Source organism: Ambystoma mexicanum, chromosome 1q, assembly GCF_040938575.1.
Source record: "Ambystoma mexicanum isolate Mex_15411 chromosome 1q, UKY_AmexF1_1, whole genome shotgun sequence".
NCBI lineage: Eukaryota > Metazoa > Chordata > Amphibia > Caudata > Ambystomatidae > Ambystoma > Ambystoma mexicanum.
The window spans coordinates 328,269,736-328,341,824 of record NC_090922.1 but is presented as its reverse complement, the minus strand read 5'-3'; positions in this window follow the sequence as shown (position 1 = coordinate 328,341,824).

The window sequence follows — 72,089 nt, the reverse complement described above, 5'->3', positions numbered from 1 at the left end:
GGGGGGGCCTAAAAACCTGCCTGCACCTAATAATGCTAGGCCCAGGAGGTCCTCGGGTCAGTCACAGACAGGGAGCCAAGGAGGCAGCCCCACAAATGGGGTCCCTCGCTCTCCTGATTATGTAAGTCCCCGTTACAAGGGAAATCGACCCATCCTGGGTTATGTGTGGACTCCTCCAGCCCAAGGGGGGGGATCCAGCCAAGCACCTAACCCAGGGAACTTCCCTCCAAACTTCCCACAGGAGGGCAGAAATTTACCAAACCCTGGGCAGAACTTTTTCCCCAGATATCCACCCGACTTTCAGCCCCAAAATCATCCATCCTTCTTTCCCCAATTCCCTGAGCCCAGACCACTGAATCCGGGAGAGGGGAGGCCAAGGGTGGAGGGGTACCCAAATCTTCCCAACCCGGGGTATTACCAGAGGAGGGACAGCTACCCTTCCCGGGATCAGCCCAGGGGAGAAAACAGGGCCCCGTATCAGCCTGAGCGGGTTTCCCAGTTAGAGCGCCAGGTTCAAAACATGGCGCGGGATCTGGGTCACATACTGAGGGCTCAGCAGAACCCTCAGATGGGCGTGCCGGCGCAGAACGCACCCAACTCTGGACCTGGTGCTCCAGAACAATGACGGGGGCAGCACCCCGATAACTCACCGGTTCCCAGGGAGGAGGCACAAAGGGAAGGGGGGTGTAAAGCCTTGGAGGAAGCTTCCTTCCTCACTTGTAAACAGCCCCTGGAAACCCAGGAACCGGAAACAAAATCTCTTGCCCCTGAAAGTCTGCCTCCTAAGGAGCAGAGGGGGGGGTAGGAGAAACAAAAGACCCAAACAGACTCAATTTGAGGAGGAGGTACAGATCTTCCAATTTGAGGGAGAGGGATCCTCAGAGGATCCTGGGAAAAGGATCTTCTCCTTCAGAGAGGGGGGAACTCCTCCCAAAGAAAAATGGGTCCCTAGGGTTGCAAATCCAGACTGGGGAGATGTGGAGACTGAGCTACCGCCACCCACCATCTCATCCCAGAACCAACCGCAAGAAAATCCCCTGGTTCAAACCCATCCTGGGGACTGCCTCCAAAAAGGGGGGGGGCGGCCCAGAACCGGAACCAGGGGAACCCACAATGGCTCTGATCTCCAGTTGCCCAATTTTTCTTTCAGATTCCCAAGGCTCTCCACAGAATTCTGCCCAAATCTCTTCGCTAGCAATGTCCAAAACCAGAAAGTTAGCCCACCAGTTGTCCAAAAATGTGCATTATCTGTGCCCCCTTGAGGAGAAGGAGGGAAGATATTATGCCCCGGTACAAGTACAGGGGCAGGGTACAATTTTGGCACTGGTGGACACTGGATCTCAAGCTACCCTTCTGTCCAGAAGGGCCTTTGACGAACTGAATGCAGGAAGGGGAGAGAATTACCAAATTCCTCTCACCTCTCTTCCTGGACAACTGCAGAACTTTGACGGGAAGGAAATTCCCGTTGAGGGGACCGCAGATTTGGACATAAAAATTGGGCGACATAAGTTGAAGCACCCGGTCATAGTTGTGACCCCAGAGGGCACCCCTTGTTTACTAGGGAATGACCTCCTGAGAAGGTTGTCACCCCTAATAGATTGTGTAAACAAGGTCCTCTGGACCCAGACTAGCCGACCAATAAAATTAAAACAGAGTGTCAACCATGTTAGTTTAAACGGCACATGCCACATGGTTGAACAAAAATCTGACCAAGTAGAATTTCACTTCCAGAACAACCAGATTCCAGACGTGACAGTCATAGCAGTAGGACAACAGACTGGTGATGGGGGGTACTCTCTATTTCTGAAAATCAACCTTCCTTCCAGTTTAAGGTGGTATTCCACGCTGGAAGGAAACACTCTGAAATTCTATACTAATCCACAATCAGAAACTCCCACTCCTATAGTCCAGAAAGATGTGAAATCAGCTCAGAGCCTGGCTGATATTCAGCAAATTGGAGAGCAGTTGTTCATCCCTGTTCAGTTAAATGATGGGAAGGACTCTGTTCTCGCTCGAGTGTGTGTGAACAACGGTAAGAGCTTCATCAGCGAAGCCATGTTCCGCCATCTCCCAAAAGATCCAGCCATTCCCACCTTCAAACTGATAGACAAATGGGAAATGGACCTGGAAGCACCTAATTCCAAACATCTCCTGCCAAGCAGGTGTATGCTCAAAATCTCCATTGGCAACAAGAGCATTGTCCATAATTGTTGGGTCGTGCGAGACGTCCCTGCCGCCTTTTACTTAGGCAGTGACATTCTCAATCGCTTTGCCATTAGTTTGGACCTGATAAACTTCAAAGCTTGGTCCCGATTAGCGGATAATCCCATGGGCTTTGATGATCCAGAAAAAGCATTTAGGTCAGCTCAATTGCTACCTTATGCAGTTGAAATTCAGACTAAAGAGGAAGTCACCATCCCAGAAAGGACCCGACAATTCTCCCTGGAAGTGAAAGTTAAAAGGGGACAAGAGTTGAAAAACCCTGATGCTTACATACATCTAAATGCTTCTCTCCAACAGCAAGGGTTGGGGTTAAACCCAACACCATTAGTCAACATAGAACATGACACCATTCTAATAGAGGTGGATAACAGCGACTTAAAGAGTATTACTCTAGCCGCAGGCACCATTATTGGAATGGCGGTTGATGACCGACATTTTTCCATTGATTTAGGTAATGAACTGTTAGGACCAATCCCCAATGACTGTTTTGACAGTGACAGTGATGACAATACAACACCAGACAGGATTTTTACCCGGCATGGGGGGAACTTCCTGGTGTACACTTCCTGCCCCTATGGTAAGGAAGATGTGACTTGTGACTTCAGGAGGGATGAGGTGATTTTCCAGGTCCATGAGGGCTGCCGTTCCCACCTGAAGCCTCCGGTCCAAATCAGCACTCTGACCAGGGACTTCTCCACCCAGCTGGAGGAGGCCGCGGAGATAGCCAAACCAGAAGTCTTTCCAGGCTTCAGGCAGATGGTGGAAGAGAGAGTCAACCTAGCTGATGCCTGTGTGACTCTGGAACAAAAGCAAAAGTTGAAACAAGTTTTCTTGGATTTCCAAGATCTCTTTGCGGTAGACTCATATGACTGTGGTCGCACTGACATCCACACAACAACAATCCCCACGGACCCTGGCATGACTCCTGTGTTTGTGAAGCAATATCGCTTGCCTCTCGCATCAATGGAGTCCCTTACTGAAATAATTAAGAACCTTGAGTCCCGGGGAATAATCCGTCCAGTCCACAGCACCTTCAATAATCCGGTGCTGGGAATATTGAAGCCGAACGGCCAGTGGAGACTCTGCGCCGACCTTAGGGAGCTCAACAAACGGGTCCACACTTCCCGATGGCCTCTGCCCTACATTGACCAAGGGCTGGCCCAGATCCAGGGGTCACAGGTATTCACTGCAATAGACCTGACCAATGGATACTGGACTGTGCCTGTCAGTAGGGAGGACCAATACAAACTGGCTTTTACCTTTGGGGGCCAGCAGTGCACATGGACCCGGACTCCCTTCGGATACCTCAACTCCGGTAATGAATTCAACATTTTCCTACATAAGGCCATGCCCGACCTGGGTGCGAGGGGTAACCTGGCTTATGTAGATGATGTCCTCATCAAAAGCTCAACTGTTGAGGAACATATAGCGGAGATCCGTTATGTTCTGACACAGTTGAGGGCCGCCGGAGCAAAACTTTCCTTTCAGAAAGCACAGTGGTGTAAAACCCTTGTTAACTTCTTGGGGCATGAGATTACTCCTCAGGGTCTTTGTCCCCAGGAAAAGAAAGTGGAAGCACTTCAGAAACTGAAAGACCCCACAACTCTGCGGGAACTAAGGAGCCTCCTTGGACTGACTAATTACAGCAGAAAGTTCATTGAGGGCTACGCAGAGATCACCAGACCCCTGATTCACCTCCTGAAGGGGGGGGTCAAGTGGGAATGGGGTCCAGAACAAGCCGAGGCAGTAAAACAACTCAAAAGAAGCCTCTCACAAGCGCCTTGCCTAGCTTACCCGGTCAGAAACAAGGAGTTCTTCCTGGAGACAGGGTTCTCTAATACGTGCTTGACGGCAGTATTATATCAAAAGCATGACAAGGTCAATAAAGTAATCTCCTATGCGAGCAAAACTTTATCCTCTGTGGAGGAAAAATTCAACGATTGTGAGAAGGCACTCCTGGCAACGGTGTGGGCATTGAAGAATTACCGCCCGTTTATCCAGGGGGAACACATCATAGTGGAGACTCCACACCAGCCTCTGCAATATCTCCAAAGTGACAGAATCCGGGCCGGAAATGTGAGTAATTCCCGAATTACTTCCTGGATTCTGTCAATGCAAGGCTTTCCTGTGGAGGTCAGATATGGCCAAAACAAGAAGAGTCCCCTCGCGCAAGGTCTGGCTGACTTGCATGATTGTGCCAGAGAAAACTGTCTCGAGGACGAAAGTCTAAAAATAAAGGACAACATGGAGGCATACCTTAATTCCCCACACAAAGTCTTTGAATAAGACAAGTGTGAGGGAATGCCCACTGTCTATGTGGATGGATGCTCTTACCATGTTGACAACAACGGGGAGAAAGAACTGGTGGCTGGCGTAGGGAATGCATGGGTGAATGAGTCCCCGGAACCCTCCGCTGGATACAAAATTGGTCCCCGAAGTAGTCAGGTGGCAGAATTGATGGCTGTGCATCAGGCCATCCTCACTGCTGTCCAGCATCAACTCCACGAACTGGTCATAATCACAGATTCGGATTATGTACGGAACGGGTTCGTGGAGCACCTGGTTAATTGGAAAACCAGAGGCATGTTATGTGCTAACAACAAACCCTTGAAACATGGGAAGTTGATCCAAAACATTGATGATCTGGTCACATCGAATGGGATGACCATCTACTGGAAAAAGATTAAGGGTCATTCCAAAGTAGAGGGACCAGACAAAACTGGAAATGACTTAGCCGATCAGCTGGCCAAAACCGGAGCCATCCAAGGGGATCTAATTGAGATTGAGTCCCTGTTGGGGGAAATCCAGGTCACTGCCATCACTAGGTCCCAGACAAATGCTCACAATGACCTTTCAATTGCACAATGGAGTAAGGAGACCCCTGATGCTGATTTGATTACAGCTCAGAAGGGGGATCCAATAATTGGTAAATTTTACCAGCACCTTGAGGACCCTGAGAACTTTCCCCTGACGGATACCGATTACATTGGGAAAGAGGACCTAAGAGTGTTGATGAAATGTCCAAAAATGTTCCGAATCCAAGACGGTTTGTTGGTAAGGAAATCCAAAGCTGGCCACGATCAGTGGGTGGTTCCTACCTCATTCCGCAGCCTGATGTTAAGTCACGCCCATGATGCGGCCACTGCCGGTCACAGGGGGTTTCACACAACATTGGAAATCTTAAGAGAGGTTGCATACTGGCCACACATGAGCCAGGACCTCAACCAATATTTGAAGGGTTGTCTTGTGTGTGCACAATTTCAGCCGACATCCTTTACGCACCGGGCGCCTTTACAAAAGAGGGGGATGACACTGCCATGGTCAGATTTACAAATCGACTTTGTAGGCCCTGTGATTCGCTCGGCTAGGGGGAATAAGTACATGTTGACCGTCACATGCTTGTTTACCAAGTGGGTGGAATGTCTCCCAGCCCCAAATTGCAAGGCAGAAACTGCAGCTGCCTTGATGATTAACCACATCTTTTCCCGTTTTGGTCTACCTCAAAGGATTGAGTCAGACAGAGGTAGCTACTTCACCAGTGAAGTAATGACAAAGATGTGGGAGATACTGGGGGTCAAGAGAAAGCTGCATATTGCTTATAGACCAGCTTCTTCTGGGGCAGTAGAGAGATATAACCGGACAATTGTGAGCATATTAAAGAAGTTTGTGGCAGATTCTGGGCCAAGTTGGGATATCCGATTACCTCTGGTCCTAATGGCTATCAGATCTACCCCTTCATCTGCAACCAAAATGTCACCATTTGAGTTGATGACTGGGCGCAAGATGGTGCTTCCTCAGCATTTGCTCTACAGGACCCAAGAGCAGACACTGATAAATGCCTCCACTACTCATGAGTATGTAGAGAATTTAAGGAAACACCTCCAACATGCTTTTGCTTATGCTCAGCGGAATCTAGAAAGATCAGCTGATAGCATGAAGACCCATTATGACCTGAAAACTTCCAGGAAGGAATATCAGGTGGGAGACCGGGTCTATCTATACAACTTCCAAAGGAACCAGGCCAAGCAGCGCAAATTTTTGCCTACATGGAAGGGACCATTCGAGATCATAGACAAAATCTCCCCTGTGGCCTACAAAATCCACATCCCCAAAGGTCCTTTGGCAGAGGGGGAAGACAAGTGGGTCCACATAAACCAGTTGAAATGTTGCCATCCCAGGCACACTCTGCAACAACTGGAGGAATCCTCTGGAATCCTAGCGGGTACTGTATCAGACTAATTCAGTTCCAATCATAAAACATACCACATCTAGTCTCTAAAATATTGTGATTTGCATGAAACTGTCTCTTAGTTATACTGTTCTTTTTTCAAAATAAGAATGTAATGTTTCGTGATGATGAAATGCATATGCTGCCCCACTATCTCAACGGTGGTGGAAAAACGTCTATGAATAGGTATTGCCGCTCTTCCTTTGTCGTCCTAGGAGAAAGAAAACCTTGAGACGGGCCAAGGAGGACGATCCGGAGACCGGGAGCTGAGACGCAACGGGCTCGGGGTACCGCCCAATATTCCCATCAGGACCGGCGAGGAGAACCGATCGATCCGACCGGATGGAGGAAAAGATGCTGAACTGTGCCATCTATTGGAAGAAGATGAGGAAACATCCCAGATCTTGCGAGTCCCATCAGTGACACCAAATGGCCATCGCAAGAGGGGGGCTTGTGGGATGTATTTACCCATGCATCCGAGCCCTACCTCAAAACTGTGCAGTACTGACATGGAAAATATCATGATGGCCAGAGCTTCCCAGAAAATGCACAGGGAAATGCATGAAGAATAGGCTGCCACTCATTTTTGCCGATGTTATGGGCACAGAAGGAAACTGCCTAAAACCACCATTGGACTACCCACACAGTAGTCTGAAACCATTGGGAATGGCAATGCTGATTGCCAAATGCAACCTAGAATTGTGGGGAATTCATTTTCTTAAATCCCAAAAAATGGGTGCAGTACCAGTACTCACCACTATCCAAAAGCCGGCAGTTTAAAACCACCCTGTGTTTCTCTGAAGGCAAGCCAAAGTGTCTATTTTAAACATTGCAACATGTGCAAAATATTTACTGAACACCAGCAGACATTTGGCAGAATGAGGTTTTGTGTGCTTACAAAATCTGGGAAATGAAGAGCCCAAAACAATGCTTATAACAAAACTGCTATGGAGTCAGCAGTTTAAGTTGCACTGGATTTAAAGACACTAAAATCGAAAATGTTTAGATTAAATGAGTGACCTATGTTTGGTGTCACATGCCTTTGTAACTGTTGAAATGCCATAGTTTTGCACTTAGAATCAGCATTCTAGCTGCATATGTAAAAATGTTTAGTTTTATTTGAATGCAGGAACTGGGGAACAAAAAGTGACATTTTATCTGAAACCTGGCTTAAGGAACTGAATTCTGCCTGGCAAATACCCCCATCAGGAGTGAAACTTGAGTCACAGCTGTGTTCCCAGGCCTAGCTGCCCTTTTGCTGCTCACACTAAGGATATGCCATCTATCTGATAATTGAATTACCTGTGCTCTGCAGGAAAGTGAACAAAGCCCTGTCCTGGGTCAGGCAAAGGTTTTATTGGCAGGAGTCGTAAATGGTCGTAAAAAGTGGCTTCCTCCTGAGGAAAGGGGAGGGGCACTGCCTGTGAGAGCAAGCTGGCTTGGCAGAACTGGAAAGACCAGTATTTCTACCTTGTGCTGAGAGGAAACCACACCCCTTTGTAGCCAGAATATTGTTTAGAAAAAGATGAATAACTCATAGTACGGACATGTGAAAATTTTATAAATGACACCATAATTCTTGTGATTTTTCTGCCCACAGTTTAAGAGGTTTTTCGACCCGGTGGCATGTTCAGGGGGGTTTTAGCGGAAAAGTGGATATTACTCTAAATGTATGCATGTTAAAAATCTGAAACTTCCTCAGTTAATGTCTATACTCCCTGCGCACATGTATGTAAAGTTGGGTCAATGTCAGAAATTGAAAAATCAGTTAAAAAGTCAATTATGTGCCATTTCTGAATGCAAGCTCTTAGAAACAGCAGATTTGGACAGAGACATGGCTAAATTCAACCACACCATGTATATGTAATTTCAAGCAACTGTGTAACTGTGAAATATGTCTTTTATTATCAAATATAGAATGTGTGCAATCTGACAGAGGAGTGTCCTATCTGCAAGCCATAAAATGACATCCCTCTGACTCACAGTTCATTCCCCAATCAAATGATAAATGGAAGTTTGACCAATTAGAAGCTGAGAGAGAGGTAGGGTCAGTGATGCTAGAACACACCCACATTCTAAACACATAAAAGCAGACAGACAGGACATATAGGGACCTTCAATTCCATTTGCTGCAACGCGCTCTGCCGGACCATACAACATCCAGAGATCCAGACTTTACCTCCTTCAAACCTCCAGAGAGCCAAACTAGAGACTTCAATCTATCCAGAACTAGAGACCAGACCAGAGGGAGAAAGCAGTGCTGTACCCAGAGAGAAAGCAGTGCTGTGCCCAGAGAGAGACCCAGACCAGCAGAGAGAGCTGACCCAGATCACTGTGAAGTGCAGAGGCCAGACCAGACCAGACCAGAGTCCAGTTTAAAACCCTGACCAGATCCGTGACGAGGCCCATTTAATTCAAGAATATAGTGTGAGTACATAGTAAAACTGTGTAGAACCCATCTCTTAGTTAAAATAATATAATTCAATCCATTTTTAACCTAAGTAGAACTGCAGCTTAGCAATTGTGTTATCCTGCCATCATTTTTAAAGCTGAAAAAGTGTGCGTTTAAAATTTGCAAAACCAAAAACGACCTCTATTAAATCGGTCATAACTCTGTAACCGTTTGGGCTAGAGACTTGCAGTAACTTTCATTTTGAAGCTGAGATCCTAGGCTTTCCTAAGACCCCGATAGAGATAGTCCTTGTGGTTCCTCTGTAATAGCGCTCGGCGCATCCACGAATTTTGCCGCGATTTGCAAATTTCTTCACATGTAAAAACTGCTGCTGCTTGCCTTCCATTTGCCAGAAATTCGTTTAACCTGTTAACTATCCCGGCCTCATTGCTAGTGTGAGCCTGGACTAATATTAACTAGATACCACTCACCCTGAACCTCTGAAAGGGAATTAAAAAGCATTTCCAGCATATTTCTCATCCATTGCTAGCACATATCAAAGCATTTGGGCCTGTGTTTTCAAAACTCCTATCTGTGTTTTAAACTTCTGTTGTCTAAGCTTGGGGGGGATTGAACTGATTACATTGATTGCATTTCTGAGAACTGCGTGCTTTCCTCCCATTCCCTTGCATTGCATAAAGAGGGGGGGAGTGAATAGCCAGAGAAAAGTGATTACATTGTTTTGTTGAAATCATATTGAGTATTTTCTATACTGCATTTCATTCATTCAACCTTGCATTTCCTTGAACCCTATAAAGCATTTTCTACCACATTATACTTCTGTACCTATTTACCAGTGTGCTACCTTATCCATTTCATCTCAACTCCTTGGTAATTATAAAGAAGTGTGCTAGTGCCAGATTCTCCGTTGTTGATCTTTATCATATCAGATTAAGTGTGCTATTCAATTATTAACTTATTATAAAGTGTGATATATATATATTCTAAATTATCAAATAAACCTTTTAAACTTGCAAAACAGAACTACTTCTTGGCTCAGTGGGGTCAGGGGGATTCCAAGAGAGGGGTGTTATATAGGGGTAGTCATCCAGAACGCATGAACTGGACCTAAAGATATATCAATAAGGGTTTTCATTCAGTATTATAGACTAGGCGTTGACTTAGCTGTAGTGTTGAATTGAATCCTCTTACAATGCATTGACTAAGAGGCTAACAAAAATCAGGGGGGAAAAGTGCGTCCAGAATTGACTGCAGAGTTGGGTGCACATCTTGATAATGATCATCTCTCGGAATGGCCCCAAAAAAAACATTGGGACCAACCCAAGAGATGGAGAAATACCTGATCCCCAGAACCCTCAATTATAGTGCAGAAAGTTAATATATGAATGCTCCCCTAAAACTGGTGGCAAGGGGCCTTATAATTTAGGTAGGATGAAACCATTCCTATGAGAAAATAAGTAAGGACACCACAAACTAAGATAGATTTTCTCTACAGACATATTTAAGAAAGAGCAGAAACACTAGGAAGTCCATTAGGGAAGGAATCTCTTAAAAGTGAGCTGTTTGGATATGGAAAAGGTGTGTGATGAAGTCAGCGCCCCGTCTCCAGTTATGGCCACTACTAAGTAGGCCCTGATGAACTTTCCAGCACAAACTTAAATTACCTCAATTTCTGGTGATTATTTAGGACTAATGTTACGCAAACTTTATGAAAGTAAGTCAAATGTTCTACTACTTTCCTTAAAGGACAACACATGATGGACATTCCTATTCAGTCTTAGGCAGCTTTCAGAGAGGCACAAAATCATTTGTGGGGGCATGCTTAGGATATTCAGGGAAAGGATAAAACCACCTGGAATGGAGATAGAGTAGTGGTACAAAGGAGGGCAGGGATCCATTCAGAGAGTGAGATTTAGGATTGGTGTATCTCACGCAGCACTATGTGGCGCATTCAGTAATATGGAGTGAGTGAACAACACACGTGCCATCACCAGACATTTGGGGGGTGGGTGACACACCATTCAGTGTCCATCTCTTGAACTGAGTGGACATGACATGTGCCTGCTGGTGACACATAGATGGTGGAATCGGAGGAGCAAGGAATCCATGAAGGCAGCTTTTGGGAGAGGCATCCTTACGTGATTGTGCTTGGAGGGAGCAGCAGAGATTCGGGGAGACAGGTGATGCACCAGTCAGTGTCTGTATCTTGAAGTGAGTGAATGAGACACCTGCCAATCAGTGATACATGGGAGGAGGGTTAGGTGGATCTGGAAATCCCTGAGGGCATCATGTTGGAGATGCACCCTTGCCTGATGTGATGGTAGGAAGCAGAAGGGATTCATGGAGCCGGGTGACACACAAGTGAGTGCTCTTCTGTTGAAGTAAAATGACAAGACATGTACTATTGGGTGATACCTGGGAGGAGGAGTGGGGGGAGCTGTGGAACTCTGAAGGTTGCTTGTGCAAGACATATGCTCACCTGATGTTTCTATCAGGGACAAAGAGAGATTCTGGGAGATAGGTGACACACCAGTTACTTTCAGTCTCGTGAAGTGAGTGGACAAGGCTTATGCAATTGGGTGGCAGATGGAGGAGGAGCGGGGGGAGCCCAAAATGGATGAGGGCAGCTTGTGCGAGAGGCACCCTCACCTGAATTTGCAGGAATGGAGCAGCAGTGATTTAGAGGGTTGGGTGCAGTGCAGACCATCAGTGTCTGTCCCTGGAAGTGAGTGGATAAGACACACTATGGGTTCAGTGACACCAACATGTAAGCCCTTTTGCTAATCTGTGGGCCAATGCTCAGTTACCAACAGAAAGGAGGTCATTGCTGTGTGAGTCATCTCCAAGTGATTGGTGGTAATCTGGCAATGCCAACATGAGATATCAGTCAGACCCTCTATGATTGTCCAAATACTATCCCACTCGCAAAGCAACCGCAACCTCCAACGGCAAGCTCTGGCGGTAGTACTAGCAGCGAAAGCCTGCTGGTGGATGCGCCACTAGCGTAGCATGCATGGAGGGCAAAGGTGCGTGGACAGGCACAGAGTGTGGGTGACTAAGGGACACTTGTGCTGGAATGTCCACCAACAAACCAGTATGTCTTTCTGTGAGTAATCTGTAGACATTCCTTCATTGCTGGATGCTCCCGACCTATGTGGAGAATGCCACTGTTTTATGTGCCTGTGCATTGCCACGGTTCCAAAGGCACACTCCTTCCTTGTTATAGCCCAGACCAATGGCAATGTGGGTACTGTCAGGGAAGCATCTCCTCTATTGTACCTGAACTGCAACAATGTTATCTTCCACCTGCTGAGCTATCTACTGGTGGACTATCTCTGTTTTCTCCTCCTGTTGCACCTCTGCTCCTTTCATGAAAGACGACCCCCTGTACCTTCTTAATACTTTTCTGATATGCCACACTACTCCCACAACCCTGTTGCAACCTCTCCTTGCCATGTCCCCATCAGCATTCCTTCCCTTGCACTGGCCCTCACTCGCCTGGGTGTTGACCCATGTCGGCACTTATTCGATGGGTGGTCTACCTCCCTCTGACCAGAGATGTCACCACCTTGCACTTACCTGTTACCTCTCTGGCACCCTTGGCACTTCCCCCTGTAGGGCCCTCCAGCACTTACAGCCGCTCCCCCTCCCCCTTCTTTTTCTCTGCACTTGCACGTTCTGAATGTCACCAAGGCCTAGTAGGACCGTTATTGTTTTATTTTTTTTATTTTTGTTGTTTGATTACTTGTTCCCTTGCTCCAGTTCCCTTTGCCTTGTGGGGCTTTGAAATACTGTTTAGATGTACGGGCGCCTTATAAATGCCCAATAAATACATGTGACCACCAACTCCATTCGAGCTCCAAGGCCAAACAGCATAGAGATATTTTTTCTTAAATACCTCATGTGTATCCGTAAATAACTCAGTCAAGCTCCCCGGTCACCTCATCTGGTCCCACCTTATGCACATGGACTCCTTGCAGCTGCATGATCTTCTCCCATAGCCCCGCCTCCTCTGCTTCCTCTAGCTCCTCCTCCGCCTACTCCTCATCCTCCTGTGGCAGTGGGAAACTTCTTTTTTAGCAAACTTTTCTCAATTTCCTGAGAACTCCAATAATGACTGCAGCCTCAGACTGCGCATGCTGCCACCTGCCCCCACAAGCACAAGAGGCCCTCCATTATCTTCCAAGACATGGCAATCAGCATGTTCAGCCCCTAGGCAGTCACCTTCCTGTTCTTCCTCCTACCTCTGAGTACAAAGATCATTTTCCTTTCTGAATTTCAAGTGACTGGAGAGGGCAAACAAATGGATTCACGTGAAGGCAATACAGAGAATTATTTTCAGACATACAAAGGAAGGTGGCTAAAACATAGGAAGGATTCTCTGGTTCACGCACAGATGAAAGGGTATTTTAGGTTTCACCAGCGAGCATGGATACGCAAGGGCACTGTTTATTCTGGGTTGCTAAAGAGCCAGGTTAGGGAAACACATGAAAAGTCAAAGAAGGCGTAGTATGACAAACCCACAGCCACATTGGATTAATAATAGTAAAAAGGAAAGGTTTTTTTATGCGTTTATAAACTTTTAAAAGTGACACAGGAGAAAGGGAACAGGGGAAGATATTGGGAAAGCGTTATGATGCAATGCACGGGTAAGCAAAGGAAAGTCAGAAAAGTGGGTTTTATAAGCACCCACATGGAAAACAGGCAGACGATGATGATAAAGAAGCATTAAAAAAAGTTATACAATGGCAGCAAAAAAAACAGCCTACTGTGGCGGGGGACTGTCTCTTTAAGACAGCCCTCCCAAGGGAGCGTCATGACAGGAAGTGATGGAAGGGACAAGGGGAGTTAGAGGGAGGAGCAGGGGAAAGAAGTTTCAATTTTGTGTAACATGAGAATAAAGCAACACGTAAAATCCTTTGCTGGTGTGACTTCATCCTTTCCATGAGGCGAAGCCGCGTAACAACTGGCAACGAGGCTTCATACTACACACCAGCGTCCTCCTAATCCTTACACCAGCAATTCTGCTGTGCGGTCCTTTCATCACACCAGTGATGCCACTGAGTGCGGAACACGGAGCCACAAGGCAGCATCTTCATACGCGAGCGATCCTGCTGTGTACTCCTGCTCCGACGCAGAGCACTCTACACAGCAGCTAAGCCCCTTCCACGCAGGCGATCCCGTTGCATGCCTCATTCCTGTGACGGTGATCCCACCGGATGCCTGGCACCATTCCATATGGCCGCGCCCATCCAGAAACGCTGGCCTGATACAGACGTCAGCCTAGCCCCGCATATGAAGAAGATCCCGGGTTACCCCGGCACACCCCCAACCTGAAGAGCACGACCAACGGCAGGACTGAGCCCCACTGCCCTAGACAAGGCAGACACCTCATTTGCCAACATACTACGTGCACAACTCGCTCTGAAGGCGATACTACACTACAAGAAGGTGACTGCAGCACCTCACACCGTTCTCCGCTACCCAGTTGAGGGTGACATTTCTCTAGCGACCCACCCCGGTGTTCCCACCACAGCAAGAACACGAGGTGGTCCACAGTCACTGTGTATGCCCAAATCAGTGTGCTCAGCAGCCTGGAAGCAGACCAATGCAGTGTGTGCGCACTGGCAGACCGTGGTAGGACCCCAACCACATCCAAGGTCTCTTATGTGAACCACAGGTCAGGTCCACCCCTGCCTCAACTACCATGAGCACATCCCCTGATCATGCCGGGCAAGCCCCACAGCCACCTGCACCAGCAGCGTGGTCGACTGCGACAGCATGGCGCATGCCCCCACCTTTTTCCATGACCCCGCAAGTGGACAAGGGCCCGAGGTGGGTTGAATGGCTCAAAGACTTTAACAACTTCATTGCCACTGCAGGCGAAGAGTCATCCCCATGTCTACGCAGCATGTTTATCAACACGAGTGGCACAGAAATAAAAACATTAATCAAAACCATCCTGCCAGCAGAACACACTGACTTCCCTGCTTTAATAACAGCCCTGAACAAGAGACTAGTCATAGAACCCAATAGGCATTATGAAAGGTATATATTTAATCAATGTACACAACACAGCGACGAAACAGTGGACACATTCATCACAAGACTCCAAATCAAAGAGGCACACTGCCAATTCCATGCATTTTCCCTAGAGGAGGCCATTCGCCTAAGAGTAATAGAAGGATGCCTCTAACCAACGTTGAAAAAACATCTTCTCAAGAAGCCCCTCACCATTGAAGAGGTAAATGAAATGGCCAGAATCCTTGAAAGAGTCGATAAACAAGCCTCGCAGTTGACCAGCACGACAACACTCAACTTGGAGAGAAACGAGATGATAGCAGCGGTCCACAAAGTCAACACCAGAGGGAGTGAAAGGGCCAGTAGTTCAAACTACGCTTCAACTCTGCAAATGTAAAGACAGTGCTACAGGTGTGGAATAGCATTTCCCCATGCCGGATCATGCCCGGCACTCACCCAAAAGTGCGGAAATTGCAGCAGGGAAGGCCATTCCCAATCTGTCCGCAGAGAGGGTAGACCTTTTCCCATGCCACAAGCAACCTCGTCACCGCAGTACAGATCATTTCAAAGGGCACCCCCAACCCAACCATACCAGGCATGCCCATACCAACAAGGGCCAAGGAGATACGTGAGAATAGTAGAAGAACTCTATCCAGAAGACGAAACCCAAGAGTACAAGACACTGGTGCGAATTCAGGATGAATACGACAATCCACCTCCATCAGGACCAATTTTTCGTGCCGTGTCACAGGTTAATCAAGATTACGAGAGTGATCACTATGACCTGTACACACAAGAGGAGTTTGGGAACCTCACCATGGACGAGGATGAGGCACGAGAAGCTCCAACCTGTAGACATTTGCGACAAGCGATTCTGTTTCCTCATTGACCCCGGAGCCACAGTAAACATCATGGGGGAAAAGGAATTCCACAAACTACAGAACAAGCCCATACTAATGCAGACGCCCTCCAGAATATTCCAATGGGGTGCGGACACTCCTGTACACAGCGTTGGGTCATTCGAAAGACAACTCATTCATGGTGACAAATCAACTACCACCATAATACACGTAATAAGGAGCCCGACCAAAGGGCGATGCCTGCTGAGCTACAAAACGGCGTCCTGCCTAGGCCTCATCAACATTAACGTGCAGGAGGGTGACACCATCAGCTCAACAGCACCTCGGTGCGAATCCCAAGAACACGCTTACACCATGGATCACGCACCACTCATGATCCCAACCATTACGAAAGATGACATCCTGAGAGAATTTCCACACTTATGCCGAGGCCTGGGCAAACTCAAGGGTCCACCAATCAAGCTACACATTGACCCAGCAGTCCGCCCCATAACCACATAACCCACACAGAGTTGGGTTCCATCTTCAGGAGGCGGTCTCAAAAGAACTCAACCAACTCCTTCGGGATGATATTATTGAACCGGCCACGGGACCGACACCATGGGTCTCTTCACTTGTAATCATCCCAAAGGAGGGAGGTCGCCTACGACTGTGTGTTGATATGAGAGTAGCCCACACAGCCATCCAAAGGGAATGCCACCCAGGACCGAAGATCGAAGACATGATTGTTCAATTGAATAAGGCCGTGCTCTTCTCAAAGCTAGACCTAAACCAAGGGTACCACCAGTTGGTACTCCATTCTGAGTCACGAACAATCACCACTTTTACATGCCATGATCGCTATAAGCGACTGAACTTTGGCATATCGTCAGCGGCTGAAATCTTTCATGAAACCATCAGGCAGATCATACGGCCTGTCAGAGGAACCCTGAACTACAGTGATGACATCCTCGTGTTCGGGAAGACTCACAAAGAGCACGCCGAAGCACTCCATGCCGCCTGCGCAGCGGTACGAGACCCAGGACTGACCCTTAACCTGGAGAAGTGTCGATTCAGTAAGTCCAAGCTCAAGTTTTTTGGACACATCTTCTCAGCCGACTGAATGACCCTGACCGGGACAAAGTCTCCACCATCTTTCACCTACAGAAACCCAAACAGGTGGCTGATATAAGATCGTTCCTGTTCCTGGGGATGGCTGGATACTGGGCTCGTTATGTACCCCACTTCGCCACCGTCGCTGAACCCCTATGGCGAATACTACAAAAAGAAGCTCTGTTTGTTTGGACAGAGGAATGCCAAGGTGCATTCGACACCATTACACAAGCCCTTGCTGAAGCTCGTAAACTTGCTTGTTTTGATCCTGACTGGCACACTGAAATTATGGTTGATGCCAGGCAGTGGGCATAGGGGCCATACTCGCACAAACCAGAGGCCTGGATACCTACCCGAGGTATGTAGTCGCCTACTCCAGCAGAGCATTGGCTCCCCCGGAATCGGCGTACTCCCAGGCAGAGAAAGAAAGCTTGCCAGCTCTCTGGGCCTGTGAGCATTTTCATAACTTTGTTATCGGAAATAAGTTCACACTCATCATGGACCACCAGGCACTCCTATCCCTCTTCAAAAATCCAAGAACGAAAAGGCCCCCAGAATCGAACGATGGGGAATTCGCCTACAAGAATACCATTTCGACATCATTCACTGACCAGGAGGCGAAAACAATTCTGCTATTGTCTAGACACCCAACTGGCAAACCAGTCCCTAGGCCCGGGGACACTGAATACGTGAGCTACGTAGCAACCAACGCACTACCGCCTGCCATCTCCATCGAAACCATCGCCTTTGCATCAGCAGCAGATCCGTCCATGGCATTGGCAATAAGCCTAATGGAGAACAATAAGTGGAAAGATTTTCGCCGAGCGGTCCAGAGACATCTAGGTACATGTAGAGATGAGCTCAAGAGGCTCGTCAGGATACACAAAGAGCTGGCTGTCCAAGACAAAAATATCCTGCTGAGGGGATGCCAGCTTGTCATACCAGCGACACTCAGAGCTGACGTTACCAAGACGGCCCATGTAGGTCACATGGGTGCCGAGAACACAAAACGGCAGTTGAGATGCCATGTCTGGTTCCCCTTCATGGATGATATGGTTGACCGATGGGTGAAGAACTGTACAATCTGTCAATGCACTGCAAAAGCTGAACCCCCAGTACCACTCAGAATGACCAAAATCCCAGATCATCCCTGGGAACGAGTTGCGGTAGATTTCTATGGCCCACTCGAGTCAGGCGAATACCTACTAATTTTCATTGATGAACACTCCAGGTACCCGATCGTGAAGAAAGTGAAATCCATGGCATTTGCCCATGTAGCCGCCACGTTCAACGAGGTCATCAGCGAATTGGGCATCCCGACCACAATAAAGTCAGACAATGGTCCGCTCTTCAGTGGACACGAGTTCGGAATATTTGTGAAGCACATGGGATTTGTTCACCAAAGGATCACGCCATGCTGGCCCCAAGCCAACGGGATGGCTGAAATGTTCATGGCCTCAATCAAAAAGACAATAGCATGAATTGAGGGGTCGGACACACATCAAGCATTGTGCAGAATGCTGAGACTATCAGAACACACCACATGAGGCCACAAACAAAACTCCATCTGAACTCATGATGAAGTACCAAGTCAGAACCAGGATGGTCAAGAACCCGACAAGCCAGCCTGAGCCGGACCAAGAGATCCTCGGAAGGGACGCTGAACAGAAAGAGAAAGCCAGAGTTCAGACTGACAGAAGAAGGAGAGTGCAGGCAAAAGAGTTTCAAGTAGGCAATGAAGTTTGGGTCCAACAAAACGTGCAAAAGAAAACAGATTTACAGTTTGCGCCAGAGCAACTACAAGTCATTGCTGTGAAAGGGACAATGATAATGGCAGCAAATGACCTAAAGGAGGTGACCAGGAACAGTTTGTTGTTCAAGCACGTCATGAGACGAGACGAAGAGAGACCTCCACCAGCTGACCCAGACCCGGAACACTATGACATACATGATGAGGAGTGGGTTCCCCATGAACCGCTGATTCTACGTCAGTCGGCACCAAGTGGCACCACTGACTGTGGCTCAAGTCAAGAGCCACGAGGATGACCACAGAGGGTCATCAAGGAACCCCCAAGACTAGTAGAAGAGTGTTAAACCAGTTATACAAGTTAAGGTAAAAATTCCTTGCAAGGACATTTGTCCAGGGGTGTTGTTGCAGGGGACTGTCTCTTTAAGACAGCCCTCCCGAGGAAGCGTCATGACAGGAAGTGACGGAAGGGACAAAAAAGGAGTTAGAGGGAGGAGCAGGGGAAAGAAGGTTCACTACCATGTAACATGAGAATAAAGCAACACGTCAAATCCTTTGCTGGTGTGACTCCATCCTTTCCATGCGGCGAAGCCGCGTAACACCTACCTCCTCCAAACTCCACCCAAAACCCATTTAAGGCACGAGTTGTGAGTGTGCACTGTACACGCCTAGCTTACAGCCTAACAAAAATCAAATTAAAGTGAGGTGGGCTTTTTATAGGGCCAATAAACCTCCCCACATTCCACTGATTCTCTGTAAGAGATTTAGCAGAAAGGACCCTTAATTTGTACGCATGACCGGGCACTGTTCGGGGTGTTCGGTATCACTCACCACCTGCGGGTCCAAAGAGGCCCATCTGTAGGATCCGGTTGAACCAGCAAGGTTGAACAGGCAGAGGTTTTCCTAGCCTTACTGCTACCTGTGTTGAAAGAATCATAGGCTATGTCAGATGTCAGTCATACACCTAAGAATGTCAGTTCCATGTAATAATGTCCCTGCAAAAATGTCTCCTGAGAGAAAAGTCGCCATTTTTTGCAGAGACATAATGTCATGCCATCCTGGAAACTATGGGGGTATTTGGGGCACCATTATTAGTTCCACCACGTTTTTGGCCCATTCTTTCGCAGCAGTCTAGTTTATTTCCAAGATGGCCGCCGCCGACGAATAAACACACCCCACAGCATCGCATATGCGCATTGCACCTTGGATTTCTCCGTTCTACAGGCTCGTTCTCCTTTTGCTTAGCCGTAGCAGTTTTTCTGCTTCTTGCTTCTGCCCGTTGATTCTGCCCTGATCCTCCTCTGCTCTTTCTCTTTTCTGTTCCTCTTCATGATCGGGATTTCGCTACCGATACTCCCATTACTATTGTTTCCTCTCTCTCTTTTGCTTTTCCATTGACCACCCGGCTCCTTCATTTTTTCCTCTTTCCCATTCTCGTTCAAGTTTTCCGTTGTTCCTTTTTTGCTTACCTTTGTTTCCTCCACCTTTTCCTTTCTTTCCTTCATCTTTTTCCCCGTATTGCTAGCTTTTAGCTGCTCATTCTGTGCCCTGCCTTCGGAGCTGTGTGCCTTCCAGCATTCGTTCAGGATTCCTTCCGCCCTGTCAGGGTGGAAGCCAGCAGTCAGATTCCCAAGTGCCTTAGGACCTACTTGTTGAAGGTTTCATTAAGGAATGGACTCTTGTCTTCATTGACTCAATCAGCAGTCTCCTACGGAACAAAGATCTTCCGACTAAGACTCACAGGGTTTTTATGCCTGGAGGCTTTTCCCTGTAATTTTGGGCTAGCTCCCGGTGGGACCACCCTGTTGGGGAGCACCTGACTGACAGGGTGGCATCCCGGGGAGAGAGAGCCTATCTTCTTCAAAAGAAGGAAAAGAAAGGAAACCTTCTTCAGAGGTGCTCCAAGAAAAAGAAGAAGACCCCTGAAGAGGACTCAGTGGAGGTCTCAGGTGAGGAGGAAGGGAGGGAGGAAAAGGTAGGACTTGACAGAGTGCAACACCATACAGGTACCATGGCTTCCTTAGAACAGTACCACAAGTTGGTTACCGCCATCCAGGGTTGGGCGACTGAAATGCAGTTCCTCCGATCTGAATATGCTGCCTTAAGACAACAAGTTGCCGATGTAGCTACTAGAGGAGAAGGGACCAGGGGTGATTTGCCTCCCTACCCATTGCCCATCGGGAAATATGACGGCAACCCAAAGTTTTTGAAAGAATTCCTGGATCCTGTCTTATGTACTTCACTTTACGGCCCGAGCCTTCGAGACTGATAAGGTGAAGGTGGGGTTCCTAGTATCTAATTTAGTGGGCAACGCCCTGGCCTGGGCAACCCCTTTGATCACCAGATCAGACCCGGTCACTAATGACTATGCGATGTTTACCCAACAGTTCAAGACTCGTTTTGAAAGACCAGAAGTCCAATACTCCACTTATGAAGCCTTGGTCGACTTACGACAGGGAGCTCAAGATGTACAGTCCTATGCCGCAGCATTTCAGCGCCTGGTAGCAGAGGCCGGCTGGCCAGACTCAGCGCAACAAACTCTGTTCCGCCGAGGGCTCCATGAGGATTTAAAAGATGAGCTGGCAAGAACTACTCGCCCCCAGACTTTTCAAGAGTTGGCCACCCTCGCCTTGCAGATGGAGTACCGTCTATCTGAGCGCAAGAATGAAAAAAGACGAAGTCGTACTTACCTACCTCCTGAGCTGCATTCTCATCCCACGAATGAGAATGCAGCTCAGTGTTGTACCCTCTGGAGAAGAACCAATGCAGAAAGGCACAGGCAGAGGACCTTTAACAGCCGAGGAATGAAAGAGAAGAAAAGAACTTGGATTATGTATGTACTGTGGCTCTCAGAAACATCTTTTGAGAAACTGCCCTGAAGTCCCACCAAGGCGGTCGGGAAATGTGACACCCCGAACCTAGACAGGGATAGGTCGGGGGTGATAGCTATGAGTCCCTGTAATCCTTCCAGAGTATCCAGAGATTCAGAAGACAGTCGCCTCATGGTTGTTAAGGTGTGACTGTTCTTGGCAGGCAAGGAATGGGAAGTATTTGCCATGCTGGACTGCGGGGCAGCCGGCAATTTTCTCGACATCATTTGGGCTAATACGAACTCCCTTCCTATCCACCATAAGGCCAGAACAGTTCCAGTCGAAGGTGTTGATGGTTCTCCTCTTTCATCTGGACCCATTGAGTGGGAGACCATTCCAGTCGGGGTGACTGTATTTAAGCATCAGGGGGAGATGGCATTTGATCTCATTAAGGCAGCCCATTTTCCCATAATATTGGGCAGCCATGGTTGCGTCGTCACAACCCTTCCATTGACTGGTTTGAAAATACAGTGTCTTTCACTTCTTCCTACTGCAGAAATCACTTCATGAATAAGTCCGCACTAGCACCTCTCCAAGGTGTCCAAGACGAAGCTCCACCAGTAGTCATCAATTCTGTGCCCATTCAATATCAGGAATTCTCCAAAGTTTTTGAAGATAAAGCTCATCATCTCCTTCCTCCTCACCGTACAGAAGACTGTGCCCTAGAGACTTTCCCTGGGGCCTCCATTCCTTTTGGAAGAATGTATCCCCTTTCCATCCCTGAATGACAGGCTTTGAAAGATACCCTCGAGACCAACTTGAAACATGGACTTATATGAGAATCTAAATCCCCTGCGGGAGCATCACTCTTTTTCATCCCAAAGAAGGGGTCATCTGAACTAAGACCTTGCATAGACTATCGAGGCCTCAACCAACAGACCATCAAGGACCGCTATCCCATACCATTAATAAAAGAGATTCTTGAGGCGGTTCGAGAGGCCACCATTTTCACAAAGTTGGATCTTAGGGGAGCCTACCATTTGTTGCATAATAGATCTGGTGATGAATGGAAGACGGCTTTCCGCACAGCCCTAGGCCACTTTGAGTACACAGTCATGCCTTTCGGCTTGGTCAATGCCCCTGCACTGTTCCAAAGGTTCATGGACAAGTTATTTTCTGACTTATTATTTGAGAATGTTGTAGTCTATCTAGACGACATTTTGGTATATTCATCATCAGCATCAGAACATCGGAAACATGTACGCGAGGTACTCTCTTCTGCCTTCAAGTAAATCACCTATATGCCAAACCTGAGAAATGCAAGTTTGAAGTGTCTTCCATTACCTATCTAGGCTTCATCCTTTCGGCGGAGGGTGTCCAGATGGATCCTTCCAAGATTCAGGCCATCCTGAAGTGGCCTACTCCCAAGACGGTAAAAGATGTCCAACGATTTTTAGGGTTGGCAAACTTGTACCGAGGTTTATTACAAACGTTTCCAAAAAAGTGCTGGCTATCACAGCTTTGCTAAAGAAGGGCGTACCTTTTCAGTGGAATGTCGAGGCGGAGAAGGCTTTCAACCAACTCCAGCAAGCCTTTACCACAGCTTCCAATCTCCGACAGCCTGACCAAGGTCTTCCATTTATAGTCGAATCTGATGCTTCGGATAGTGCCATTGGGGCAGTGCTCCTAGATACGGGAGAAGACGGATTGGAACACCCTACCGCTTACCTCTCCAGAACTCTTACCACCAGCAAATTAAACTATCCAGTTATAGAGAAGGAGCTGCTTGCAATACGTCAGGCCTTTACAGAATGGCGTCATCTCTTCCAGGGAGCATTACATCCGTTCTCTGTAAGAACAGACCATCGTAATCTCCGTATTTTACAACAGATGGAGTGTCGTAATGCTCGCCATGCCCGTTGGGCAAATTTTTTTTCACAGTTTGATTTCACACTCACTTACATACCGGGTAAGGATAATACTCTATCTGCATTATCACGCAGATAGGAAGAGAAAAGGGATTCTCTGTACAGAGGCGAAAGACTACTGGCCGGTACGGAAATCATCACAGTGCTTAATACCTTTCTGCAAGAAGTAAGAGAAGGTACCGTCTCTGGAGCCAAACCGCTAGAGTCAAGATTTCCTCTGCATCTTAAAGATGGTCTATGCATGAAAGGACAAGCATTATTCTTAACAACCAAGTCTCTTCAAGATCAAGCCATTTCTTGTTGTCATGATCTCCCTTCAGCAGGTCACAAGGGGCAGAAAGCTACCATTGACCTCCTGTCCCGATATTTTTGGTGGCCTATTATGAAAGGTGATGTTGCAATGTATGTTTCTACCTGCCCCACATGCGCCTCAAGTAAATATTCCACCAGTAAACCAGTGGGGCTATTACAACAAGAGGCTCTTCCTTCCCAACCATGGGTCCATATTTCTATGGATTTTATAGTGGACCTTCCTCAATTAGAAGGTTTCACAGCCATAATGGCAACGATTGACACGTTCTCCAAGTTAGCCCATTTTTCCCCTTTACCAGGACTTCCATCAGCTCCTCAGACAGCTGCCACCTTCCTGAAGGACATTGTTCACCTGCACGGCCTCTCTCTTACCATCGTTTCTGATCATGGCTCCCAATTCACGTCATCCTTTTGGTATTCCTTATGCCAGCAGATGGGTATTCAGGGGGCTCTATCCTCAGGGTATCACCCTCAGAGTAATGGGCAGACTGAAAGGGTAAATGCCACATTAGAACAATACCCACACTGTTTTTGCCTTCAGAAACAAGATCAGTGGACTAGCTATCTTCCGATGGCAGAATTCGCCTAAATTAATGCCATTCATTCTGCCATAAGGATGAGTTCATTTCAGTGCACTTATGGCTACCATCCCAGACATTTTCCCTTAGATCTATCTACATCCTCTAAGATCCCTTCAATAGAACATCTACTGAATACCATCAAGGAAACCCATAAACTCGCCATCAAAGCACTGGAAGCCAGCAAAAAAGTTACAAGAAGAGTGCTGATCAAAGGAGACAGCCAAATCCCTCTTGGAACAAGGACACCCGGGTATGGTTATCAAACAGATTCTTGCCTCAATGGATTAGAAGAGGGAAGTTTTCCCCTAGATACATCGGGCCTTTTCCCATACTAGAACAAATAAATCCAGTGGCTTTCCGCCTCTGCCTTCCAGCAACTATGAAGAGAATCCACCCAGTACTCCACTCTTCCTTATTAAAGGAATATAGACAGGATCCCTACCAATGCAAGATTCCCAAGCCTGAGTTTTCCACTCCACCTACGTAGGAAGAATACGAGGTTTCCCATTTGGTAGATTCCAGATATAGAAGAGACAATCTTCAATATCTGGTACATTGGAAGGGCTACTCGGAAGCCGAACGTACCTGGGAACCAAGATCCAATATTCATGCCCACCGCCTTCTTCGGGAATTCCATAGGCGGAATCCAGGCAAACCAGAAGGTCCGCCGAAGAGAAAGGGTTATACTGTCATGCCATCCTGGAAACTATGGGGGAATTGGTGGCACCATTATTAGTTCCACCACGTTTTTGGCCCGTTCTTTGGCAGCGGTCTAGTTTATTTCCAAGATGGCCGCCGCCTATGAATAAACACACACCACAGCATCACCAATGCACGTTGCACCTTGGATTTCTCTGTGCTACACGCTTGTTCTCCTTTTGCTTAGCTGTAGCAGTTTTTCTGCTTCTTGCTTCTGCCCGTTGATTCTGCCCTGTTCCTCCTCTGCTCTTTCTCTTTTCTGTTCCTCTTAGTGATCGGGATTTTGCTACCGATACTCACATTACTATTGTTTCCTCTCTCTCTTTTCCTTTTCTGTTGGCCACCCGGCTCCTTAATTTTTTCCTCTTTCCCCTTCTCGTTCAAGTTTTCTGTTGTTCCTTTTCACTTACCTTTGTTTCCTCCACCTTTTCCTATCTTCCCAGTGTTCCTTTCTTTCCTTCATCTTTTTCCTCGCATTGCTAGCTTTCAGCTGCTCCTTCCGTGCCCTGCCTTCGGAGCTGTGTGTCTTCCAGCATTCGTTTAGGATTCCTTCCGCCCTGTCAGGGTGGAAACCAGCAGTCAGATTCCCAAGTGCCTTAGGACCTACTTGTTGAAGGTTTCATTAAGGAACAGACTCTCATCTTCATTGACTCAATCAGCAGTCTCCTAAGGAACAAAGATCTTCTGACTATGACTCACAGGGTTTTTATGCCTGGAGGCTTTTCCCTGTAATTTTGGGCTAGCTCCCGGGCTTTGCATCTGTAAACTTTCAATCTCAATCTTAGCAAATGAGAAACATGAAGTGAAGCAGTTTCTATATTTATGCAAAGCATCTGCCAATTGCCCATGGTGTGCGAGGTCCACATGTGGTGTTCGTGTAGTAAAGCAGTGATGCCAGGCTTTCTGTTACAGCGACATTGACAGATAGATACCCGTGTTATATCCGGGGATCTCGGGCACCATGCCAAGCCTGGCCTAATGCACTCAAATACCCGTCACAAGTATTCGTTCTGGTGGATGTGTGTGTGCTGTGGTGCACACGCTGCAGGAAGCAGGTAGACCACGGAGATGATATTAACCATTATTTAGGTTATGCGCATCACAGCCTGTGGGGAGAACATGGAGATTGTTTGCATACTGTCATGGCTCCTATCGTTGCACCTTCCCAAGGACTGCTGCTCGGTTGCAGGCAGTCCTGCTCCACATGCCTGCCATGCGGATTCCAAGGAAAACTCCTGTGGAATTTATAAACAGGGTCGGACTGGTCCATAAAATTGTCTCGAGCACCAATGAAAAAGTGGCCCACAGCTGGAAATGGCAATTCATTCCTTTTGTGACACAGTACCCAAGGGGGAGTGTTTTGATAAAATGTGATGTTTTAAAGAATACGTAACAATGGCCAAAACCTCTAGCCGCGTAGAAAAGTAACTCATCAACCTGGCCCACATTGACCCAAAAAGTGGCCCATGTTGAACAAAAAAACTGCCCCACACCAGCATTTTGCGTTATTGGTTCGGACATGGGCCTATTGCCCTTTAGGCCAGCCGAGCCTGGGAATAGGCCAGTCCAAGGTACAATAGCAGAAGCAGTGAATCTGTGGGTTTGTGTGGGGGAGGGCGGGGGGGTGGTGCGGTGCCGGGAGAAGGAGACCTATAGAGAGCAGTTCTCAAAGAAAGCAAAACAGCGCATGCTCCTACTTAGAGTTAGAATAGTAGATCATGCACACATCAACAATGTTATAAAGTACAAAAAACTAGCTGAGTAACATTTGATACGCTATTTTTGTATTATATTTGTTTTTTGTTTTATTTAGCATGAACCAAACTACTTTAAGCAAAGAGCATTGTGTAGTGATAGTGATTAGAGGCGGCCATTACAGTGGTAATTAAGTGAACCCAGATACTATGTGAATCTGACGCCTGCAATTCTGAGAAAAAAGACATCTCCTCGCTTCACGTGTTTTCTTCTGAACGAGCACCTATTTGTAAAAGTCCCATAAAAATGGACTCCTGTGAGTCACGTGATTGCAGTCAATCTGGGCCTTTTTCACCCAATGGATAATAAATGCAGCTATAATTTAACCTAACACTTGAAAAAGGGGTGGGTATTTGCAAAATGATTATCTGAAATAGCTGCAAACCGTGCGTCTGACGCTGTGTCCGTGACCACAGGCAACCCCTCTCTAAGCAGGTCCCCATATGTCTAAAAGGAGCAGGATGCGTTTTATGTCAGTTTGCTTTGTGGGGAATCATTAGCCTGCCTGCGCAGGGCCGCAGCACGCACTCCCACGTCAAGTCCCCACCTTTATAAAAGGGCCATCGTCCATGTGGAGCCGGAGTGCACCGATGTAGCGCTAGGTACACAGAGAAGTCACGCCACGGGCTGAGTGTGCATAACCTTCAGGAGATGTAGGCATATAGCAGCAACCGCGCCTCGTTTTAAAACCAGGGAGAATAGGAGCAATTCAGCGTTCTGAAAGAAATGTGGGATTCCTTTCTGTGTAAAATTATAATGCTAAATCCTCACAGGTCACAAATAGGGAGGAAGACGTGTGGCACACATTACATTCAAATGCATTTTTCTGATAATAAATATATTGATTATGTTCTAGTCTGCTTCAGTAGTCTGAAATATTTGTTATAGGCCCAGTCTCAGTTTACGAACCTGAGGTGAGCCACGGACATTTAACAAGGTAAACCGCCATTACAACCCCACTGACGCAGGCTATAATGCCTATATAATATGATATGAAGAAGAAAAGCAACGTATAAACAATCAGTGTCTGTCCCATCGCAGCCACTGCCTCAGCAGGGCATACACAATAAGCTTGAGGTGCCAATGCTATTGCCAAAGTTCCAAATGTTGGCATGATACTTGTAAGCATGACCGCCGAGGTTGTGTACATTGTGTTTTTTTTAATTGCAACTATGATTTCTTTTCTAATCACCTCCATAGTAGGACACATCTGTGTTCAGTAATGTCAAAGGATTCCTTCCTTCCTTCCTTCCTTCCTTCCTTCCTTCCTTCCTTCCTTCCTTCCTTCCTTCCTTCCTTCCTTCCTTCCTTCCTTCCTTCCTTCCTTCCTTCCTTCCTTCCTTCCTTCCTTCCTTCCTTCCTTCCTTCCTTCCTTCCTTCCTTCCTTCCTTCCTTCCTTCCTTCCTTCCTTCCTTCCTTCCTTCCTTCCTTCCTTCCTCCCTCCCTTTCTCCCTCCCTCCCTTCCTTCGTTCTTTCTTTCTTCCTTTCCATTATGAATTGGAATGTGTCCAGGTGCTGAGCGGGATTGGGAGAAGAAGAGGGGCTGGTGGATCACTGTGAGAGGTGGTTGTAAGGCTGGTACATAGTCAGCCTTTTATTACTATTAATATTATCAGTATTTATTGAGTGAGGACCTATATTCCAGAAGCAATGGAGCACTTTGCAAGAGATTGGGGGAAGTACATGGCAGGGCAAGCAGATTGCAAAGGATCAGTACAAGGAAGCAGGGAGCGAACTATGAGGGAGGGGAAGTATTGGTGTAAGAATAGCTAATTTCCTCTCTTGTATGGATTAACATGATTCTTACTTATTGCATGTGAATAGTTCTCACCCTGTCTCACAGCTGCTTTGGCATGTCGATTGTGATTCATGTATAAGCAGGGTGCAGCCTATAGAAGGAGCATATGTAAAAGCCAATTAACAGTCTACTTATAAGTGATGACATTATAAATCTTATTAGCACATAGAGATCATAATTGGCGTGGGAAGGATGTGAGAGCACAAAATGTGTTTGACGCATCCAGCTGCAAGAAGAGCAAGTTCAGACAGTAAAGGCATACCAGGGAGCTAGTTCAATCAGCATGACCTACTGGTAAAAAGAAAATAAATGTGTGGTGTACCTGGAAAAAGAATCACGTATGAGAGAAATACTCTGGGTATTAATTACAAGGCATACAGGATAGCACACTTGTGCTTTAATCTGCCTCACAAGTTGAAAGAAAATGGGTTCAGGTGAATGGTTCTATATGCCATGCAGATAAGCTTAAAGAGAAATATGACCTATGGAAGCAGCCATAGGAGCAAGCTTAAGAAAATATTATATGGTCAAACTTGCGTCACCAGCCACCAACCTGGCAGTGATGTGCAAAAGAAGCGTGGTGGGGACAAGTGAAGTCTAAGCACTGTCCCCAGGACCATGTCCCAGCCATGCAGATGAGTTGGTAGAAGAACACAAATATGGCCTGTTGAGCGGGCCCACAAGTCCCAGGTATACCAGAGGTATTGAAATTACTTCACGCCAAACACAATGATGAAATACACAAAGTTCAAAGCAAATCTCAGCTTTATTATCATCCAAATAAAACAGGGCGGGACAGCAGACAAGCATTACAATCTTGAGTCTCTCACCAAAGTCATACAAAGCAACACTTTAAGTACTTCAGACGTGGCATTTCTCACGTCACACATCATCACAAATTTACACAACCTATGGGGAAAGGAGATTGGTTAAGGGATATAGGGCCTCATTACATGGAAGGCGGTAACCATGGCGCTATTAGCGCCATGCTTGCCGCCGGTAATTTACCGATCCCGCCATGGTGAATGGCGGAATTACCGCCCCATTCCAAGGTTGGCGGGGCGGTAATTCACCATTCACCATTGGCCCTTCCCCATTCCCATTTGAGCCCCCATAGGGCTCAATGGGTATGGGGAAGGCGGCAATTACGGTACCGCAAATTGCGGTACCGTAATTGCCTCCAAGGTCCCTTTGCCGGTCCCGTCCTTAACAGCTGGTAAAACCAGCCGTTAAGCTAGGGGCCACAAAGGGACCTGATGATAGGGCGGTAAGGGATTACCGGCACTGGTGCCCTTACCGGTGCCGGTAATCCCTTACCGCCATCCATGTAATGAGGCCCATAGATAATATAAGGGGTACACAGTTAATTGAGTAAATTATATATGATGGCTCCTCCTGAGACCATCCCAATAATGATAAAGGTAAAAATGCATCACTTCTAATAAAACAAAGTGTCTAGCATATTGCATGGTGGGCTGCATGACACTAAGTGATTCAATTGGTTGGCTTCTTTCTAACCAACGCTGGACATTTGACAGGTCATCAAGCTATGCACCAGACAGATAGTAGGGGAGAGAGCCCCATGAACTGCCTTATATTCATTAAAGAACTTGCCATCCTTCATTCCTTAGACCATGAGCTCCGCAATCTCTATGATCTTGGCCTTGGGTCTGTGTGTGGTTTTACTGAGTATCACAGGTGTCCTATCTTTTGCTGGCGCCTAATGAATAGCCAGTGCCTTCCAATTAAGAGGCACATGTTAGAGGACGATGAATGAAGTGGAATTACCTCCTGTCTATTGGGATTTTAGCTATTTTTAATATGTGTTTCTGTTTTCTGCGTCCTCTGGGCACTCCCTTCAGTTATTCTTCATGGGGTTCATTTGGGTCACTGTTCCATGTTCTTTGGCTAATAAGGGTCGTTTGTGCTCTTGTACGCTTGAGTTAACTGGGGAGTATCTTGCCTATGTCCTGGGACTCACTATCTCGTGTCTTTGATCCGTTGTATCCATCCAACATATCTCCTTCTGACCATGGCACTAACAGCTAACTGCTTCCTGACCTCTGCACAGCTCTGTATTTCTGTGGATTCAGCCTTTTGTGTTCTCTGAAGGTCTTGTAAGAGGATTCAATTCAACACTACAGCTAAGTCAACGCCTAGTCTATAATACTGAATGAAAACCCTTATTGATATATCTTTAGGTCCAGTTCATGCGTTCTGGATGACTACCCCTATATAACACCCCTCTCTTGGAATCCCCCTGACCCCACTGAGCCAAGAAGTAGTTCTGTTTTGCAAGTTTAAAAGGTTTATTTGATAATTTAAAATAGATATATCACACTTTATAATAAATTAATACTTGAATATCACCCTTAATCTGATATGTTAAAGATTAACAATGGAGAATCGGGCACTAGCACACTTCTTTATAATCACTAATGAGTTGACATGAAATGGATAAGATAGCACACTGGTAAATAGGAACAAAATTATAATGTGGTAGAAAATGCTTTATAGGGTTCAAATGGATGTAATGTTGAATGAAAATGCAATACAGAAAATACTCAATATGATTTCAACAAACAAGGTAATCACTTTTCTCTGGCAATCCCCTCCCCCCTTGATGCAATGCAAGGAAATGGAAGGAAGCACACAATTCTCAGAAATGCAATCAATGTAATCAGTTCAATCCCCCCCAAGCTTAGACAACAGAAGTTTAAAACACAGATAGGAGTTTTGAAAACACGGGCCCAAATGCTTTGATATGTGCTAGCAATGGATGAGAAATATGCTGGAAATGCTTTTTAATTCCCTTTCAGAGGTTCAGGGTAAGTGGTATCTAGTTAATATTAGTCCAGGCTCACACTAGCAATGATGCAGGGATAGTTAGCAGGTTAAACAAATTTCTGGCAAATGGAAGGCAAGCAGCAGCAGTTTTTACATGTGAAGAAATTGCAAATCGCGGTAAAATTCGCGGATGCGTGTTCCGCGATTGCGGTAAAACTATAAGGGGTAGGAATGCGGTTCTTGGTGCGATTCAAAGCTACGATTCTAAGCTATCAGAGGAAAGTTACTGCAAGTCTCTAGCCCAAACGGTCGCGGAGATATGAGCGATTTAATAAAGGTCGTTTTTGGGTTTGCAAATTTCAAAAGCTCAAAATGACAAGTGCAGCTTGCAACTAGCAAATCACAGGTGACAGCTTTACAAGTGACAGGTGACAGTTAGGAGACAGTTCTACTTAGATTAAAATAGGATTGAATTATATTATTTTAACTAAGAGATTGGTTCTGCACAGTATTCTAGGTACTCACACTATATTCTTGAGTGAAATGGGCCTCGCCATGGATCTGGTCAGGGTTTTAGACTGGACTCTGGTCTGGTCTGGTCTGCACTTCACAGTGATCTGGGTCAGCTCTCTCTGCTGGTCTGGGTCTCTCTGGGTACAGCACTGCTTTCTCTCTGGTTCTCTTAGTTCTGGATAGATTGAAGTCTCTAGTTTGGCTTTCTGGAGGTTGATGGAGGTAAGTATGGATTTTTCCGGCAGAGCGTCCCGCTGCAGATGGATTTGGAAAGTCCCTATCTGTCCTGTCTGTCTGCTTTTATGTGTTTAGAATGTGGGTGTGTTCTAGCATCACTGACCCTACCTCTCTCTCAGCTTCTAATTGGTCAAACTTCCATTTATCATTTGATTGGGGAATGAACTGTGAGTCAGAGTGATGTCATTTTACAGCCTGCAGAAAGTCCACTCCTCCTGTCAACTTACACACAAATCTAGATTTGAAACAAATACATATTTGCAGAGGTACATATTGTTTTAAAATCATATGCACCCATCATGCATTACAGGAGGTATACCCTGTTCAAACTCTGCTCTTCCTGGGAGCTTGCATTCAGAAATGGCACATATTTCACTTTTTAACTGATTTTGCAATTTCTGACATTGACCCAACTTTACATACATGTGTGCAGGGAGTAGGGACATTAACTGATGAAGTTTCAGATTTTTAACATGCATACATTTAGAGTAATATCCACTTTTCCGCTGACACCCCCCTGAACATGCCACCGGGTCGAAAAACCTCTTAAAATGTGGGCAGAAAAATCACAAGAATTATGGTATCATTTATAAAATTTTCACATGTCCGCTCTATGAGTTATTCATCTTTTTAAAGTTATGTTCTGGCTCCAAAGGGGTGTGGTTTCCCAGGTCACATGGTATAGAAACCAGTCTTTCCAGTTTCTGCCAAGCCAGCTTGCTCTCACAGGCAGTGCCCCTCCCAGCTCTTGCCAAGAGGAAGCTACATTTTACGACTGCGGTAATAAAAACCTTTGCCTGAGTGAAGAGGGCTTTGTTCACTCTCCTGCAGAGCACAGATAATTCAATTATCAGATAGATGGCATATCCTTCGTGTGGGCAGCAAAAGGAAGGTTGGCCTGGGAACACAGTGGTGACTCAAATTTCCCTCCTGATGGGGGTAGTTGCCAGGCAGAATTCAGTTCCTTAAGCCAGACTTTCAGCTACTGTCATGTTATTTGTTGCTTTTTAAATTAACTTGCAATTTTACACATGCAGCTAGAATGCTGATTCTAAGTGCAAAACTACGACATTTAAACAATTGCAACCTATGTGACACTCAGAAGTAGGTCACTCAGTCAATTTAAACATTTAGATTTTTTTTAGTGTCTTTCAATCCAGTGCAACTTAAACTGCTGAAATCCACAGCGCAGCCAGTCTTGTTATAAACCTTGTCTTATGATCTTCATTTCCCAGATTTTGTAGGCACACAAAACTCCATTCTGCCAAATGTCTGCTGGTGTTCAGTAAATATTTTGCACATATTGCAATGTTTGAAAATAGGCATTTTGACTTGCCTTCAGGGAAACAGAGTGGTTTTAAAACGCCGGCTTTTGGATAGTGGTGAGTACTGGTACTGCACCCATTTTTGGGATTTAAGAAATGAATTCCCCACAATTCTAGGTTGCATTTGGCAATCAGCATTGCCATTCCCAATGGTTTCAGACTACTGTGTGGGTAGTCCAATGGTGGTTTTAGGCAGCGTCCTTCTGTGCCCATAACATCGGCAAAAATGGGTGGCAGCCTATTCTTCCTGCATTTCCCTGTGCATTTTCTGGGAAGCTCTGGCCATCATGATGTTTTCATGTCAGTACTGCACAGTTTTGAGGTAGGGCTCGGATGCATGGGTAAATACATCCCACAAGCCCCCCTCTTGCGATGGCCATTCTATTTCACGAATGGGACTCGCAAGACCTGGGATGTTTCCTCATCTTCTTCCAATAGATGGCACAGTTCATCATCTTCTTCTCCATCCGGTACTGATCGATCGGTTCTCCTCGCCAGTCCTGATGGGAGTATTGGGCGGTCCACTGGGCCCATTGGATCTTCGTTCCCGGTCTCCGGATCGTCCTCCTTGGCCAGTCTCAAGGTCTTCTTTCTCCTAGGACGACAAAGGAAGAGCGGCAATACCTACTCATAGACGTTTTTCCACCACTGTTGAGATGGTGGGACAGCATATGCATTTCATCATGACGAAACATTACATTCTTATTTTGATAAAAAAAACAGTATAACTAAGAGACAGTTTCATGCAAATCACAATATTTTAGAGACTAGATGTGGTATGTTTTATGGTTAGAACTGAATTAGTCTGAGACAGTACCCGCTAGGATTCCAGAGGATTCCTCCAGTTGTTGCAGAGTGTGCCTGGGATGGCAACATTTCAACTGGTTTATGTGGACCCACTTGTCTTCCCCCTCTGCCGAACCGCCTTTGGGGATGCGGATCTTGTAGGCCACAGGGGAGATCTTATCGACGATCTCAAAGGGATCCATGTAGGCAAAAATTTGCGCTGCTTGGCCTGGTTCCTTTGGAAGTTGTATAGATAGACCCGGTCTCCCACCTGATATTCCTTCCTGGAAGTTTTCAGGTCATAATGGGTCTTCATGCTATCAGCTGATCTTTCTAGATTCCGCTGAGCATAAGCAAAAGCATGTTGAAGGTGTTTCCTTAAATTCTCTACATACTCATGAGTAGTGGAGGCATTTATCAGTGTCTGCTCTTGGGTCCTGTAGAGCAAATGCTGAGGAAGCACCATCTTGCGCCCAGTCATCAACTCAAATGGTGACATTTTGGTTGCAGATGAAGGGGTAGATCTGATGGCCATTAGGACCAGAGGTAATCGGATATCCCAACTTGGCCCAGAATCTGCCACAAACTTCTTTAATATGCTCACAATTGTCCGGTTATATCTCTCTACTGCCCCAGAAGAAGCTGGTCTATAAGCAATATGCAGCTTTCTCTTGACCCCCAGTATCTCCCACATCTTTGTCATTACTTCACTGGTGAAGTGGCTACCTCTGTCTGACTCAATCCTTTGAGGTAGACCAAAACGGGAAAAGATGTGGTTAATCATCAAGGCAGCTGCAGTTTCTGCCTTGCAATTTGGGGCTGGGAGACATTCCACCCACTTGGTAAACAAGCATGTCACAGTCAACATGTACTTATTCCCCCTAGCCGAGCGAATCACAGGGCCTACAAAGTCGATTTGTAAATCTGACCATGGCAGTGTCATTCCCCTCTTTTGTAAAGGCGCCCGGTGTGTGAGGGATGTCGGCTGAAATTGTGCACACACAAGACAACCCTTCAAATATTGGTTGAGGTCCTGGCCCATGTGTGGCCAGTATGCAACCTCTCTTAAGATTTCCAATGTTGTGTGAAACCCCCTATGACCGGCGGTGGCCGCATCATGGGCGTGACTTAACATCAGGCTTCGGAATGAGGTAGGAACCACCCACTGATCGTGGCCAGCTTTGGATTTCCTTACCAGCAAACCGTCTTGGATTCGGAACATTTTTGGACATTTCATCAACACTCTTAGGTCCTCTTTCCCAATGTAATCGGTATCCGTCAGGGGAAAGTTCTCAGGGTCCTCAAGGTGCTGGTAAAATTTACCAATAATTGGATCCCCCTTCTGAGCGGTAATCAAATCAGCATCAGGGGTCTCCTTACTCCATTGTGCAATTGAAAGGTCATTGTGAGCATTTGTCTGGGACCTAGTGATAGCAGTGACCTGGATTTCCCCCAACAGGGACTCAATCTCAATTAGATCCCCTTGGATGGCCCCGGTTTTGGCCAGCTGATCAGCTAAGTCATTTCCAGTTTTGTCTGGTCCCTCTACTTTGGAATGACCCTTGATCTTCTTCCAATAGATGGTCATCTCATTCGAGGTGACCAGATCATCAATGTTTTGGATCAACTTCCCATGTTTCAAGGGTTTGTTGTTAGCACATAACATGCCTCTGGTTTTCCAATTAACCAGGTGCTCCACGAACCCGTTCCGTACATAATCCGAATCTGTGATTATGACCAGTTCGTGGAGTTGATGTTGGACAGCAGTGAGGATGGCCTGATGCACAGCCATCAATTCTGCCACCTGACTACTTCGGGGACCAATTTTGTATCCAGCGGAGGGTTCTGGGGACTCATTCACCCATGCATTCCCTACGCCGGCCACCAATTCTCTCTCCCCGTTGTTGTCAACATGGTAAGAGCATCCATCCACATAGAAAGTGGGCATTCCATCACACTTGTCTTCTTCAAAGACTTTGTGGGGGGAATTAAGGTATGCCTCCATGTTGCCCTTTATTTTTAGACTTTCGTCCTCGAGACAGTTTTCTCTGGCACAATCATGCAAGTCAGCCAGACCTTGCGCGAGGGGACTCTTCTTGTTTTGGCCATATCTGACCTCCACAGGAAAGCCTTGCATTGACAGAATCCAGGAAGTAATTCGGGAATTACTCACATTTCCGGCCCGGATTCTGTCACTTTGGAGATATTGCAGAGGCTGGTGTGGAGTCTCCACTATGATGTGTTCCCCCTGGATAAACGGGCGGTAATTCTTCAATGCCCACACCGTTGCCAGGAGTGCCTTCTCACAATCGTTGAATTTTTCCTCCACAGAGGATAAAGTTTTGCTCGCATAGGAGATTACTTTATTGACCTTGTCATGCTTTTGGTATAGTACTGCCGTCAAGCACGTATTAGAGAACCCTGTCTCCAGGAAGAACTCCTTGTTTCTGACAGGGTAAGCTAGGCAAGGCGCTTGTGAGAGGCTTCTTTTGAGTTGTTTTACTGCCTCGGATTGTTCTGGACCCCATTCCCACTTGACCCCCCCCTTCAGGAGATGAATCAGGGGTCTGGTGATCTCTGCGTAGCCCTCAATGAACTTTCTGCTGTAATTAGTCAGTCCAAGGAGGCTCCTTAGTTCCCGCAGAGTTGTGGGGTCTTTCAGTTTCTGAAGTGCTTCCACTTTCTTTTCCTGGGGACAGAGACCCTGAGGAGTAATCTCATGCCCCAAGAAATTAACACGGGTTCTACACCACTGTGCTTTCTGAAAGGAAAGTTTTGCTCCGGCGGCCCTCAACTGCGTCAGAACATAACAGATCTCCGCTATGTGTTCCTCCACAGATGAACTTTTGATGAGGACATCATCTACATAAGCCAGGTTACCCCTCGCACCCAGGTCGGGCATGGCCTTATGTAGGAAAATGTTGAATTAATTGCCGGAGTTGAGGTATCCGAAGGGAGTCCGGGTCCATGTGTACTGCTGGCCCCCAAAGGTAAAAGCCAGCTTGTATTGGTCCTCCCTACTGACAGGCACAGTCCAGTATCCATTGGTCAGGTCTATTGCAGTGAATACCTGTGACCCCTGGATCTGGGCCAGCCCTTGGTCAATGTAGGGCAGAGGCCATCGGGAAGTATGAACCCGTTTGTTGAGCTCCCTGAGGTCGGCGCAGAGTCTCCACTGGCCGTTTGGCTTCAATATTCCCAGCACCGGATTATTGAAGGTGCTGTGAACTGGACGGATTATTCCCCGGGACTCAAGGTTCTTAATTATTTCAGTAAGGGACTCCATTGATGCGAGAGGCAAGCGATATTGCTTCACAAACACAGGAGTCATGCCAGGGTCCGTGGGGATTGTGGTTGTGTGGATGTCAGTGCGACCACAGTCATATGAGTCTACCGCAAAGAGATCTTGGAAATCCAAGAAAACTTGTTTCAACTTTTGCTTTTGTTCCAGAGTCACACAGGCATCAGCTAGGTTGACTCTCTCTTCCACCATCTGCCTGAAGCCTGGAAAGACTTCTGGTTTGGCTATCTCCGCGGCCTCCTCCAGCTGGGTGGAGAAGTCCCTGGTCAGAGTGCTGATTTGGACTGGAGGCTTCAGGTGGGCAAGGCTGCCTTCATGAACCTGGAAAATCACCTCCTCCCTCCTGAAGTCACAAGTCACATCTTCCTTACCATAGGGGCAGGAAGTGTACACCAGGAAGTTCCCCCCATGCCGGGTAAAAATCCTGTCTGGTGTTGTATTGTCATCACTGTCACTGTCAAAACAGTCCTTGGGGATTGGTCCTAACAGTTCATTTACTGAGTTGATGGAAAAATGTCGGTCATCAACCGCCATTCCAATAATGGTGCCTGCGGCTAGAGTAATACTCTTTAAGTCGCTGTTATCCACCTCTATTGGAATGGTGTCATGTTCTATGTTGACTAATGGTGTTGGGTTTACCCCCAACCCTTGCTGTTGGAGAGAAGCATTTAGATGTATGTAAGCATCAGGGTTTTGCAAATATTGTCCTCTTTTAACTTTCACTTCCAGGGAGAATTGTCGGGTCCTTTCTGGGATGGTGACTTCCTCTTTTACCTGAATTTCAACTGCATAAGGTAGCAATTGAGCTGACCTAAATGCTTTTTCTGGATCATCAAAGCCCATGGGATTATCCGCTAATCGGGACCAAGCTTTGAAGTTTATTAGGTCCAAACTAATGGCAAAGCGATTGAGAATGTCACTGCCTAAGTAAAAGGCGGCAGGGACGTCTCGCACGACCCAACAATTGTGGACTATGCTCTTGTTGCCAATGGAGATTTTGAGCATACACCTGCTTGGCAGGAGATGTTTGGAATTAGGTGCTTCCAGGTCCATTTCCCATTTGTCTATCAGTTTGAAGGTGGGAATGGCTGGATCTTTTGGGAGTTGGCGGAACATGGCTTCGCTGATGAAGCTCTTACCGTTGTTCACACACACTCGAGCGAGAACAGAGTCCTTCCCATCATTTAACTGAACAGGGATGAACAACTGCTCTCCAATTTGCTGAATATCAGCCAGGCTTTGAGCTGATTTCACATCTTTCTGGACTATAGGAGTGGGAGTTTCAGATTGTGAATTGGTATAGAATTTCAGAGTGTTTCCTTCCAGCGTGGAATACCACCTTAAACTGGAAGGAAGGTTGATTTTCAGAAATAGAGAGGACCCCTCATCACTAGTCTGTTGTCCTACTGCTATTACTGTCACGTCTGGAATCTGGTTGTTCTGGAAGTGAAATTCTACTTGGTCAGATTTTTGTTCAACCATGTGGCATGTGCCGTTTAAACTAACATGGTTGACACTCTGTTTTAATTTTATTGGTCGGCTAGTCTGGGTCCAGAGGACCTTGTTTACGCAATCTATTAGGGGTGACAACCTTCTCAGGAGGTCATTCCCTAGTAAACAAGGGGTGCCCTCTGGGGTCACTACTATGACCGGGTGTTTCAACTTATGTCGCCCAATCTTAATGTCCAAGTCTGCAGTCCCCTCAACGGGAATTTCCTTCCCGTCAAAGTTCTGCAGTTGTCCAGGAAGAGAGGTGAGAGGAATTTGGTAATTCTCTCCCCTTCCTGCATTCAGTTCGTCAAAGGCCCTTCTGGACAGAAGGGTAGCTTGAGATCCAGTGTCCACCAGTGCCGAGATTGTACCCTGCCCCTGTACTTGTACCGGGGCATAATATCTTCCCTCCTTCTCCTCAAGGGGGCACAGATAATGTACATTTTTGGACAACTGGTGGGCTAACTTTCTGGTTTTGGACATCGATAGCGAAGAGATTTGGGCAGAATTCTGTGGAGAGTCTTGGGAATCTGAAAGAAAAAGTTGGCAACTGGAGATCAGAGCCATTGTGGGTTCCCCTGGTTCCGGTTCTGGGCTGCCCCCCCCTTTTTGGAGGCAGTCCCCAGGATGGGTTTGAACCAGGGGATTTTCTTGCTGTTGGTTCTGGGATGAGATGGTGGGCGGCGGTAGCTCAGTCTCCACATCTCCCCAGTCTGGATTTGCATCCCTAGGGACCCATTTTTCTTTGGGAGGAGTTCCCCCCTCTCTGAAGGAGAAGATCCTTTTCCCAGGATCCTCTGAGGATCCCTCTCCCTCAAATTGGAAGATCTGTACCTCCTCCTCAAACTGAGTCTGTTTGGGTCTTTTGTTTCTCCTACCCCCCCTCTGCTCCTTAGGAGGCAGACTTTCAGGGGCAAGAGATTTCGTTTCCGGTTCCTGGGTTTCCAGGGGCTGTTTACAAGTGAGGAAGGAAGCTTCCTCCAAGGCTTTACACCCCCCTTCCCTTTGTGCCTCCTCCCTGGGAACCGGTGAGTTATCGGGGTGCTGCCCCCGTCATTGTTCTGGAGCACCAGGTCCAGAGTTGGGTGCGTTCTGCGCCGGCACGCCCATCTGAGGGTTCTGCTGAGCCCTCAGTATGTGACCCAGGTCCCGCGTCATGTTTTGAACCTGGCGCTCTAACTGGGAAACCCGCTCAGGCTGATACGGGGCCCTGTTTTCTCCCCTGGGCTGATCCCGGGAAGGGTAGCTGTCCCTCCTCTGGTAATACCCCGGGTTGGGAAGATTTGGGTACCCCTCCACCCTTGGCCTCCCCTCTCCCGGATTCAGTGGTCTGGGCTCAGGGAATTGGGGAAAGAAGGATGGATGGTTTTGGGGCTGGAAGTCGGGTGGATATCTGGGGAAAAAGTCCTGCCCAGGGTTTGGTAAATTTCTGCCCTCCTGTGGGAAGTTTGGAGGGAAGTTCCCTGGGTTAGGTGCTTGTCTGGATCCCCCCCCTTGGGCTGGAGGAGTCCACACATAACCCAGGATGGGTCGATTTCCCTTGTAACGGGGACTTACATAATCAGGAGAGCGAGGGACCCCATTTGTGGGGCTGCCTCCTTGGCTCCCTGTCTGTGACTGACCCGAGGACCTCCTGGGCCTAGCATTATTAGGTGCAGGCAGGTTTTTAGGCTCCCCCATCTCCAAATCCAAAACGGGGGTAACCTTTACCTCTGCCACCTTGGCAGCAGCAGGGGTGCTGTTGGCTTTGGGGTTTTTCTGGGCATTACTTTTGCTATCTACCGGTTTCTGCACCTCATATATCCGGGTAGCCTGTTCAATGACCCAGTCTAAAGATCTTTTCTCGTGAAAATCCCTCACGAGCTGGGTCATGATATATTTGGGCAAGGCATGGAAAAACGTATTTATAAATTCCCTGCTGTCCGTGCGCACCCTTCTTGTGGTCTGTGCAAAAGCACGCTTTAACTCCTGCACAAATTCTTGTGGGGCCTGATCCTCCCCACATTGCAAATTGTAGGCTGCCTTGCGAGCCTCTTGAGGATTTCTGTGAACAGAAAAATGTTTCAGGATGGCCGCCTTATATGTGGACCATCTTAAATGATTTTGGTCCTCCAGCCCCGCAAAGAAACTGGAGTATTCCGGGGAGAAGGTCCACTTTACATATTGAATACAGCTTTGGCTGTCCTTCATATGGAAAGTCTCCATCATTTGCTCAAACAACTCTAAGTGCTCCCAAACAGAATACTTAGCGTTCTTATGGTAAGGCGTGATGACGCTCCTGATCGCCTTAATCTGCTTTAAAGGGTCCTTAAGCAAGGCCCTTTTTGCCTTATTGGCCTTTTTGGTTCGGGTAACCCTTGTCCATTCTTCCTCGGACTCAGAGGCACTGCTCCCAGAGGTTCCCGTCTGTTCTTCCAGGTTTTCCCGGATTCTGCGAGCCTGGGAATGGCTGGCAGAATGTGGGGACCTGGTCTCCTGTGTCCTGCGCAGTTCAGAGGGGTCTTCAGATTCCTCCTTGCTGCCAGGATTTGATGGGTACCCCCTCCACTGACCTAACTGGGCAGAGGTTTTCAGGATGCCCTTAATGGGCCTACTCTCCTGGGGTTCCCCATTGAACTGTACTGTACTTGGGTGCCCATACCCGGATGCCCACCCCTCCATTCCTGAGTGGTTCTGGCCTATGAGCCCCATACTCTTAGCTGGATAGTAATCTGCCATCCCTGTGGCCCTGTGCTCATGTGCGCCAGGGAACATGGGGGTGGCAGAGTCCAGGGACTGAGAGGTATGAGGGCCTCTGGTACTAGGGCTCCTGAGGTTATGCTCCGGAGTTTCCCTTTCCCAGCGAACCTCATCTCTATCCGCCCCTGCTCCCTGTTGCAATGCAAGAGCCTGCATTTGTGCCTTCAGTTCTTCAGTTAAGGCCTTACTGGACTCTATCAGTCTCTCCTGCATCGCTACCTGTTGTTGGAGCCTATCATTGTGTTCACAGAGGGCCTCGTTTTCCCTCTGTGCTTCCTGGTTGGTCCTGGAGAACTGGGCCAGTCTTTGCTGCAGGAGGGTTACCTCCTGAGCTGTGTCCCTATTGGCCTGCTCCTTTCTTGCTAGAGCATCCTCCACCCTCCTGGTGTGCTCTAACAAGTTCTGGTGTTCTTTTTGGAGATCACCCAGTCCCTGGTGGGCCAGGTGATTTTCTTCCATTTTTCTTTTTAAATGGCAGACTTCCTGGCCTAAGGCGTCTCTTTCCTGACTAAGAGCCTGCATTTGTGCCGCCAGGTCGTCCCTTTGCCGTTGAAGGGCACCAGCTTTTTGGCGTTCCTCATCAAACTCTGCCTGGGTATCCAGGTCTTTCAAGATCAGCTTGTTGCTCTCTACCTTCACTCTATCTAGATGACTTTGCAGGGTGGCTACCTGCTCCGTGCATGCCCTGTTAAAGTCTAATTGTTGCTCCAGCTTTATCTGGCTCTGCAGTAAGGAGTCCAAACTGTCTTGGTGCTCCTTCTGCAGGGCCAGAAATCTGGTATCCTGTTCTGACTTTTCCTTTTGCAGCACATCCATATCCTCCCTCATTTTAGTGATGTACAGTCTGCTGTCATTTTCTGACTCCTGGCTCCTCTGCAGCCTCTGCTCAGAAGAGACCAGGTCAGATTGGACCTTCTGTAATGCCAGCAGTTGCCTACTCGCCAGATCTTGGCCTTCAGCACATTTGTCCTGCACGGCTCCCATATGTAAATATAAATACGCCGCTACCCTGGCAATCTTATTGTGTTCATCTTTGGCTTTAGGAGCCATATATAGTTCACTCAGGGCCACATGTAAGGGACCCTGATCTCTATATATATCTGACCCTGTTTCAGTGACCTGTTGTGTGATGGCCTGCAACCACGCATCCTGGCCCTGTTCGGTCCATTCACCTCTCACAAATAGCTTGTGCAAGAGGTGCTCTCTGGCTATTTTCATGTCTACTAAGGTCGTCATTCTAGAGATTGGTCTCTGTCCTGACTTACAGAAGTTTGTATTTTATTTTTGCAGAACAGAACTTTTCTTGGAGTGTCCCTTTTGAGGAATGCTTCACAGCGTAATTCAGCGTGGTGATCCGACCGGATGTATGTATCCCGTCAGTTAGCACACTGTATTAAGCTGCACAAGTGGTAAATCTAACCCAACATCCCGGACGAGCCCCCAATTTGTAAGAGGATTCAATTCAACACTACAGCTAAGTCAACGCCTAGTCTATAATACTGAATGAAAACCCTTATTGATATATCTTTAGGTCCAGTTCATGCGTTCTGGATGACTACCCCTATATAACACCCCTCTCTTGGAATCCCCCTGACCCCACTGAGCCAAGAAGTAGTTCTGTTTTGCAAGTTTAAAAGGTTTATTTGATAATTTAAAATAGATATATCACACTTTATAATAAATTAATACTTGAATATCACCCTTAATCTGATATGTTAAAGATTAACAATGGAGAATCGGGCACTAGCACACTTCTTTATAATCACTAATGAGTTGACATGAAATGGATAAGATAGCACACTGGTAAATAGGAACAAAATTATAATGTGGTAGAAAATGCTTTATAGGGTTCAAATGGATGTAATGTTGAATGAAAATGCAATACAGAAAATACTCAATATGATTTCAACAAACAAGGTAATCACTTTTCTCTGGCAATCCCCTCCCCCCCTTGATGCAATGCAAGGAAATGGAAGGAAGCACACAGTTCTCAGAAATGCAATCAATGTAATCAGTTCAATCCCCCCCAAGCTTAGACAACAGAAGTTTAAAACACAGATAGGAGTTTTGAAAACACGGGCCCAAATGCTTTGATATGTGCTAGCAATGGATGAGAAATATGCTGGAAATGCTTTTTAATTCCCTTTCAGAAGTTCAGGGTAAGTGGTATCTAGTTAATATTAGTCCAGGCTCACACTAGCAATGATGCAGGGATAGTTAGCAGGTTAAACGAATTTCTGGCAAATGGAAGGCAAGCAGCAGCAGTTTTTACATGTGAAGAAATTGCAAATCGCGGTAAAATTCGCGGATGCGTGTTCCGCGATTGCGGTAAAACTATAAGGGATAGGAATGCGGTTCTTGGTGCGATTCAAAGCTACGATTCTAAACTATCAGAGGAAAGTTACTGCAAGTCTCTAGCCCAAACGGTCGCGGAGATATGAGCGATTTAATAAAGGTCGTTTTTGGGTTTGCAAATTTCAAAAGCTCAAAATGACAAGTGCAGCTTGCAACTAGCAAATCACAGGTGACAGCTTTACAAGTGACAGGTGACAGTTAGGAGACAGTTCTACTTAGATTAAAATAGGATTGAATTATATTATTTTAACTAAGAGATTGGTTCTGCACAGTATTCTAGGTACTCACACTATATTCTTGAGTGAAATGGGCCTCGCCACGGATCTGGTCAGGGTTTTAGACTGGACTCTGGTCTGGTCTGGTCTGCACTTCACAGTGATCTGGGTCAGCTCTCTCTGCTGGTCTGGGTCTCTCTGGGTACAGCACTGCTTTCTCTCTGGTTCTCTTAGTTCTGGATAGATTGAAGTCTCTAGTTTGGCTTTCTGGAGGTTGATGGAGGTAAGTATGGATTTTTCCGGCAGAGCGTCCCGCTGCAGATGGATTTGGAAAGTCCCTATCTGTCCTGTCTGTCTGATTTTATGTGTTTAGAATGTGGGTGTGTTCTAGCATCACTGACCCTACCTCTCTCTCAGCTTCTAATTGGTCAAACTTCCATTTATCATTTGATTGGGGAATGAACTGTGAGTCAGAGTGATGTCATTTTACAGCCTGCAGAAAGTCCACTCCTCCTGTCAACTTACACACAAATCTAGATTTGAAACAAATACATATTTGCAGAGGTACATATTGTTTTAAAATCATATGCACCCATCATGCATTACAGGAGGTATACCCTGTTCAAACTCTGCTCTTCCTGGGAGCTTGCATTCAGAAATGGCACATATTTCACTTTTTAACTGATTTTGCAATTTCTGACATTGACCCAACTTTACATACATGTGTGCAGGGAGTAGGGACATTAACTGATGAAGTTTCAGATTTTTAACATGCATACATTTAGAGTAATATCCACTTTTCCGCTGACACCCCCCTGAACATGCCACCGGGTCGAAAAACCTCTTAAAATGTGGGCAGAAAAATCACAAGAATTATGGTATCATTTATAAAATTTTCACATGTCCGCTCTATGAGTTATTCATCTTTTTAAAGTTATGTTCTGGCTCCAAAGGGGTGTGGTTTCCCAGGTCACATGGTATAGAAACCAGTCTTTCCAGTTTCTGCCAAGCCAGCTTGCTCTCACAGGCAGTGCCCCTCCCAGCTCTTGCCAAGAGGAAGCTACATTTTACGACTGCGGTAATAAAAACCTTTGCCTGAGTGAAGAGGGCTTTGTTCACTCTCCTGCAGAGCACAGATAATTCAATTATCAGATAGATGGCATATCCTTCGTGTGGGCAGCAAAAGGAAGGTTGGCCTGGGAACACAGTGGTGACTCAAATTTCCCTCCTGATGGGGGTAGTTGCCAGGCAGAATTCAGTTCCTTAAGCCAGACTTTCAGCTACTGTCATGTTATTTGTTGCTTTTTAAATTAACTTGCAATTTTACACATGCAGCTAGAATGCTGATTCTAAGTGCAAAACTATGACATTTAAACAATTGCAACCTATGTGACACTCAGAAGTAGGTCACTCAGTCAATTTAAACATTTAGATTTTTTTTAGTGTCTTTCAATCCAATGCAACTTAAACTGCTGAAATCCACAGCGCAGCCAGTCTTGTTATAAACCTTGTCTTATGATCTTCATTTCCCAGATTTTGTAGGCACACAAAACTCCATTCTGCCAAATGTCTGCTGGTGTTCAGTAAATATTTTGCACATATTGCAATGTTTGAAAATAGGCATTTTGACTTGCCTTCAGGGAAACAGAGTGGTTTTAAAACGCCGGCTTTTGGATAGTGGTGAGTACTGGTACTGCACCCATTTTTGGGATTTAAGAAATGAATTCCCCACAATTCTAGGTTGCATTTGGCAATCAGCATTGCCATTCCCAATGGTTTCAGACTACTGTGTGGGTAGTCCAATGGTGGTTTTAGGCAGCGTCCTTCTGTGCCCATAACATCGGCAAAAATGGGTGGCAGCCTATTCTTCCTGCATTTCCCTGTGCATTTTCTGGGAAGCTCTGGCCATCATGATGTTTTCATGTCAGTACTGCACAGTTTTGAGGTAGGGCTCGGATGCATGGGTAAATACATCCCACAGTCTTGAGGCTTTTGTCTATTTATAAGCATGCAGTGGCATCTATTATAAAGAAGATGGCTGCCCTATTGCATTCTGGTTTTTATGTTAGTGAGCTATACTTGCATGTTATTCATGTTGCATTCAATGTATACATTACTTCTGTTATCCTGTTATGTTCTTCATGTCTTGTTGTTTCTATGTTAACATGTTTCATGTCTAAATGCACATTTCACCTAGTGTACATGTTCTTCATGTGGGGTGCATATCTACTTCATGTCTAGTGTGTTCACCTATTGATGTCACATCGTCAGCTCAACTGTTTTTGCCATCTTCAGCTCCAATTGTCTCTATGTCCTGCTGTACCTGCCAGAGATAAGGGCAGTATAGGTGTCTGAGTGAGTTACGCTTCTCACCTGTGCAGTGTTGAATTGGGGGTGGGGCAGAAGCTATGGATGACGTATACATCTGTTTCCCAACAGGCCATTCTAAATTGTCTTCTGAGATGGACCTCCCGATCTTCTTAAAGAAGTGATGTTGCAATTGAGCAGACTGATGGAGATAGCTAGCATGGACTTGCCTGTTCAACTTTGTATGCAGCAGCAAGCCAAGAGACATCACTTGGTAAACCAGTTAAAGAAAATAAATCAAGCCATCTGTCAACCAAAAGGGAACATATCTGCGGGGTGAAGAGCATAAACTCAGACTCTTGGGTATTACATGTGAGGTGGTGATACCATCCCAATAGCCCACAGACAGTAACCCAGTTGTTTGCTGTTGTCTAGGGATGATACATGAAAATATTGACCTATACTATCTGCTTGCATGTAAAGATTGACAACAATGCAGAAATGATGGATCCTGTTGAGTCGTCCTAGGAACCAGAGATTCAGACTGAAATGAAATTGTCTCTGTTGATTGCCGGACTGCACTGTTCTCCCAGTACATGCCATACATGTATCAAACCAATGGCGCCACATGAGGATTAGTGCCAACCCCTGATGGACCTGTCCATAATTGGTGTCAGTATATTATCTACAATTATAGCCATTCAAATAGTATATCGAGCTAAGCACTTGCCCATGATATCTGTGTGCAGCCTGCTGTGGCAGGTTCTAATCACAGCAGGATCAACTCAGCCTTTCATCCTTCCGAAGTCGATAAAATGAGTACCACTGAGTTGGATAATCAGGTGTTCTGTTATTTGAGCGCTCTGAGACCTATGGGTGTGTAGTGCTATATGAGAAATACATTAGTATTATTATTGAGGTGCCCCATGTGGGCCTCATTGTGTTGGCCACTAAACTCACAGAGTGCATTAAACATACACCGATTGCACTTCTCACTTGGTGTGATTGGTGCTACAACCACACAACTTTTGTTGCCCTGAAGAAAATCCTGTTAATTGGCTCTTGGGACTCAAACACGTTGGGCGTACATTACCATCTATGAATTAGAACATGAATATGTGACATTTTTTCTTCTATGAATTCGAACATTGAAATGTGAACATTTTTATTTTTGACCCTGTTTGCATTATCTCAGAACTGAGGTGTTTGGTTGTACTTAGCCTTTTTTGCACGGATTGTTTTTTCATTGCACTAGCGCACTTTGATATTGTGGCTCATTGTATGAATTATAATTATATGTTTGCATTGTGCTTTTATATTTCAACATTGCACTTGGTCCCTTTTACCGTGACTTTGTATGTAATGTGATTTTGTATGTTCACTAAAAAAATTGAACTAAGTTGTAGGAGTATCAGAAGCTTTGGCCCTCATTCCGAGTATGGTGGTGGCCATGGAGCAATTAGCTCAATGGCTGACTCCCATACCGGTTCCGCCCCCGGTCGTTCAATGGGGACTTACCAGTCCATTCCGACCCTGGAGGGACCGCTAAATCCCCATTGAACAAACCATTCCCCATTCCCATTTGAGCCCCCATAGGGCTAAATGGGAATGGGGAGGGCGCTAATAACGGGCTTGCGACTTGCGAGTCCGTTATTAGCGCCCTGGTCCCTTAACGGGTCCCGTCCAGAACAGCTGGTCAGATCAGCCTTTCCTGGTGGGACCCGCTAAGGGACCTTGTAGTAGGGTAGTAAGGGATTACCGGCACCGGTCTACTTACCGGTGCCCGGTATCCCTTACCGCTCACCTTGGAATGACCCCTTGTCTTCAGGAACACAAAAAACAATTATTTTCTCCTATTGTTCGGTTGATCTGGCATTCTTTGTACTGACAGGGCCCTCTGCAGTCTATTGTGCTGAAATTACATTGCCCATCTTTATTTTTTGATTGGCAGGGAAGGAATGAAGCCCAGTTTAATAAATTAACACCCATTGCTTTCAGGAATCTGCGCCTTTTGCAAACAGAACAGAGAAAACAACGAAGGGGCGCACAACACATGTCACAAAGTGGAAATTGTGAATCTGCACATTACATATGAAAAAAACAAAACTGTTGAGAAGGCGATATGATACAATTACATGTTCTAAACAGGGTCCGAAAAGTCCAAGAATTCCATGGAAGTGCAGATAGCATCAAGGGGACAGTACACAGTGCAGATAGCATCAAGGGGACAGTACACAGGTTTGGAAATGAAAATGGGAAGCAGCACACTGGCTTGAAGATAGAAGGAAGAACACAGCATTCAGGAATGAAATGCAAATTGCAGGCTCAGGAATCAAAAGACGGTAAACAAACACATGGGTGTGAAACAGCAGACAGGCTAAGGAAGGGGAAACAGTCTGGAGGCCCAGGAACGGGAAACAGTTTGCAGACTCAGGAATGGGAAACAGTGTGCAGGCTCAGGAATGGGAAACAGTTTGCAGGCTCAGGAATGGGAAACAATGTGCAGGCTCAAGAATGGAAAGCAGGAGACGGGAAACAGTTTGCAGACTCAGGAATGGGAAACAGTGTGCAGGCTCAGGAATGGGAAACAGTTTGCAGGCTCAGGAATGGGAAACAGTGTGCAGGCTCAGGATTAGGAACAGTGAGCAGGCTCAGGAATATGAAACAGTGTGCAGGTTCCAGAATATGATACCGCAGACAGGCTCAGTTAGGGGAAACAGTGTGCAGGCTCAGGAATGGGAAACAGTGAGCAGGCTCTAGAATAGGAAACAGTGTGCAGGCTCAAGAATGGGAAACAGCAGACAGGCTCAGGAATGGGAAACAGTGTGCAGGCTCAGGAATGGGAAACAGTGTGCAGGCTCAAGAATGGGAAACAGCAGACAAGCTCAGGAATGGGAAACAGTCAGCAGGCTCAGAAATGGGAAACAGTGCACAGGCTCAGGAATGGGAAACAGTGAGCAGGCCCAGGAATAGAAAACAGTGAGCAGGCTTGGGAGTAGGACTATGCTAAATTGCATTGAATGGCAATGAAAATTCTTTCACCACAAGGGACCAGGGACCCGTCATCCAGTAGTGACGGGCATACAGAAAGACTTGCAGCATGTGAATAACTCAGTGCAACAGCTGTTTCAAGAGTAGATTGATAATAATAATAACGTTTTATTTAAATAGCACTTTTATCCAAAGCACGTTACATAGATCCTATATACATTGTTATTACCCAATAGAAATTGGTACTCACTTTATCTACCTCAGAAGGATTAAAGGCTGAGTAAACCTTGCCGGGATTTGAACCTGCAACCTGCAGATCAAGTAAAGATCACAGCAACAAGCACTCAACCCTCTGAGCTAGTTTACCAGTTAAGTGCTGGTCCTATCATTTTGATAAATGCAGGTTAAAATTGGCACTCCATGAATCTCTATTTCTTTGCCCGAATAAAAAGGCCACTAATTGGGTGATAATTGAGCAATTTCTTAGGTTCAAGTGACGTGTTACCAAGAAAGTGAGTCACATTCATTGTTGTACAATTCCACAAGAACATTGGGAATTGTAACACGTTGGCCGAGTAGGAAAGGAAGATTGAACATGCAGAAACAGCAAGCAAGGCATAATGATTGGGATTCATGGAGGAGCCAATTATAGCAACCTTAAAGGCAGAAGTAACTTTATAAAAGTGGCAGTTACTGGTGGATGGCAATCTGGCAGGATAGGTCACTGCTGGAGAGGCGTGTTGCATGTCTGAGTGTGTGTACATTTCTGGCACAACTATATGCAACAGGAGAAGAGAGGCTTGATGTGGAATCAACCCACCCGGCCTGTTCTTACTGGGTATGTCTGCAGCAAGCTCTAACCAACGCGTTGCTCCAGATCTGCTCGACATTCAAACTGGCCAATGGGTTACCGCTTTGAGTGGCCATGTCCCTGAAATTACGATGATCACTGGGCCCATGAGGCAGCAGTGAGCAAGTGAGCAGAGGACAGTTGGTAGCCAGGAAGATAACTCCAGTGTTCCTCTTCTCAAACAGAGAAGCACCTTGGTGAAAAAGGGCAGCGAGTGGATAGGGGAAGAGGGCATCCTTGGGAAATGACTCCCTGCAACTGGTGTCCTCTCGACTATTGATCAGAGAGTCACCAATTGGGATCCTTTACACATTCTGCATCGGTGGTGTGAAGAGTTTTGGCTGTGGAAAGGTGAGAAAGATGAAACAACGAAAGCAATGGAGGAATGTGCATCATTTGTAGGGTACAGACACTTCATATCAGGCACTAAGCAAATGTTAAGCTCATTGGAGTTTATTTGGCAAGTTTGATTCAATCCAAATTTGGTTTTAAGGTTGCCATTTTCAACATTCCCCATCCGCCACCCCCTACGCCTCATCCCTCTAAGTGGAGAACAAGAATGAGAATATGTTAAACAGTGACAAAGAATACAAACAGACAACCATACCCCATTTTCCTGATGCTTTATCATCCTCCAATAACATGGACCGGGATGGTGATAGACCCATTTTTCTTCCCTTCAGATTTATCATCTAGATAGCAGTATTGAGAGGGCACACACAAAATAATCCCACTTGCAAAATCCAGACAATTTTATCATTCAAGCCTAGGATCAATGACCTACAGATGCAAGAACTGCGGACAATGCCCTTGGGTTAGCTTTGTAAGAAATGAGCAAATAATTGAAATGATGCAAGAAAAGGGCGGCAATTAGGTAGATTATAAATGAGCTGGTAGTTGGCAATGAAAGCCTTGACATCCATCACTCCGGCAACCCATGAAAAGTTAGGGTAAATCAATAGAGAATCTTAGAAAATCCACTGCGCCCGGGGACAATAGAAATTGGAAGAGCTTTATCATATCCTTACCCAATAACAGTGTGGTAACCAGCTCTTTCATCAACTTCTGTGACCTCACCTCCTGCATGAACACTTAGATCCTCCTAGTCATCGGATCACTCATTTGATAGTGGAGATTGGCAGAAATTCTGGTACTACCCAAATTGGTTGTTTCTAACCGTATGGTACAACTGACCGAATTTGGCCAGTACCATTTTTCAATTTGGAAACAACCAATATGGGTAATCACTACCAAATATGAGGAGCGGGGGTTGAGGGCCTGTCCTCCACTCCCCATGTTTGGTAGTGATTGCCTTTGGGAATAGCGGGGGTGTCTCCCAGTCCAGAGGTCTGGAGGCGGTGGACAAAAAAAAATAAAGAAAAGCAGACCCTGTGGCGTTAGATCCAACCTGCGTAGGAGGGACAGATCTGACGCAGCAGGGTCAGAACATGCACAGATGGCAAAAGGTAAGTCGGGAGTGTTTTTTTTATTAGGTTGGTTTTGGCCACAGCAAAATTGTCTTTGCGGCCAAATTAACTATGGTCAATTCGGCTGCAAACAATTGTACCACGGCCAAAATGTATACATCAGAAATTCTGGAATCGCCAGACCAGACAATATATTTGGAAAATTCCAAAAGAAGCTGGTACACCTAGTGAAAGTAGATTCATGTGCTAAAAGACCTGTCAAGATGGGCAATGTTAGAGAAGAATTAAGCAGGCAGCCACTGGTACCACTCAGACACCACTAACATAGTTTAGAGCAAGCAAGAAGGCAAGAAAAACAGATAAAGGCACTTCTCCCAAGTTACAGAAATCATCCCAGTCATTCTATGTGGCACCAACAAAATCAGAATCAAGTAAAATGGCAATCACAAGTTTTCACATATTATAGGCCAAGAAATCAGGTTCTGCATCATTACGAGTGACCGGGTCTGGACAAAGGGCTGGTAACAATGATTACTGGCACCTTTTCCAGACCGGATCACTCTGAGTAGGCTGGTAGGTGCTGTGAACAGGCCTGACCTGCTGGTAGTTCATGCCCCTACCGGCAGATAAATCACTAAAGCACTGGCACCATTACTAACAGTATCAGTGCTTCAGTGTTCCCATTCCGTGTAGTCCAATGGGACTCCAAGGGAATGGGAATTTACTGTTCAGCCACCGCCCATATTATCCCATTATTACCGGGATAGAGGGTGGTGGAAAGTGTAGGCCAAGGTTACTGGTAGGCGCTGGTACTACTGGAAGCCTACCAACAACATCATAATGAGAGCCAGAGTCTGTCAGTAAAAACCAGTGTTAAGGTAGGCTCAAATATACCAATAAAGAGAAAAACTCAATAAATTCATTAACACCAGCTGCGTGAGAAAACCCAGCTTTTTTCCAAAAATAGAAAGCCGCTGAGAGAGCATTCAAAAGACAATTTCAAAATGGCGTTGGGAACGACGACTTTTAAAGGAAGAAATCATCACAGTTGACGTCATAGTACAATCACGACAAACTTCTTTTCTCATACTTGATTCATAAAACATATAGTTATCTGTAAATGAACCCTTTTATAATTGGTCGTTCTGCAACTAGTAACCCCTCAAAGGGTCAACCCTTTACAGATAATACATTTCAATCTAACATACTATTGGTTGGCATTTTACTTCATTTGTCAGTAAGAACAACAAGCTGTGATTGGTCGGTGGTTTGCTCATCCGACCTCGAACACTTTTATGCAGTGCCAAATTATGTGGTAACGAAGGAGCGATAGGTGAACTTCTATGATCAAGTTAAAAGAAACTTCTCCTCTCTGTTCCCAGGCTAAATGTCTTATCTGTCAGTTTGTTCATGGCCCTGGCATGTCCTTTCTATTTTTGGATGTACTAACAAAGTGGAAGGTGTACTTTCCAATTGGGCCTGGAATAAATTACCACTTTGTGGATCATGTGGTAGAGGACCACTGTTCAGAGCTCAATTCCATTTATTTATTGGAGTATTCTGCTATCCTAACCCGTGTGTGCTTTCCTTTGATGGACACTCTGGGCACTCTGTATTCATTCATTGTAGGACAAATTGCCATGGTAGGCTATTGCACCTGTCATTTAAGGATATGTGTATTTCTCATTGCTACCAATTAAAACTAATTAACTTTAATAGATGTATACTCTAAGCCTGGGAAACATTATCTGGTGTGGTTGCAGCTCACTATGCAGTACTCTCCTCGGCACACTGACATAGGTGTCTGGGGCTCGTCTGAGCATCGTGAGGCCTGGTAACTTGTTTTAAGCAATTTCATGTCAGGCTGCAGTATTTCAGAATTAAGGCCTTACACAGTTTGGACTCAGTATCAGCGGCACGTTTTTAAATTATCTGCCATGTTGTTTTCTTTGTGTCTTGCATGTTAGTGTTGAGTGTTCTTTGTGTCTACTGTGAGTGTTCTCCGTGTCTACTCGGAGTGTCCTTCATGTCTACTGTGTGTTGCCATTTAATTAATTTAATCACTGTTTGTAAATGCAGCGACCACCTACTTATGTGAATGCAATTATATGTCACCCTACTTGTGTTGCATAACCTATTCTACTTATAGTTTCGGCTACATGACCAGTAGTGTTTTACTAGCTGTTTAAAGACCAGTTCTCAGCTGGTATCTTCGTGCATACTCAGGAAATGGCGGAGTAATGGCCAGACCTGGTGCAACCATCATTTCCATTATTACACTCCCCCCTCTGGTCAATGTATTGTCCATACCTACATCTTCCTTCATCCTGTCATACCCATCTTTGGGTATCCATATTTTACACACACTTCTCAGGGTGCCTCCCAGTTCTACGTGCTCTTCTGGACCACATGTCATAAAGCAGCAGTCCCCATCTCCTTCACAATCAACCCAATGCAGAGTATAATTTTCAGGGTCAATCAGGAGCTTGAACATAGTGCCTGGGGTCCTATTGGACTTTCAATGACGTGCATTTCATATGGTTCATCTGTTTGGTGTGGATGTGTACCAAGTTATCTTTACACAATATCTCTGTCTACAACCTTTTCCCAGTTCTCCTACATTGTGCTATAATTATTTTGCAGGACACAAAGACCTGTTAGTATCAATATCAGAATGCTATTAATGTTTAATTTGAATGTTTATCTAGCCAAGAAGGCACCCACGAAAACAGAGCCGTAAACTAGTTCTCATCTACAAGTAGTTTGTCAGCTGTGCACTTCACCACAGCGAAGGCATGGGATATGCCAGTGCTTCTATAATCTTATTAGTAATGGAGCATGCTGTTCGGGTGTGCCATCTGCATGCTAGAAGCCCCTGCTTCTCCACAAGGACAGTCCTGAGTGTACTCTAGACATCACATAGGCAGAGTCCGTAATATATCATCACTACCTGGTCCTCGTGCTCCTCAAATGCTAATATCATCGACACTAATTCAGATGCCTGTGCAGAAAAATGTACTGAAAATCTGATGCTGCAACAATCTCAAAATTACCACACCTACTCCTCATCACTGCTGCTCCCATTTTACCTCAATCCTGTGCTCTGATCTATTGTTGAAAAACCATCAACAAAGACCACCTCTTTACATGTCAGTGTATGTAGAACAGTCAGGAACCCAGTCTCCTCCCTCTACTGGTTTGGCAATAAAACTTGCTGGATTGACCGTGTGACATCTAACGATATGTATTGATGGGTTGAATATTATAATCTCATACCCAGATGCTCGCTGTGTGGTCAGTGTGGACTTTTGTTGCTCACGTACTGCAAACAGGGCATTCACCACATACAATATTACAGCATAGCCCATGGTTATTGCAGATGATTTCTCTAATGCGAATTCCGTTGCAGCCAGTGCTTGTTCACATGGAAAATGCCCTCTAATTACTGGATCTAAAATCCTGCTGTAATATGGTCATGGAATGTTTTTGCATGAGGACAACCATCATCATGTATCCATTTGAATGCTAAAATAAATATCATTCTCCCTATCACTCTCATATCCCTCGCACGGAGGGTGTGCTTATATCTTCTTTCAGTTCCTCAAATACATTGATAATCCGGTCTGTCCACATTATGGGGCTCTTGTTTTTCTGTGCTTCCCTCAATCTTTCTAAAAGGGGCTGAACCTGCGTGCTGTAGTCAATAACCCACACGCAATAATAATTGAAAAGCCCCAGAAATTGCTGTAAGTCTATCACTGTCACCAGATTGGGTGTATTTGCAATTTCCTCTGCTCTGGCAGGTGTCAACTTCCACCCTTCTTTTGATAGTATCTGGCCCAAATATAGTACTTCTTTTTGGCAATACTGTAATTTTCCTTTGCCCACAATGTATCCCTTCTCAGCCAACACTGGCAACAAAATCACTGAGTCTGTTCTGCACTCCTCCTCTGTGCTGCTGCACAATAACAAGTTGTCAACATGCTGTATCATCTCACTAGGTGCCTGTATATTTCCCAAGTCCATCTGTAGCACCCTGTTAAAGACACTGGGGGACTCACAGTACCCCTATGGGAGGCTTGTGCATTGGAGTCAGATCCCACAATAGGTAAATGGTGTGAGATACTGAGAATCAACATGAAATGGAATAAAAAAGAAAACATTTTTTAAATCAATTACTGTATAATGTGTAGCGGTAGGTGTCATGTTACATATAATTTTGCCTGATTTAGGCACAACTGTAAACTATGCTTGCACAATATTGTTTAAGGGGTGTAAATCTTATATGAACCTCGAAGACCCTCCTTTTGCTTTTTTCTCTAGGTACACAGCCGTGTTCCAATGAGATTTGAATGGCACAATGATACCATGTCGTATCAAGTGGCACTCATGTTGTAATTGCCTTTGTCTGCCTCTCTTGATATGTGATACTGTTTCACTGGGGGTAAGATTGCTGCCTCCTTATATTGCTCCAATACCTTTCAGCAAACCTACACCATAAGGGCTGTTAGTCTATACTACACCTTTTCTAAATCTAAATTGTGTTGCATAAACAATGGTACCTTTTTAACCAAAAAAAATTATCTAAGGGGTTTCCGTATACTGTATCTTCAATTGGTATGGAATTAAAATCTCAAAGAGTACTTCATCATCTGTATTGTCGTCCTCAAATAGTTTGTCATCTGCCACTCACTCAAACGCTGTGTTGAGTCCAGCGCTATGGCTGTGTGCCAGCTAACACCTTTCCTCGTCTGTCCCGTGTAACACTACTCTGTCCTCTGTCACCACTGCTTCTTCTACATGTATCATTATGACCTTCTCCTCTGCCACATCTGTGGGTACTTCTGCTCTCCATAAAATCTCAGCAGGAAATCATAACAATGTATCCCGTATTCGCGGCAGCCATACTAGCAACACCTGTACTCCGTAAAGGAATAATTCAGTATTCACCGGTATCCCTCGTAATGCTTTCTGACCATTGAATGCTCATAGGAACTCCCTTGCATTTGTATAAGTCATGCCTCATGTTGAACATATTATCCCTTCCTCAGTGAATGAAATTGTCATGTTTAACTTGCTCATCAATTCTCTTTGCTAAATGTTAACCAGTGTCTTTCAGGAGTACAGAAATGGCGCAACCATCATATCTCTCCCACTGTTAAAGATAGCTTTTCTGTGTATGGAACCTTTGTCATAGCCCCAGAAAACCCTTATGCATCCATTGTTTTTTGTGACAGGGGAAATCCTACTTCCCTGTAGTCCCAGTGTCAACCAAGAACGAAAATGTCCTATCCCCTATTGTCACCCCAACCCATGGTTCCTCTTCTGGGTCGGGAGTTACCAATAGGACTGGACACATCAAGCTTCTCTGTAGTCTGTCCTATTGGTAGTAAATCTGTCTACCTGTTCCTGTAAAAGGGTTCCCTCCCACCACTATCGCAACCCTGTCATGGGTACAGGGGTATGTGGCAATATATTTCTGTCCCACTGTCCGGACTATTGTGTTTGCATTTGTATGGCTCAGTATTACACTACAAAAGGATACCAAGAGGATTGCGCGTTAACCTTGAACCTATGTTATGCAAAGAAAATCCAGCCTTCGTCAAGCATTGGCACTTAATCCTCAATAAGTGCTCTCCGGATTTGATAATTTTAATGATTGAAGAACTAGCACGCTCCCTCACAACATTGAATGAAGATATAGAGGGATTAAAGTCCCCATTGAGTAAGATTTACACAGCTGACCAACTGAAACAAATTATTGAGGAGACTAACCTAAAATTGGCCCGCTATAAAAAAGAACTTGAAGTCAAAAAAATCAGAAAGTTTAGACGAGATACGCAAGACTATTAACCTGATAAAGTCTACAGTTGGCAGGACTACTACGGCCACTATCCCAATAAATCTAACCTAAGCAACCCACGGAAAACAGGACAACCATCCACTGGTACCACACCCTGTGATGTCTCGAGTACAGAATTAGAAGCCGCACAGGGAGAGACTGCAGAAGCAACATCAGGACCTTCGGCCCTTCAGCCAGCAACCAAACAAATAACGACGCTGCAGCTTTTTTAGAAAAAAGCCAGTCCGAAAAGGAAAAAAGAAGAAATCCACAGAGAAAGAAGGGGTCGAAGAAACCTTAATTGTGAACATTTCATCGTATCGCCTCTCGAAGATGGAAACACAAGTCCTTAAGAAGGGCTTATCCTTTGTTCCTAAGAACAACAGTACCTTATTGCGAGAGAAAATAGACTTCTTTAAACTGATGCGGAAATTGAAGCTTAAAGTTTTTTCCAATTATTTGGAGGAGGACACCACATGGAAGGAACCACATACATTTCTGGAACTCAGTCCAAAAAGCACCTTTAATCCCCCAATTCAGAATCACATTCTGTCGACCTTTGAGAAGACTGTCCTAGAGGAGTTTAAGAAGATCCGTTTCAAAACTGACACTCAAGGACATTTTTCCAAAATAGAATGCCAGACACTGAAAACCCTCTTAGACAACCCGAACATCATTTTTAAACCAGCAGACAAGGGAGGAGCCCTCGTTCTGATGAACAAACAGGATTATCTTGAGGAAATTGAACGCCAACTAAGGGATGATGAGACCTACCTTGAAGTCCCTATGAATCCTACAGAAACAGTGTGAGGACTTATCAAAAGAGTCCTAGATGAGGCCGAAGATAATGATGTTATCTCTGAAAAAACACAATGTTTTCTTGAAAATCAACATCCAATCATGCCGGTAATGTACATTTTACCAAAAATCCATAAGAGGTTGTTAAAACCTCCAGGATGCCTGATCATAGCAGCCACTAATAGTATTCTTGAACCCCTAGCACAATATCTGGATAAAATTCTTCAACCATTGGTCCAAGAAATGCCAACACACGTTAAGGACACGATGCACTTCCTGCAACACCTGAAGAATACACAGTTTGTCAATGAAAGAGACACACTATTCACAATAGACGTCATGTCTCTATACACTAACATAGCCCACAAAGCCGGGCTAGAGGCAATTGAATGGCTTATACTCAAAACCGACAAATGCCAAGGTGACAGACTATTTGTCCTTACCCTCTTGAAACTTGTACTCAGCAACAACTTCTTTAAATTCCAGGATAGATTCTTTATCCAAACATCAGGCACTAGCATGGGGGCAGCTATGGCACCATGCTATGCCAATGCATTTATGTATTACTTGGGACATGAACACATCCTAACATCACCTAGATGGATGAGACATCTATCTTTATATGTGAGATATATCGATGATGTCTTTGGTATTTGGACAGGCCCCCAAGATGAATTGGAAGAATTCTTCACAATGATGAACGGGATGAACCCGCGTATCAAGTTCACAACAGAGACACGCATGACAACCATTCATTTCCTCGATGTAGAAGTTTATGTAGCTGAAGCGAAATTGGAGACTAGGATCTACACCAAACAAACCGACAGGAACAGCCTATTACTTGCAACACGTTTTCACCATGAATGGACGATTGACAGTTTACCTCTCAGTCAATTTTTACGTTATAGAAGGAACATCTCTGAAAATATTGAGTATGAACGCCAGGCGACTACATTGGAAACCAAATTTACAACAAGAGGCTATGATCTTACATTGATCGCTGGTGTTGCAGGAAAGGTCAGAAACATTAACTGAGACACACTACTGGTACCGAAACCACCGAAATCTAGTGAATCGTTGGTATACGTCACCACCTACTCTGTTCAGAGCATGAGAATTAAGAGAGCGATAAAAAAGAACTGGCCAATGTTACAACTGGACCCGCAACTACAACATCTTTTTCCTGTCCTCCCAACATTTACCTACAGAAACAGTAAATCCCTGTGTAAGAGTCTTGTGAAAGCAGAGATCTCTTCTCCAAATTCCTCAATCCAATACAAAGAACAATTCCGTGCTACAACTGCCAGCATTGTGGCAATATCATAAAGGGCAATTACATTGCACATCCCCACTCGGGGAAACATATACAGCTACGACACTCCTTTACCTGTAATGCACAAAATGTAATATACGCACTGAAATGTCCCTGTGGACTCTGTTATGTAAGTATGACTACTAGAAAAGCCAAAACGAGATGGACCGAGCATAAGTCCAATATTCGCACCAAGAGTCCAAAATCTCCTGTTGCAGTTCACTTCACAGAGGCACGACATACAGTAGCACACTTACAATGTGTTATTCTTGATCAGGTCACACCGGGCAGCAGAGGGGGTGATATAAAACATAAACTAGCCCAACGTGAAATTATATGGATCGAACTGCTGGACTCTTTGACTCCTAGAGGCATGAACTCTCAGTTTGACCTCATCTGTTTTCTGTAAAATTCCCTCTTTGTTCTACAGAGATTCTTACTGCATTAATAATGCCAACTATGTTTACTATCTGTTTGTGAATTTGGTCAATTTGAATGCTCTTTAATACCATGTAACGACTGAACTAACTGGACCTGTGATCCCATTCAATCTCAACTGTTGTTCCCTGTTTTTGAATTACTGTCTGAGTTTTAACGTTGGTGTGAAGTAACGTACTAGAATGTTGCTATAGGAAGACTGTACTTCAGCTGTAAAATTTGAATATGTAGATTGTTTGCCCGTGTATGACAGACCCTCTGCCACTTGAACTAGCGACAGACTAACGGCACCAATGAAACCCCCTTTTACTATCGATGCGAGATGGGGGCACCCTGCGGTTTCACATTGAGCCGTGGTAGTGCCCCCACTCGCACCAGTTACCTTTAGCTCAGTCATGAGTGTGTCCGAATTGCTTTTGGACATCAACTGGACCCCGTTGAAAAAGCCTATGGAACGCACCTGAAATGTTATGCCCGTGTGCACTCCAATACAGAAAGATGCAGATTTTTCCGTACCTAGTTTGCTGGACAAATAAGCGTGATGGCGTCCCTATGACAAAGCCTAGCGCCCATACCAATATGGCAGACTCCCAGGTGGCCTCACGCGCATGCGCGGGTTTGCCGGGACTACACTGAACGCTAACCGCATTCAGGCCACGGACTCTGTAGCATCCAGCACATACTGCGAAGCCTCTGTTAACAGGTTAGTTTCTCGACTCTGCTGGACAGTATCAGAATGAGCAAACTTTCTCTAAAGTCACCTAACGTGCCCCTGACATAGGGATGGGATGCACGCCGCATTCTGCATTATTGTATGGATTCAATTAGGCTGTCTATCGGCCCACTCTGTCTACCTTGGATCAGCTTTCTGCCTGCTCCCTGGGTACTTATGACGAACTAATCACACAAATCATTTATACATTCAATCCCTTTAGGGTTTCTCTTGCCGCACTCTGCCGCTTCCCAGTCTCCTGTGAGCTTCATTTGAAGACTGGGTGAGTGCTTGGTTCTAGTTTATTTTGGGCATTTTAATTGTAAGCAATTGCTCTTTTGTATTGAAATTACTCATTCGAGGTACTTTATTGCCTTCCTTTTGATAGGTCTGAATTTGGACCACTGCAATCCTCTGGGAGAGGTTAGTGCCAGTAACCCCTCTTTTGCCTTTAGGTTAGCCTATCCAACAAACTAGACTATAACACCTGTCCCTTCTGAATTTCCCACAGTAAAAGTTTTAATGAATATACCCATTGCCAATCACCTATTGAATACAAGAACAGCGAAGCCCCCACCCTGAAGATGGATCTTTAAGATCCGAAACGCGTTGGTCATTTGCAAGATCTAAGAAAGGGCTTCCCTGGAGGGAGCTGTTATTTTGTAATAACTCCCTAAAATGCTTCCCGAATAGGGAACTGATATGCACAAGAGAAAATTGTGTTCATTATTTGTTTATTGATTGATATGATACACGGTATCATTTGCATGACTACATGAAGTCCTATATCATGCTCTAGAATGTGTTTATTACACTATCTGTTAATAATTTTGCTTCGAAATCTTAGTTTGAAGAAAATGTTGACAGGTCAATTAAAATGAACCTTATCCCCAAAAATGGTTGTAAATACTGTTTGATATTTCTGGTCTATTGAATCTAAAAATTCCTTTGAAGACACTACTGAAACATTTACTGAATAATGATCATACATTTTGAATTAGTTTTTTTGAAGTTTTTTTGAAGTTAGCCGCATTAATTCAAGCCCTTGTTGGCAGAGAATTAGTTAATGTTGCATGAATTGTACAATTGAACTTAGGTTCTTTAGGAGTGCATATGGGCTTACTGCTTCGCAAAACGCAGTTCAGGTTTTTTGCATTTGTAATGGATTCAGTGCTTGCTGCGTTTATGGCAGCTACTGTATCTGGGGCGTCTGCTTCTGGTCTGTCTGGTCATCTGTGGCTATATCTCTGGTAGCGCGGTATGTTGTGGAAATGAATGCTGTTGTGTATATTGAAATGTGCCCTGCTTTTGCTGTGTTTGTGCAGAATATTGCAGGGGAAATACAGACCCCCCCCAGAAACCCCACTTGGGCCGGGTTATTGCCATCCTCCGTGCATTGGCTCTGTGCTCCTACATGCCCGTGCATCATGCCCAATCTTCCAACACATCCAACAGTGTGCTTCAACCCCTCCAAATCGCGGTCCTGACCCACCCAAACCTCCTCCATATGGCATGTAGTCATTTCATCTCAGGGTGTTTTTTCGCTGGGGTTTTTACTACGATTTTTTTTAACAAAAAAACTCATTGAATTTTTAGCGGGCGTTAGACAAATATATATTTGGGGTGTGGGTGTTTGAGAATAGCAAAACAATGAAAGGGAATTGGGGTTTGGGTGTTCATTAAAAAATCTGCGGTAGCAACCCCTGTGAAAAAACATCCCACAATGAAATGACATGGAATCCTTCATATCAACGTCTGAACACATACCCTCTTCCCCTAAGTGCATACCTCCTCCCCCTGGGGTAATAGTTACCTTGTCCTCTACCTCCCGGTTACCCACTTGCCCGTTGCTGTTGATATTCCTGCTCATAATTGTCTCCCCCAACATTTGTGATCATTACCCCTTCTACTGTTATTTTCGACAATTTGTTTTGCAACAATGTATCATCCTCTCTTTGCCTGACTTCTACCTTGTTCCTTTCCTTTTCTTGCCTCATTCGACAATAATGAAAAATATTCAGCTATATCTCGGGACATTGTTTCATCTCGATCTGTACATTTTCAGAGAGTAGTGAGAGGAATGGTTTGCTGTGGTGGTGTGCTGCTGGAAAGAGTCTGCTTTTCATTACTTTTGCTCTGGAGGAGGAGTCCTGCTGTGTGTCTCCCTGGAAAACTGCATATAACCTCATTTGCTGCATGGAGAGTGGTGAGAGGAGTGGTTTGCCACAGTGCCCTGCTGCTGGAAAGAGTCTGCTTTCCATTACTTTTGCTTTGGAGGAGGAGCCCTGCTGTGTGTCTCCCTGGAATACTGCATATAACCTAATTTATCACACAGAGCGCGGAGCAGAGAGTGGTGAGAGGAGTGTTTTGCCGTGGTAAACCGGGGCTGACTGGGCTTGATTACACCATACTCCGCCACCAGAAAATCTGGTGAGTTCCCTGTTGCTGCATACAGACATGAAGCTGACCCTTTGCTGTTCTGCTGCACGCGTTTGGAAACATGCACAAATCCTCTGTTGAAACACCTCCTTTGAATGATGCAGCATGCACAACAGAATCAACTCCTAATGTCCCCCCCCTTAAATAAAATTACAGATTATTATTATGGGACACCAGCTCCCATTGCACTCGATGATGCCAGTCTACCTGTGCTACCTAAGCAAATACCAAGCGAAACTGCCATGTGTCCTCCGCTCACAGAGGAAGACAGGCGCCATCACCAAGGATTGACAATAATCATTCCCTTCTTAATTATTACCTAGACTTTAGAAGAAACTCACTGTGACAAGCAAAGGGAACTCTTCATTGCTCTGCAAACTTTAATAATATTACTGGCACCCAACTATTTGATACTCCTACTTGGATCAACGATCATCATATTCATGTTCGGAAGGCACCTTATTCAGTGACGAAGATTCTGACGATGAGATCACTGTCTCATAATTCAACTTTACGGATTCCTCCTAGGGAGGCAAGTCTTTCTTGCCCTACATTGAATGCGGTGTTGGCATCTATTGAGGCACTTTTTGTCCTTTGCTCCACCTTGGCAGTGGAACAACAGGAGCTTAAACTTGCTCTGGGAGAACTGTGGACGCCGTTATACACATGCATGAGGAAAACCACAAATTGATAGAGAATTCACAGAGGGACCTGCTTCCCATCCACCCTAATAATGACATAAGCACCGGAATTCTTGATGCATTGCTGACCAATGATCTCACAACTCAACCACTGGCTATGGCCCAGACCACCAAAGAACCTAGCATTGCTATTGGAGTCAGCCTGACTTATTCCCATAACATGTCACTGGCAATTGCCAATGAAATGGAAATCATGACAGTGTGCCACCAGCACACAATCACAGCAATTAAAGGGCCTGAAACACACAGGAAACCTAAGGGTGGACACAGACATCTTCCGTACGTTCCGGAGAAAGCGGTATCACCTAGCAGGAAACTGCCATAAACTTTGGTGCCCCCACAGGATGCGGTCAACAACCCTCCTTAAACATCATCTACTGGTGCACCACTGCTTTGCGCCATTGCAGGGGACTTGAACATCACAATAGGGCTTACGAGGATTACCTCCAAACAAGAATATCATCTAGAGAGGTCCAATTACGTGGAACCCTTGACAGATGGTTGCAAAATAATGATCCTGCAAAAACTGTAACATTGGCATCACATGATTACTTGACAAATGGGACTGCAAAATGCACCACTTTTGACCCAGGTCTCATATCTAAGCCAGGTACCGGAGTGGCTGCACTTGTTGCCAACATGGACATTGGGCAACAGAGCCATTTAGCCCTGTTTGAAGACCCACGCATGCCAAACATTATTGGAAAAACAGGCAAGACACCATACATGAATAACACCAACAGCTATACTGATTGCCAAGTGAAAGAGGGCAACAAAGGATTCAACAGCTGTCCTGTCAGCAATATGAGTTATAATAATGTGAACCCAGCAATTGATCCTGACACACATTACCAGGTAGACATAGCACCAAGGAGCCAATGAAAGAACACACATGACTATGCTGATCTACCCCTGGGCAAATGGATAAAGCTGGAAGAAATAAATCCTAGAGCATCCAGCCCATTCATTAACTGCTGCTTTATTACACACTTATTCCAGAACATCTTGTCGGAATAGAAATAATATTATGCCTCCTATTGTAATAGTCGTATGTGTATTGGCCTACGCCAAGTTGTCTAAACATCATGCGCAAACAAACTCCATGACAAGGTCTTGACCTTAGAGAAATCAATGTAAGCCGCCATCTTGGATTAAACCGCCATTTTAGGTTCTCTTGTTATGCAGAAGTCACCCTGAAAATCAAAATGGAGGCCAAATGACATTCTGAATAAAATTCTGGCCGTTGTGACCTCCGTACAGCTGAATAATTAATATGCCTGCAGGCCACATGTCGGGGTCGTGAACAGAGACCTTGTCCTACTGTTGACCTATACGTAAATGTACTACTTATATCAGCAAAACTATTCGAAATGCATATATTAAAGGTTGACCTGGCAAGGAACCCTAAGACCAGAATTGTATTTCGCAGAATGGTTAACCCGCAAGAGGGTTGGCCAAGGGCTGGACAAATTGTATAAATAGCCTGGGTATTCCAATGTGCGGTCTCTCACTAATACATCGAACCCTCGTTGAAGTTCGTTATGTTATACTGAGAGCCGAATAGCTATCCGTTTATCAATTGACTTGGTAACTGTTGTAGCTTGAAATAAAGCACTTGTATGTTTCTTTGTAACCTGTGTTGGTGTGTTTCTTTTTGGGCTTCCCGGCCTCATATTATTTATCTGTTTTCACAGTTGGCGCCCGAATAGGGACCCTCAAGATTGATGCCGGATCACTGAAGATTGACGCAGGCTATCGAACCGGGATCAGACGGTGTGATACTGCGGGCCCGACCGAACGAGACGCGATACCTCGTTAGCGCTGCACGATCCGATCCTTGGACGATAGTCGTTTGGTCTGACACGGCATCTTGACGAGGGTCCATTTTTGAGGCGGGCAGATTTGTCGAAACCACCAAACACAAGGTAAAATTCGTTAGGTAAATTCTTTGGTAAACCGTACGGTCCTCCTTAGGTTTGGTCAGGTGTAGTCGTGACCCGACTCTTAATTTAACCCTGACAATTTGAATTTGCGTATTGTATCTGAAAACACAATTATTGACCAGGTAACACCAATTTTTTGTGAAATGAATGGGAAATTGTCTAGCTGCTTTAGTGCACTGTTCCGCAGCGATCGACAACCTTTGGAATTTAGCCGCCCGGCACCACAGGAGGGGTCGCCGGCATGTACTATGTACTGTAAGCATGGCATTGGAAGTATAGTATTTAATGATATTTGGCACAGACAAACCAGACATACCCCCGAATTTCAGTGGCCAATCAATCGTAGTTTCGAGATCCCCCGTATTGAATACCTAGAATCGGTCTTGTTAAAGAAGAAGGCCAGACCTGCAGCATTTGATGTTTTGCAGAATTGGAAGACAGAAGCGTTGCAGCAGCTTAAAAGTAGGGATAAGCATGCACGCCGTCATACAACGAATGCCGACAAGGCGTTGGTATATGATCAAGAAAAACATTCAGAGTCAGTCAAGAGTATGGATAGGGCTTTCTCACTCGGTATCCAGAAAATCTATCCCTCTAGAGATTTTCATGTTTCCGAAGAATTTATTGATAAATTGTTAAACGAACGCAGGCCTGGTGCCTCTGCGCCACCTCCGTATGATCCTCTCCCTGGTGCTCTGCCCATTCCTGCTGTTATTCCTGCTGTTATTCCTTTTCCCCCTGTACAGCCTATTGCCCCTATTCCTCCAGCTGTTGTTCCTCCACCTACGCTACCACCTCTTCCCCCTGCGCCGATAGCAATACCTCCATTGAATTTTCCCGCACCTCCGCTCCCGAGTGGTTCTGTACCGACTGAAGTTAATCAGGGTGCGGGGTCAAAGATTGTCACTCGAAATACTGTCTCTGCAGAAAAGAAACTGGAATTATTTGCATGGGCTAAGCATTGTATGGAGAGAGGTGATCAAGCTGATGTTTTTTCCACATTATCAAATATGGGCAATTTTCCCGAGAAAATGTTTTTATTGAAGGTTTGGGGACTTATTTATTTGTAATGTGGGGTAGATTACATAATACAGATCTCCCACAAGGGTTGAGGGATCTGAATACTTTAGCGCTTTCGAGTGACACTGAGGATAAAGTACATCGTCATGTTGAGAGGTTATTTGAGTATAGGAGGGACTTAGAAAAATTGCGGGATGAGGATGATGAAGACGACAGTATGTATGTACAGAAACGGTTCCTTCCGTGTCTGAGGAAGTACGAATCTGTACCAAAGATGCGATTCGATGGATCTCGGATTCATCGATACCACCGGATGAAGTGTATGACACGTATAGTCAGTATACAATAGAAATGCAGAGGAAGGTGATTCAGGTAATGGTGCAGTACCTGCAGGATGAATGTGTAAGGAAGAAGGTTAGTTGTCATACAGAGCTATTGGGTATTTGTAAGAGGGCTTTTTCGCCCGACACTTCTTCGACTACCTTAGCGCTCGACCTGGCTCTGTTGCTTAGTAAGCGATCGGAATTACCTATATCTCTGTTGCCTATGAGAAAGGTTCCTCCGACATTTGTCCCGAAGGATGAGATTCCTGCTAACGCTGCTAACGCCGTTTTCGCGACAGGAAGTGAACACTATTGGACAATCAATTCCTGATATTAGGAAAAATCCGACAGGATTCTGCAAAGAGATAGAATCCGTTTTACAGTCCTCTGTGTTCACCCTAAATGATATTGACTTGCTATTCCCTGTACTCCTGCCCGTAGATTTATGGAAGCAGGTTCGAACAATAGATAATGTGCCTGGGTTGGGAGATATGTGGGCTACCATAACTAGGTTTGATGGGGAAAGACCAGCTGGTGAGAAACCACCTCAGGTAATACTCACTTTGCCTGATAGAATTGTTGCAAAATTGAAAACCATAATTCCTGAGAAAATAATTATTTGGGGCAAGCTTACGGCCTGTGTTCAAGGAAAATCTGAAGGTGCCACCAAATTCTTTAATCGATTCGAACAGGTATTCTCTGATTTCAGTGGACAGGACTTGGCCACAGAGTCTGGGAAAAGGTTGTTCGTGGACAAATTTGTGCGTGGATTGCTGCCTGACATCCAGTCACAGATTATGTCTTCTGAGAGCGCTTGGCAGGTGAAATCCCAATCCGAAGTTTTGCACATGGCTCAGTATTATGAGAACCGTGTTAATAATGAAAAAGAGAGAATAGAGAAGAGGAAAGAAGATTTGAAGACTAAAGTATTGTTACAGCAAATTGTTAGAAATCCCAGAGGAGGTAATTCACAGACCAGAGGTCAGTATGTTCCGAAAGGGAACGTCCCCTTGGGTCCTGTGAATATTAATCAATGTGCCTTTTGCCGCCAGGAAGGTCATTGGCGTGCACAGTGCCCCGTCCTTCGACAGAGGTCAAACAACACATTTGGGAGTATGGGTAGATGACCTAGAGGTCACCCCGGAGTGGGGGGCCCTGGTAGAGGTCAGTTCTCACAAGATCCTCAGCAACCTTTTTCACAGGATAATCAGACTTCGAGTGTGGACACAAGAAACATATTTGATCACCCTTCTGCTGCCTACCTTTCTGAAGAGCTTCCTTTCGACGACATCTTGTTTCGTTAGGATTGCCCGAAGCAGGGTTTGGAACCTTCACCTATTCCCGTTAGTCAAAAAGGTCCCTACATTGAACTGTTGGTGGGGAATAGGAAACATCAGTTCTTGATAGACACTGGAGCACAGAAGTGCTCCATTGATCATTCTCGGGTTCCAAACATTCCACTGTCAGGGCAAACTAATGTTTCTGTAGGGTTTTCTGGCATACCAGTTGCCTGTCCGGTATCTTCGCCGGTCCCTGTTTCTTTGGGTCCCTTTATGGACCACTGTCCATTCCTCTTGACATCAAACTGTGGAGAAAATTTGCTGGGGTTAAATCTGTTGAAGAAATTAAATGCAGTAATTCATTGTTCTTCTGACGGAGTGCGACTGACGATTTCACCATAGCAACTCCCCAGTTCTCAGTTTTTGACTCGACCATTGCCCCCTGAGTTTGGCGTTGTCCCGGAATGTTTGTGGGCGGTTGACGACAATGATGTCGGGGTATTATAGATTGAACCCGTTAAAATAGTTTTGAAACATGGAGTTAAACTACCACGCATTCCGCAATATAAAATATCAGTTGAGGGCGAGCGTGCTTTGAAGTGCATTGTTTCCGATTTTGTGCATCGAAGAGTGATCGAAGAGATTGCAGGTAGTTTATGTAACAGCCCGATTTTACCCATGTTCAAGAAAGGCGACAATGCAATCCCATTCCGTTTCATAATTGATCTACGTGCTATTAATAAAGTTGTCGCCCCACAATTTCCAATTGTGCCTGATGTGACAACGATACCAACGATGATCCCTGCTACAGCTACTCACTTTAGTGTTGTGGATCTGTAGAATGCTTTCTTCAGTATTCCTATACACAAGGATAGTAGATATTTGTTTGCGTTCACCTTGGGGGGAGGTTTGTTCACATTTACTCGTGCACCTCAAGGTTATACTGAAACTCCAAGTATTTATAGTAGGGCTTTGAAAGAACAGCTTGACACCCTTGAATTGCCATCTACTTGTACACTGCTTCAGTATGTTGATGACTTGCTTTTAGCTGCAGATTTTGAAAGTGCTTGTAAAGAAGGCACTGTATTGTTGCTTATTCATTTGGCTGAACATGGTCATTAAGCTTCGCTTAAGAAATTTCAATATTGTTGTCAGGAGGTCGCCTATTTAGGCTATCTCCTGTCAAAGGAGGGGAGAAGATTGACACCTGAAAGAATAAAACACATTTCTGGCATGTCTGTTCCAAAATACACATAAGGAAGTCAGAGCCTTAATAGGTATGGCTTCTTACTGTAGGCTGTGGATCCCGAACTTCTCACTAGTGATAAAACCGATGTTGGCCTTGATGAAGAAAGGCAATTCTTCGCCGCTGCCATGGAAGTCGGAACATCAACGATCATTTGAGCTCCTCAAAACCGCGTTATGCTCTGCACCGGTTCTGGGTACTCCAAATTACAATAAGGCCTTTGTGTTGTTTGTGCATGAATGTGATGGATGTGCTTTGGCTGTGTTAACACAGGAACACAGAGGGAAGAATAGACCGTGCGGCTACTACTCTTCCGCCCTTGATCCTGTTGCATGCGCTTTGCCAAGATGTTTGAGAGCCGTCGCTGCTGCTGCCGCGTCTGTAAAACAGAGTGAGGGAATGGTCCTAGGCCATGATTTAACCCTGATGGTACCTCACTCTGTAGATGTCCTATTGAATAAAACCCAAACACAGCACCTCACCTCTGCACGGCTGACGAGGTATGAATTGACTTTGTTTGCCCCTCACATTCAAATTAAGAGGTGTTGTGTTCTTAATCCGGCTGACCTCCTACCTTTCCCGCAAAATACTGTTTGCGGTGACGAAGAATCACATGACTGCCTGTATACTACTGAACAGTAAACGAAGGGCAGGATAGACCTTATAGATACTCCTTTGGATAATGCGGAGGGGGAGCTGTTTTGTGATGGCTCCTGCTTCAAACTTCCGGATGGTACATCTGCAGCTGCTTATGCAGTCACTACATTGAGTACGGTTGTTGAATTCCGCATAACTCCGCGCAGGCCGCAGGGATTATAGCGTTGACCCGAGCTTGTGAACCCTCCGAAGGGCGTACAGTAAATATATATACTGATAGCCAGTATGCCTTTGGGGTGGCTCACAACTTTGGGAGGCTCTGGTCGGAAAGAGTGTTTCTGACCTCACATGGAACCAAGATTCAGCATGGCCCCCTGATAGTGCAATTGCTCTCGGCACTCGCTCTCCCTAGTCAGTTGGCGATCATGAAATGTGCAGCGCATCGTAAGGTCATAGATGATGTGGGGAAAGGGAACGCTTTTGCTGACCAGATAGCCAGGCAAACAGCCACAGACCTTAGCGCAGACATGTATGCTCTAAGAGAAACAAGAGATGCCTATGTAATGGATGAGGGTATTGGGTCTGTGCGAGATATCCAAGCTGATGCCACAATAGAAGAGTCTAAAAAGTGGGCCGAAAGGATGGGGAAACTAGATGAAGATGGGTGTTGGGTGGATACATCTGAAGGGAAATGGTTGCTTCCTGATTCATATGTGCTTGCGATGGTTACGATGGCACACGGTCCTACGCATGTGTGTGCTCAGCAGATCACGAAAATGTTAGAACAAGTCTGGGTAAATGATAAAACTTTGAAGATCGCGCAGCGCTATGTATAAAAAATTGCATGATTTGCTTACAGCACAATGTGGTGAAGGGGACAGTAACTCCAAGGGGTAGTTTTGGGCCTCCTTCTGTTCCCTTTGAGGTCATCCACTTTGATTTTATTGAGATGGAACGGTGTAACAATCTAAAATATGTCCTTGTGATCATTTGTCCTTTTAGTAAATGGGTTGAGGCTTTCCCCGTTAAGGATGCTACTGCCCTGACCACTGCGAAGACTATGGTAAAGGAATTCTTCCCACGATTTGGGCTGCCAAGAGTAATTTGGTCAGACAACGGTCCACATTTTGTTGCAGCAGTAATTTTGCAGATATGCACAGCATTACACATTGAAAAGCGATTTCATTCGGCTAGACATCCTCAAAGTGCTGGGTTGGTAGAGAGACATAACGGTATCCTAAAGAATAAGCCTGCTAAAACATGAGCCGGCACCAAGCTGAAATGGCCGGATGCCTTACCTATTGTATTGTTAGCCATGCGTGCCACATCTCAAACTAAGACTGGGCTCTCTCCATTTGAGGTAGTGATGGGGAGACCTGCTAATATTTGGGGTCTTCGTTGAGCGTTGAGAGAGGTTGAAAATGTATTGCTTGTAGACTACTGTAACCAGTTGACTAAATATCTGTATCTCATTTATCATCAGGTTCGATCAGCTTTACCTGTACAGTTTATGGGCCCAGGACACAATATTCAGACTGGAAGTTGGGTCCTGGTGAAGGCCTACGAAAGGTCTTCCTGCCTCGCGCCTCACTGGCGGGGACCCTACCAGGTGCTGTTGGTCACCCAGACAGCAGTGTGGGTGGCTGG